This window comes from Rhipicephalus microplus, unplaced genomic scaffold (genome assembly GCF_043290135.1).
Source record: "Rhipicephalus microplus isolate Deutch F79 unplaced genomic scaffold, USDA_Rmic scaffold_23, whole genome shotgun sequence".
In the NCBI taxonomy this organism is placed as follows: Eukaryota; Metazoa; Arthropoda; class Arachnida; order Ixodida; family Ixodidae; genus Rhipicephalus; species Rhipicephalus microplus.
In genome coordinates, this window is record NW_027464596.1 from 930,319 (window position 1) to 991,266 (window position 60,948).

Here is a 60,948-nt window from a genome sequence, read left to right on the forward strand (position 1 = left end):
ATTCTAGGATGATATTGTCGATGCAGATGGAGCTGCACCCTGGAATACAACGCCCAGAGAGGCTTTAACTGCAGAGGTGAGAGACAGCACCCGAGTGCAGCGAGAAGGGCGTCCTGTTCTCGCCTCTGAATTATCTGCACTTATGTACTAAAACTGGCAACGTTGTTTTAGGCTAGATTGTATATTACCATTGCGGCGGCTGCATTTCCGATGGAGGCGGAAATGTTGTAGGCCCGTGTGCTCAGATTTGGGCGCACGTTAAAGAACCCCAGGTGGTCGAAATTTCCGGAGCCCTCCACTACGGCGTCTCTCATAATCATATGGTGGTTTTGGGACGTTAAACCCCACAAATCAATCAATGTATATTACCATAGTATACTAGAGTTCTAGTACACATTAACATTACTGTGACTCTAGATGTGGGAGACGTGGCCCGGTTTATACGTCATCTTCATTCCAAAGCACTTCTTCCACCGCTTCCACCAACCATCCTATGTACCTTCTTACGTCACAAGATTACCCCTCCGCCCAAAAGATTGTGCGCGTTAGAAATGATTAAGCATCATGAACAACCAGTTTTAGAAGTTTAAAAAATGGAGCGATGAGCTGTATTTTCACATCACAACAATGTTCCTTAAGTTTGCACAAAGACTTCACAGGAGAGGGTAGCAATCCGAGGGCATCATGTACAGCTCTGGAGGGAGAGGCTGGCTGCTGCGCTCTGGACAACGTAAGCATGCTTTGAGCATGAAAACAGATAAAAGCGCAGCTGGTATTTTTTGCGAAGAATGAACGAGGTTTGAGCGCTTTGCAGGATTGACCGTTCCGATTTTGTAGGCGTCGCATTCTTCATTGTGGGTGATACGAACGCCGTGGATGCAATCTGCGCGCCCGTTGACCATGGCTGATTGGGCGCTGCTTGTCTTCCTCCAGAGTGTAAGTGGTTGTTTTGTGGCTTTCGGGGAGTTTTCCGTGGTGATGGCGCAGATGTGACTAAAGGCGCAATCTTGAACGCTGGTCGAAGAGAAGTTCCTTGGCATTCGTTTCTGTGAAGATGGCCCAGATGCTGAATTATTTTTTTAGTGGTCACGTTGCTAACGACATTGTTTAATCTGCAAGTATGCTCGCGCTGTAGCTTTAGTTCTTTGTAGTCCTTGTTGGTCCAGCCGTTGTAGCTGTTGGGGTTCTTCTTGTTTGTTCTGGTGGCATTTGTCATGATGCGTAATCTCACGAAGTGGACTTTCCTTATAAACATGAGCCAGTTTTTTTTCGCAGGTTGATGGCACTAGTAAATACGCGTTAGAGTGTCGTGATTCTTGTGAGGCAATGAAGGTAGTGCGCAAGAATTGACAAAGAAATCTTCTGAGGCTCTTGCAACGCAGTTAATAATGGACGCTTCTGGTGTTCGGTAGCGCATGAGAGTGGGTGTTTTCAAGCCTGCTGTGTTGGTTAGGCACTGAAGCGGCTGTGCACTATACGGTGATTCCGGGACAGGCGTGGTTGTGCCGGATATTACTTGGAAATGTCTGTGTGCCCGCGCAACTAAGAAGCTGAGCTGTTCTGATGCATGAATCTGAACACAAGTTCTATGGCTTGTCTGAGTATCTCCGGAAGTCCGCAGCTCTATCTTAGCGCGTGAGAACGAGGTGGGTGTTGTTAGCAACTCAAGAGCCAAGCGATGAAAAATCTTGAGGTGGGCCAAGTGTGTGAGATGGGAAACAAGCTTTTCCAATGCGTGAAGACTGATTTTGACTCCTTGAGTCATCATGGCGTGGTTCACTATTTTCCAGATTTGTCGGCTCGTCTACTATGTGTGCGTTTTATGAGACAAATAGTGAGCGTTAAGTGCACTTCAAGAGCTGTTTGATACAAAACCAGGTGGTGACGGGAAACGAAGAATGGAGAGGCTCTGGTGGGTTAACTACGTGTCTTTGCATATGTTGTAGCGCCGACATTCAAAATGCCGACTTTCGTGCAAAAGAAAAAGCTGATAGAAAGCTATGTCTCTTGAGAAAAGAGTGTGGACTCTAGTGGCCGAGTGTAATTGTCTGCACATGGTTGGTAGTAAGAAAGTCTTCGTCGTAGTCATTAAACCGAGCAATCACCTCTTGTTTTATCTTTATCCATGATCCGACTTTTTCAAATACGTGCGTGAGGTAGAACTTGCAAGCCTCCCCGGAGAGGTAGTCAGTAAAGTTCGCGATCATATCCCATTCCAACCGAAATGCAGCGGTATAGAGTGGAGCTCAAACAGGTCGAACCAGTCTTGTACGGATACATCGCCCACTGTTTCAATGTACCTGTGGATGGGAAGGTCAGTTGATGGTTCCGTCATGATGCTGGTCAATGTGTACAGCTAAGATATGCTTTGGATGTTCGTTTATCGTCAGAGCGTCTTGTTGAAAACGTCGTCGATGATGGGCGGCGGATAAAGTTGCAGGCAGGTCTTCATTCCTGTCGACTTGTGTGACGCTAGATGTGGGAGACGTGGCCCGGATCATACGTCGTCTTTACTTGAAAGCAATTCTTTTTCCTCCACTTCTACAAACCATCCTGCGTACCTTCTTACGTCACATTTCATACATCTGGTGCAACGCTGTGGAGGCTTGTGAAAATTCTTGCAAAGAATGCGTTTGCGCTGCGAAACGGTACAATAATTTCTGCATCTGTGACATGATTGCCTTTCTTCTTTGGCTTCAGTAATAAATAAAGATGCTTTGTACCTCGCAGAAGTACGGCTGTTCTGAATCATTCGGCGTCTATTTGTTCGGGCCTCCTGATGTTTTACATGTCACCTAACGTGACGCTGTGCGTCCGCGTTCCTCCTCGTCTCGCACAAGTGTTTACGACGATGACAGCCAAGCGCGAGACGCGCGTCGTCACTCAGTGAACTTCGTAAATAGCTCCCACAGTGGTGCACCTGATGTACAGTCGTCAGCACCTTTAACTAGAACGCTCTGATGCGTGGCCTTGGCTCACTTGGATGGAGGTCAGCGCCGCTAAGCGTTTAAAATGCTTGCTGTAGTAAACGATAGATGAAGCGCGCGTCGGTGTCTACACTAAATTTCTGTTTTCCGTCTGCCTGACCGGCGGGTCGAGTGCGCTCACTGGGCATTCAATTCAGTTCATTCTTTATTTGCAAACTGTGAAACATACAGAAACATCACGACTGGTTGGACCCATAGCCGAAGGCTAGTTGGGGGTCCAAAAAAAAACAAATAACGAAGGGTTTCATGTACAAAAAAGATATATCACACGCATATAGATAGTTATTGTGCATTCTTAATTTGCACGAGTGAAACAAAGGGAGAGCGAAAGTGTCGGTAAATGCACGATTGTTTTTTTAACAGTTCTAACTTACGAAAATACAGGTAAACAAACAAGATTTTTGCATTATTATGAAGGTTAAGGGCATACCGTTTGCGCCACATTTCGCTAGTGGCTATGTTATCGCGCGCGCCCATGGCGTTCGTTGTCCTATAACTATTTCGACAATAAACCATTGCGTGTGACATTTTACGCACCTTTTAAGCTTGAATTTGCATTATTCATCGGTTGATTTTGGGATTTCAAGCCCCACATATCATCATCATAATGAGTTTGAATTCGTGGCTGTTGCTCAAAAGAAATCGCATGTATAAAATGCAGAGCGAACACACTTTCATGGCGTTGTAAGAGCTGCACAATAAATAAATTTGAAATGGGGCAGTGTTTCTCATGTTCTGATTCATTTATTTTCAGACAGTGTGCATTGAACTGTTTTCGGAATTTAGGGTTTGCCTTCCTGCTCTGTTTACACTGCACGAAGGATGCGGTCTTTATTGGACTGCAAGATTTGTGCGTGTTATAATATCTGTGGTTTAATGTCGCATAACCACGATTTGATTATGAGGGGCGATTATGAGGTCAACGAAACTTTCGACACGCACCAGGAATATGCGACGGGACAACGAGTTTTTTTTATGTGCACATTCAAACTGCTACTCTATAGTACTTTTCATTTATGATTAGTACTTTTTTACATAAAGGACGAGCATCCTATTTGGTAAGATGGTAATATGAGGTTTTATGCAATACCTACGCGCTAAAATTGTTTTGTTTGCGTTGTAACCCCGCGTCATGCTTGCTGAGCACACGTTCAAACTCCAAAACCACCTTTTCCGTGAAGCGTGAACCGAACAAGAAGGCACACTCTTAATTGCGAGAACAGTTCAACTCACGCTGTCTGAAAATTATGAATCACAACTTTTACAAACGCCATGAACGTGCGTTTGCTCTATTTTTTATACAAGCGACTTCTTTTGAGCAGCAACCGCGAATTCAAGCTTGAAAGGTGCGTAGACTGTCACACGCAATTGTTCATTATGGAGATAAGTATGCGACAACTGCCCCCACATGCTTACGTCACCTCCCACACCTCCCACATGCTTACCTCCCACACCTACGTCACCCACATGCTCCCACATGCTTACCACATGCTTAGTACCTCCCACATGCTTACGTCAAATAACTCACGCCCCTCAGTCCCCAGCAGCTGCGAAGCAACTGACCACGGCGGCGGTCAGATCTGCAACGCAGCAGAGGGTGCTAAGAATCTCTGGATCCGGACAGGCCGCCATTGGAACCTGAACTTGGCAACGTTTAATGCTAGAACCTTATCTAGTGAGGGAAGTCTAGCTGTACTATTCGAGGAGCTAGAGGGTGTTATATGGGATATAATAGGGCTCAGTGAGGTTAGGAGGACAGATGAGGCCTATACGGTGCTACAGAATGGGCACGTCCTTTGCTACAGGGGCTTGGCAGACAGAAGAGAACTGGGAGTGGGGTTCCTAATTCACAGAAACATAGCTGGCAACATAGAGGAATACTATAGCATTAATGAAAGGGTGGTAGGTATCGTAATTAAACTGAATAAAAGATACAAGATGAAGGTAGTACAGGCTTACGCGCCTACATCCAGCCACGATGACGCTTCAGTTGAAAGCTTCTATGAAGACGTGGAATCGGCAATGAGTAAGGTAAAAACACAGTATACTATAGTGATGGGCGACTTTAATGCAAAGGTAGGGAAGAAGCAGGCTGGAGACCAGGCAGTAGGAGATTATGGCATCGGTACTAGAAACGCCAGAGGAGAGCTACTAGTAGAATTCGCAGAACGCAATAATTTACGGATGTTGAATACCTTCTACCGAAAACGAGAAAACCGCAAGTGGACATGGAGGAGCCCTAATGGCGAAAATAAGAACGAAATAGACTTTATAATGAGTGCACACCCTGGAATCGTGCAGGATGTGGAAGTGATTGGCAAGGTACGATGCAGTGACAATAGAATGGTACGGTCTCGAATTCGCCTAGACTTGAAGAAGGAACGGCAGAAACTGATACGCAAGAAGCCAATAAATCAGCTAGCACTGAGAGGGAAAGTACAGGAATTCAGAGTGTCGCTGCAGAACAGGTACTCGGCTCTTAGTGAGGAAACCAACCTTAGCGTAGATACAATGAATGATAATCTGACGAGTATCATTACGGAGTGTGCAGTGGAAGTTGGAGGCAGGGTAGTTAGACAGGACACTGGCAAGCTTTCCTAGGAAACGAAGAACCTAATTAAGAAGCGTCAAATCATGAAAGTGTCAAGTACAACAGACAAAATAGAACTGGCAGAGCTTTCGAAGTTGATTAATAGACGAAAGGTATGCAATGTAAGAAGGTATAACATGGAGAGAATTGAACACGCTCTGAAAAACGGAGGAAGTGTCAAAGCATTGAAAAGGAAACTTGGGATAGGCAAAAGTCGGATGTATGCACTAAGGGACAAAGAAGGCAAAATAACTACCAATATGGATCGGATAGTTAAAATAGCGGCGGAGTTTTACAGAGATCTGTACAGTAGCCGAGACAACCACGACTTTAATACTATAAGAACTAGCAGTAACCCAGATTACACCCCACCAGTAATGATAGAAGAAGTCAGAAAAGCTTTGGAGAGCATGCAAAGGGGCAAGGCTGCTGGTGAGGATCAGGTAACATCAGATCTGCTGAAAGATGGAGGAGAGATTGTGTTAGAAAAACTAGCCACCCTCTTTACGAGGTGTCTCCTGACGGGACGGGTACCAGAGTCTTGGAAGAACACTAACATCATTTTAATACATAAGAAAGGAGATGACAAGGACTTGAAAAATTACAGGCCGATCAGCTTGCTCTCTGTAGTATACAAGCTATTTACAAAGGTAATTGCTAACAGAGTAAAGAAAACATTAGTATTCAATCAACCAAAAGAACAACCAAGATTTCGAACAGGCTACTCAACAATTGACCCCATTCATACTATCATTCAGGTAATAGAGAAATGCTCAGAGTATAACCAACCACTATCCATAGCCTTCATAGATTACGAGAAGGCGTTTGATTCAGTAGAAATATCAGCCGTCATGCAGACACTGCGGAATCAGGGCGTAGATGAAGTATTTATAAACATTCTGGAAGAAATCTACAGGGGATCAACTGCTACCATAGTGCTTCATAAAGAAAGCAACAGAATACCAATAAAGAAGGGTGTAAAGGAGGGGGACACAATCTTCCCAATGCTATTTACCGCGTGCTTACAGGAGGTTTTCAGAAGCCTAGAATGGGAACAGTTAGGGATAAGAGTTAATGGAGAATACCTTAGTAACCTGCGCTTCGCCGATGAGATTGCATTGCTGAGTAACTCAGGGGACGAATTGCAACTCATGATTACGGAGTTAGACAAGGAGAGCAGAAAGGTGGGTCTTAAAATTAATCTGCAGAAAACGAAAGTAATGTACAACAACCTCGGAAAGGAGCAGCGCTTCGAGATAGGTAATAGTGCACTTGAAGTTGTAAAAGACTAAGTCAACTTAGGGCAGGTAATAACTGCAGAGCCTAACCACGAGATTGAAGTAACTAGAAGAATAAGAATGGGGTGGAGTACATTCGGCAAGCACTCTTAAATTATGACAGGTAGATTGCCACTATCCCTCAAGAGGAAGGTATATAACAGCTGTATCTTGCCGGTACTTAGCTACGGAGCAGAAACCTGGAGACTTACAAAGAGGGTTCAGCTTAAATTGAGGACGACGCAGCGAGCAATGGAAAGAAAAATGTTAGGTGTAACCTTAAGAGACAAGAAGAGAGCAGAGTGGATTAGGGGACAAACGGGGGTTAAGGATATCGTATTTGAAATAAAGAAAAGGAAATGGACATGGGCCGGGCATGTAGCGCGTAGACAGGATAACCGCTGGTCATTAAGGGTAACTAACTCGATTCCCAGAGAAGGGAAGCGGGTTAGGGGGAAACAGAAGGTTAGGTGGGCAGACGAGATTAAGAAGTTTGCGGGTATAAATTGGCAGCAGCAAGCGCAGGACCGGGTTAACTTGCGGAACATGGGAGAGGCCTTTGTCCTGCAGTGGACGTAGTCAGGCTGATGATGATGATGATAATGAAGACACGCGTATCTCATTACTGCACTCGAATCACTTCAACACCGTGCTACTAGATTCATTCATTCCTCATATGTCTATCAGATTATCGTGTCATCTTTAAAAGAAAAAATTGGCCTGTCCCCTCTATCTTCCCGCCGCCGCATTGCCACCCTTTGCTTGTTTCATAAACTTTTTCACAGTCCATTTGCAATCGAACCTTACATTTCCCCCCCCCCCCCCCCCCATTTTGCAGGTCATATCGCATTGGCCATGTCTTTCAAGTTGCCCATCAAGGTTTCCGCACCGTTACTTTTGCTGCCTCATTTTTTCTTCGTGTAGCAGAAGACTGGAATGACCTCCCCCACCATATTGCAGCAATCAACTGTCCATCAACATTTATGCATAGCGTCACAAGCCATTTTTCAAGCTAATTCATGGCTTTTTGGTACGTTTTTTGTAACCACACCCGTTATGTAATGTCCCCCCGGGGACCTTTAAGGTAATAAAATAAATGAAATGAAATGAAATGAAATATATTTCAAGGTAAACGAAAGTGCATAGCATGATAAATGTAACAATAAATAATTTCCCCGGCAATATTTGTGAGAAGCCTCCGAGGAAAGACACTTGAAGCGCTTTAAAAAGAACCTGTACTACCCTTAACAGGAAAAATAACTGGCAGCGTTGGGCTGAGCGGAAAAGCGTTTACGGCCGCACAACACAGATTCGTCACTTCAGTGGTTGTTGCAGCCGAAGAACAAAAAATATTATTCTCTAATTAGCTCAATACACATTATTCTAGGGAGGCATTAATGCCTCATATTTTGCGCTGTTTCGTGCATTTTTTTCTCATATATAGACATGTGTGCTCTTAAGTTCTTGTTAAAAACCCCAGGGGCTCCAAATTATCCGGAGTCTCCGCCGTGTTGTTCTCAGCTCGAATTGCTTTAGGACCTCTCCAGACATTTCCGCATTCATTTATCACGGGTGTTCTTATTTACCGGCTTCCAGCGTAACTTCGGATTAAGAAAGTATCTTTGAGAAGACTCACTAGTGGCGCCGTAGCTTTCACGAAAGAAAGAGATCACCACAGCAACGGCTCGCGGCTGCGTGCAGACGGAAGAGTACACAACAGATTTTGCGTGGTCTGAACCAAAGAAGGACAAGGGCGGCCAACCCATCGACGCTACGGAACCTTCGCTTTACCTCTGGGTGGTCATGTGTCAGACGCCCGAGTGCATGGTGCAGGAGCGTTGGGTGACGTACCTGGTCCAGAAGCAGGTGAACCCGTGCTGGGAAACCAACGCCTTCGTGTGCGACGGCGCTCCATTTCCAACGATGGAGCACCCGATTCCAATGGCAAGTCACACTTGGCTTTGTCTCCATGCTCTCAAGTATGAAGCCGATGCGTTGTACGACTGTGCCATTACTGACGCAGTAAAATACGCCGAATTGCGGTACGTCGCTTCGCTAGTTTAAAGTTCTCGTTATATGTAGATATATCTTTGGTACACGAATAACGTGGTATACTTTATACAAAACAAAATCGGAGCCTAAGTGAGTCTGAGTGAATCGACTCGAGAGCGAGTACGCCGACCTAAGTGCTGGGCTATACTTTCTTCGTGAATTGTGATGCTGTAAAATCAGAAAGTCGCCACTTGTTTATTTTACTTTATTCTCTTTTTCATAATAAGACGCATGCTATCATTGCGAGTTTGAGAAGTGCAATGCGAACTAACTAGGACTAGAGCAGAAGTGATGCTTACTCGTTTTTTCGTTTCTTGATTAGCTTATTCGTGAGTGCTATACATACCCTAGAAAAAATGAAATGGAAACTGAATCCGTGTACGCACAGCAATCAGACACATTGTTGCACCGCATAAGAAAGCCTAAACATCCATAAGAAAAAGAGTATCGTCAGTTTGGAGTTCTTACTTAACTCTGAAGTTATCGGCAGAAAAATTGTAATTTATTTGTGGTCACTTATGATTTATACTGTTTTATAAATACGCTCGAGAAGTGTTTGAAATTGGCATTCGATTATTTTTTTTTCAAAAATAAATACTTTGACTTAAAATTGTTGTCCATTTTTTATGGCTACTTTTTTGTGGCTTCTGGAGCACAGAGCTAGTTGATCCCTCATGATCATAAAGCTTGAGCTCCGACATAGAGGGAGTCACTCATGCACTATTAAACAGTATACCTGATTAGCACAGAAAATATTACGAGCAGTGACACAGTTTTGAGGTCTATGAAGCACACTTTGTAATTTATACAAGAGTGCCATGTAGTATTACGAGCCGTGAATAAACTATATTTGGTCGTAGTAGCGTGAAATAGTAGTTCATACCAAAGATTTTAATAAAAACGTGTCCTACAGAGCAATGGTTTGATAGATAAGCATGCAAGTCGTGATATCTGTGTACCTTTCCTATCAATTTAGATAGATCATGCAGACGCTTTTTACATTAGAGTTCCTCGACAAATTCTCGCTGCCTTAAGAAAACCACATGGCCAAGTATTTTTGTACATTCTTTCGGTTGTGGATAATCCAAACATATATCTCCTACTTGAACTTTGCTGATAGGTCTGCATTTCGTATAAGTTGTTTTTGACACATACTCTTTCAATTTAGTCAAACTAAGCCGCAGTGATTATAATTTTCACGATTTGTTAGCCCACATTGTTGTGTTAAGCCGTTGGATACGAAAATTCATTGCTGTAATCTGCGTGCAGCATCAGCTTTGGTGAATTAGAAATAAAAATACACTAATTTATAAGCAAAGAAAAGAGGCATCTGAATAAAAAAAATTAAGAGGCTTCTAATGGAATCATCTGACGCAGCAGATGCTTCCGCAGGTTCACGTTCAGAGCGATCGCGGTGTTTCAGCTGAACTCGCGTCTAGGCGTCCATTCGTTCTTCGCTAACTTCAAGCAGAAGGGAAAAGAACTCAAAATTGCTAGATCTGGAAGCATACAGCATGCACGTGGCCAGCGAAGAATTACAACAACAGAGTGAAGTCCAGTAATAAGTCGTGATCAACAGGGCCCTCGCAAGTGAAACTTCATATCTCTCTCTTGCGTGAAAGACCTTAGAACAGGACTTAAAATACAAACACTTTCCTCGTTTCGTGCCAGCGCAAAACGAATTGTCGACATCGATTCTTTTCGAAGTGTTGTTCTATGACCTTTTATGTGAGAGGCAGAGCTGCAGTTGCACTTGCAAGGCCCACATTGCGAATATTCATTAGGATTACCTCGTGCAAATTAGGTGGGCAGATGAGATTAGAAAGTTTGCTGGCATACACAGTAAACCGATTCTGACCCTTAAGGGTGTCGAAAAGGGTGCCGACACCCTAAGCACACCCTTTGAGCACCCTATTCGCGTCTCAGCACCCTACAAGCGGAACCTAAAGGGTGAACACATCAAAAGGGTGGAAACTAGGGTGCAAAAAGGGTGCAACAACTAATGGGTGCTGATGAGCACCCATTAGGGTGCACAGTCACCGACAAAGCTTTGTGAGTAACATGGTCATAGAGCATAACCAACAGCTTTTAGATGTCTACTGGTTAGACACCATGGTCTCATTAATAGCCCCATCGCATTAACGGATATCTCAATAGCGATAGTGCCCGGCTGAACGTAAGTTCTGCACTGGTTCTTGCATTCTTGCTGCCTTTTTCTCGTTGCCTCACGGCCGGCGCTGACCAAGCCATGCGCTACAAGCTCACTAGCCAATGGCGGAGTACGCAGCTTGTAAAGCTACAACAGGATTGTGACTTACACATATAGAGCTCTCGGCCTCGTTTGCGCCTAACATTGAAAACAAAGCTTGGTCCATGACAGTATATATTAATCATACATTTGTTAATGCAAAGAAATACAAACCAACAAGACCGTGGTAGATAAAATAGTTTTTGTGTTGTACAAATATTTGTTAACCTTACAATGTATCAGTTGACACGTGTTACCAATTTTTATGGCGGGCTATGGACTTTGACGTTCTAATATTATAACATTAAAAAAACGTTTTCTTGATTTTGTTCATATAAATATTCTTCAAAGCAAGTTAAAATGAGCCTTGACTAAAACGTTTTCCTAAAGAAAATTCACTAAAGGCAGCTAAAATATTGTTTGCCAACTAATACGCTTATTTGTGACAAATTTTGCTTGCTGCCTGTACTTTGTACTAATATACAACCGCTTTAACACTGTTTTTAACAGCCAGCTTAACCACTCAACCAATGTACAGATGTTAACAAGGTATCGGTATAAGAAATACACAAGCAAGCAAACGTTTCAAATTTCGCGCGCCCTTTCACATTTCAAATTTCGCGCAAATACGCGTTATGTGATTTTGTCATTTTGGAAGGTAAAAAATATTCTATGCAATACACACTAGCGTATCTTCTATTTTCACTATCTTTTATTTAAAATTTAAGCAGAAATAATCTATTTACTCATCATATAAAAGATGATGTGCGCAAATGCGGATCGGTGGCGTCAGCAGAACAGAAATGGCGGTATCTTCCAGGAGGCCGCAACGGCCGTGTGCCGAGCGTTTAAAGTCGATTTTTTATGTTGTTCAAAGTGTGCTTGCGCTGTCTTTCGTGTTCTGTCGGTGCTGCTTGTTACGAAGATGCACTATACTCAAGAGAGGAGCGGCTGCTTTGTACCGTCGAGCGCTCGCCAAACTAAAAAGGTAGGTGGATGTTTCTGCTGTCGACGCTTTGTTTTTTGCTTCTCCGGCCAGGCCGCGGCGTGCCCGATCCAGGCTGTTGTCTTTCCGCTCGCGTCCTCGGCTTCTCCCGCGGTTAACACCGAAAGCGCTATAGTATAATAACGTTGTGAACTAAGGTTTTCCTATTTTGTAGACGATAAGTGAGTTTTTATTAACGTAGCGAGCCTGCTGGCGTGTCTGATTTCATTAGGCTCAAGTCTAAGTTCAGGGACGTTACGCGCGGATGAATTTTTTCTGTGGGGAAGGAGGTTAAAGCCATGTGCGCTGTGATGCTGTGAGTCGGCGGGCGATGCTCTTCACGCTATGAATCACTATATTTTTGCAATGCCGTCGGACGCCGTTCGGGGACTGCGAATGGACGCCGTAAGCGTCGTCTGTGTGTCGCGTGCGTTGCAGTATTCCGGTGATTCGCGTTGAATTAGATCTTTGCGTATTTAATTTAGAAGAATGGAAAAGAATAACGTGGTGTCCGCGTTGTTATTTACGCGGCCTTGTTCGTTTTCTGTGCAAAGAAGTATATGAAGAAAGTTTTATATGTTACGCGTCCTCTTTTCAACAGCTACATGATCATTGAATGTGTGTGACTACTATAAGGTAGATGTGTTTTCCTGTGTGACCAAATGTGTTTGCATCCACCGGGCACGTATAATACTAAATTACCATGATATTCAGCTTAATTAAGTGTGCGTAAACTTGACACAGCGTGCTGTAGGTGCGGTTCTCAAAGCGTGCAATTACGCCTTGGTCAATACATTTTCTCTATGAGTGGCCGAATAGCCGTACCTTAGCTGTGCAAGCGCTAGGTTGAGCAGTAGTTCACTCGTTTGAGTGCAATTTTAGTAGTACTGCTTGTTCCCGCTTGTTCCCCCCTGTTCACATATCATTGCATTCTTCTGGTTTGTAAAAGAATTGTGGGCCCTGCAGCCCGCTTTGGTGTTAAAGCTTTGCCGAATACCTATACGTCTACAAACATTCTAAAACTAAGTTCTACCAAAACTTCCAATGACACTTTCGAATACAAGTGTAACGCTTTATCTGATATCATAAATTCTTTATGACCTCGCTGCAGATTTACAAGTGACCTGTGATATGTACAGTGTATGAATGCCTAATTTATTGCTCAAAACACAATAAGGTTATACATCACAGCATGCGTGTCAAAGGCGTGCATATGTTGCTGCTGACATGCAAACTTAGACATTGTATTTATGTAAGAATGAACAAATCTAAACTGCCGTTTTTTGAAGATGTACGCATCAGACCAATTGAATAATATCAAAAATGGTGTTCACCAAGTGATTGTTGTTTATTGCTTTGCACCGACGTCACTAAAACCGCATTGTTAGTACTTAGACCACATGGTAGGATGCAAGATTCATGACGTCATATTGAATGTTAATGTCACATGATATGCAAGGTAAATTGTTATTAGCATACAGAGGCCAATAACGTTATGGCCTCATCGTTATCATAATGAAGCAAGTTAGGCAATATGTGATTCTGCTGCCTTTACGTCATGTTGGGAAACCATTACGTTATGTAGCTACCTGCAGTGTCTGAGATCCTGGTTGCCGGTCAATATTGCAGAAGCTTGCCTGCTTCATTGTGATGGCATGGGGTTCAAGATTGATGTTTTGTCTTAGCGTTTCCACTTTTCCTCCCCTATGGTCATTACACAGCTTGTGCTGTTTGATTAGAAGTGAGGAGTAGTGCCTTTTTAGCCAACCAGAACAATTTAGATCAATGATCACTATGAAGCAGCACACAATATTCATTTAGTGAACTCAATTTCAGTCAAATTATAAACGTCCGAATGTTAGCCGTTTGAAGGAAGCTTCATTCGTTGAACTCATGAGAATAAATGGTAGAGAAGGAAAGGCAGGGAGGTTAGCCAGACCAGCAAAGACGGTCTATCACCCTACACGGGGGAACAGGGAGATTGAAGTCCTGTCGCAGTGGTCTAGTCGCTAAGGTACTCTGTTTCTAACCCGAAGGTCGCAGGATGATATTCCGGCCTTGCTGGCTGCTTTTTCGATAAAGGTGAAAATGCTGTAGGCCTGTGTTCTTAGATTTATGTGCACGTTAAAGAACCCCAGGTGGTCGAAGTTTCTGGAGCCCTCCACTACCTTGGTAAAAAATTCATGTGTCAGTATTGCTTTAATTTTATGCTTTATCTGCAGTGGATGCGTATGCGCATACTGACATGTATATGTAGTGGTATTGCAATTTTACGAAATAAAATATTCATATGCTGCATATTGCATGGCATTTACTTAAGAAACACATCACATGGGTATCATAACTACAGAAATGCAAATATGCCTCTATGGATGCACTCGTGCATATATTTCGTCAGCTTCAAAAACAGAATTAATTGATTGCAGGCAACAGCGTTACTCAAGCATGCTTATCTCTTAATTACGCGCAGTCAATAAAGCTAAAAGGGGGTGTCTTCATCTAAGAGCTCTAACTTCATCTTTGTGCATGAGTGAGCTATAAGGTGAATGAAAATTCACATGTATGACATCGACATGAAAAGCTCTGCAGCAGCATGTTTTTCGTTGTATTTATCTGCAGCACGCCCTTTTTGTATTTCTCAGTTGCGTGCCACTAAATATATGTTGGCCATGCGTTTCTAGCCATTCACTGCAATTTGGCAAGCAGCACATGCAGTCTAGACAAACCTCACTAAAATAATTTTTTTGCACTGGTGCAGAAATTCTTTGGCACGGTCTGTCATTTCATTTGAGTGAGGCTGCTCAAGGAAATTTCCTGACAAGGTCAAGGAGCCCAAGCACCAGCGAACTCTGAACCATTGTTTCAAGCATCAGCTCTGTTCACCCTGCTTATGCGCGGTGCCTCACCAAGCTACTGGACGCTGCCTACTCATATGAAGTGCTCTCCATATTCTCCTCAGTTTGGCAGCAGTCTCTGTGGTCTTCACAGTGCTTGCCAAAATCATTTTTGCACAGGTGAGACACTTATTTCTTGCTTTAATTGTGTTAGTATTACTGCATGCACTCCTGCCAAGCAAGAGTACTAATGTTTCCTGTGAATTGTTTGTCATGGTAAACGGAGGATTTCAAGCACAAAATTCATACAGAACTTTAGTCCTTCAAGAAGTGTGGAACGAAGGTGGTGACAGTGTCAACGCGCTCTCTTTAGAAATAAAGGCTTTGCATGAAGAGCCTGTCCCACCTTGAAACAGGCGCAAAAAACTTCCAGGTGAAAATAAACAACTTCAGATGAAAATCGAAGAATTTACACTGTATTTAAGGTTGAACTATCCGACATCAAAGGCGTCTTAGATGAGGGTTTTCTTTTGACGCTGTCTGAAATTTTTGGGCGTTGATGGAAAAACCATTACTCGTGATGATATTGACACTGCAGACAGAGTAGGAACAAACAAGCCTAGTTTAAAAAAAATAGTGCATTATGAAAGATGTTACAAATGAAATGTTCTGGATAAGACAAAAAACTTACATCTGTCTACAGTGGCCTTTCCTTTTAGATCAAGTAGTCCTATTTATGTCAACGAACACTTGACAAGACAAGGTAAGCAGTTAGTGAGAGCACGAATGCAAAAAAACAAGTAGGATGTAGGTTCATTTGGATGCAAGGCACGAAATTTATAGCAAAAAAATTAGAAACATTAGCAATTTTAAAGACTACCTTCTTAGAAGATCTGGCGAAACGCTGTGTTGATGCCTTCAGAGCCACACTTTTCTTGAGCTTGCAATGTCAGTAAACTATGACTGACATGGCACAAGTTTGATACCTAAATAGTGAAAAATTGATACCTAGATAGTGAAAAAGGCCACCAGCTATCTTCAATGCCTTTACCTTAAATGCTCTTAACATTATAAATAAGACTAGTAGCCTGTGTCTCTGTTTCGATGACATGTCGGTAAAATTTGATGCCATTCTTTTGACATAATCCTTGCATTTTTTGTGCGATATAGCCCACCAAAAATACCAGGGTACAATTATCATGGCAATGTGTAGTTCATGAAATGGGGAAAAGGAATAGCGCTGTACGTTTAACGTTAATTTTTGGCCGATGTCAATAGACTTCCGTGTGTTAAGCCCTGTGATGAGTGTCTAGTAGTACGACTTGGGGGTTTTGTTTTGCAGCAATTAGCATGCCTCCATTAGGTCATAAGTAGGAATTTTGAGTTTCTGGAAACTAGGTAACTTGATTTTTCGGTCACAGATGCACAGACGATTTTTCGCTCACAACCAACGGGGCAGACGCCGGCGGCGGGTTTTCTGCGACACGAGCTCTTCAACGCTCTCATGTTAAAAAGCTGACATAGGCAGCATTGACCAAATGAATGCAAAGAATAAAATTAAGTGTCCTAGCAGGAATCGAAACCTAGTATTCTGCTTGGTAATTAAGTATTCTACCACAGACCCATGCCCGGCCTCGGTTATACTTTCTAAATAGTCTCAAATGTTTGTGTAACATCAACTGTCGTTGCAGTACTGGCTATCAAATTTTATAACTATTACATGTGCACTCCTATGATGCAGCCGGGAGGTCGAATCAAAGTCAATTGTAGTCAGGCACCATCCTGTGAAGTATTTGTGTAGCAGTGTTGAAGGCTACCATCGGCGCGAGTCCCAGCGCAAACACCAGTGCTTCATACCAGCCTACCACTTCTACTGTGGCTAATATCCATGTTTCTGTTGGCATCGTTACGAAACAGGAAATAACTGGTAATGTTGTCAAAGGTGTGACATCTCCCCATAACAAATGAAACTTATGCGGCTGTTTAACGTATGTGTGTGCGAGAATTTGTACTTATATTGAGCTCCACTTCATAAGATCGCTCAATAAAAAGATTAAAATACATGTTATGCGTGTTTCACATAACATCGATTCCCAAAGTATGTGGGGTATGCCAAATTTTTAGCATCAATTTTGTAACCTAAATGCTACCATAAACAATTATTTATTGAACATGAACAGCTGGACTGCAACATACTAAGTTTTAGGTATTCGGAAAACTGAATATGTTCATGACTACAGCATACCTAACAGGCAAATACTAGTACTACAGACATGACACACTATTGTAGAGCTAGACTAGAATATTGCTTATTAGCACTTTACAATTCTTTAAAACCCTAATTAACTTCAGTGCCTTATTCGGTTTGTTCAAATCGGATGTGCACAATTACTTGATGAATAGCCTTTTACTCAAACCTAACTCATGTTTCACGTGTGCATCATGCTGAATCATTGCTCAGATGTCTCTTGTGTATATATTTTCTTTCTACTATGCTGTTTGTTTTTGTATGTGAAATCTGTTGTACGTACTACCCTCTGTAGGCCCCCAGGTACTGTCAAGTTGTTTAGACAGCTTTTTGCCTGGGGGACCTCCAACAAGCATGTTTTCCGTTGAAAACAAAGCGAATTTTGATGCTGACTTCTACTCACATAGAACTAAGAACACTCTAGCGTGACAAAGCATATTGTATCTTGGACAGTCTGTCTTCTGAAACTCGTAGTGATTACTTCTGTCTCTATTTTAGGCTTCCGGGTGCGGATGTGCTGTAGAGAAGGAGCGCCCTGACAGCACTTTTGTAAAAGGAACCAAAGTCGCCTGGGCAGCTGAAGATGGATTGTGCAAGTGTTTGAATGATCACATTATATTAATCCAACACCACTTGCATTACTTTGCCCATATTTGTGATTTTGTAACGCACAAGTTTAGAAACACACACACATATATAAAGGGAGAGCTGTAAATAAGCCTTGAGCAAGTTTGTAGTCAAGGCTTTTAGCATGATGACCAAAGCATGTTATATAAGCCCAGATGTTTTACCACACTCCTACTTTCCTATCTATTTTCTTTTTCAATTTTGTGGGCACTGGCCACACCCTCATTAAGCGCCTTTGGACTGCTGGTGCCTCTAACTTATATATTGTTGTTCTAAATAATTTATTTGTTACCTACTATGCAAGGAGGGAAGTCAGAATGTTAAAAGTTAAAAAAGAAGTCTCGTCACAAAAAAGATGTCTACTCGTAAGAAAAAAGATTTGAAAAACAGAAGATTGATCCTCACTCACAAAGATCTCACCATTACAATCGATGCAGAACGTCATAGCTCATGTTTACTATTGTCAATCTTTTTCGGTTGTATGCTATGTACAATAAAGTAGTGACTATTTGCATCATGTTAATTTATTTCTCATAAATTTTTGTTGGGGCCTAATATCTTGCATTCTCACATGCATAAAAGCTCATGTCTGCTACACATAATTTAAAAGAGCGCAATGTGGTAAGGTTCTGTGTTTAGTGCATATTATCTGTGTGTCTTTCAAAGTGAGTATATGGCATTTGAAATAATCACCAGTATTCAAAACTTGTGAATTTTTAATTTGCAGGCATGCATGTCTGTATGGTGACCAAGCATCCATAAATTGTGCATGCATGTGTGCAGCAAGAGGCCTTGAATAGACTACATTCATTCTGGACCAAAAATGGTAGCACAGTCCATATACGCACTCTGGGATCAATTTCATGATTATTGAAACACACATATTTATTCAATATAGCTTGCTTTAAGGTATATATTTACATATTGTCTACTTCCACCTTGAACATTGCACCATGCATCCGGCACTCTGCCGAGCGCTTCTCGAGGGCACTTTGGTAACTAGTACACAAATGTACAGACAGCTGTAAGTGGGCCGCCACTTTGTTGACTGCTGGAGAACGGCAGCTTTGCCAAATCACACTTCCTTTGTGGTGAAGCTAACTTTGCTCTTGCAACAGTACAAGCTCATCTAAAATTCGACACTGTTCTTCAGAAGTGCAGGTTGTTCTATCCAGAGCAGCCAAAAATGAAAACACGAGGATCAGCACCTGGACAGGGTAAGGCACAATTGCAGTACTTCTCGATAACAGTGCCGGATTCTCTATTTGCCTACACATAGAGAAAGCAAAACACTGGAGCCAACTTACCAGTAGCTTCACTGCAGAGACACTGTGTTTTAAAAGACGATGATGCAAAAGCCTCACCTAGAGCTGTCACTGTGTTTCAGTGCTAGTTTCATAAGCGCCTGCGGAAGGCACTCTATGGAGGGCCAGCCGCGTGGATGGTGCACGTGTTCAGGGTGGAATGGACGACTTAGTACATGTGTTCAAGTACTAACAAACCGTATGTGGGCTGTCACTCAGCATGGTCTACAGAGTATACAGCAATCTGCATTTTTAGCCATCTCCAGCATCAATCCTAGATTTGGCCCACTGGTACGTCGATGTGGAGCACCCTTCCAGCACCCATTTGAAAGGGTGTTATGACATCACAGCACCTTTTTTTAAAGGGTGCACTCATTACACCCTTCAAAGTTTTTGCTCTGCACCCTTTTCTTAAGGGTGCTGAGCTCTGCACCCTTTCTCAGCACCCTTTTTTGAGCACCCAATAGGGAGCAAAGGGTGTTCGTCTGGCGACAAGCTCATTTACACCCTTAAGGGTCAGATTTGGTTTAGTGTGTATTGTGGCAGCAGAAAGCCGAAGATCAGGTCGATTCGCGGACCATAGGAAAGTCCATTGTGCTGCAGTGGAAGTAACCATACTGATGATGAGGATGATGATGATGGTGATGGTGATGATGTCATGTACCACGAACTACCTGTCCGCGGAACATACTTCATAGATGATTATTTTGCATCCGCCGCTTTTTGCACTTAACTCTGTCGTAGCGTTCACCTTTCATTTAGTATTGAATTAGTATTGAATGCGTTTTTAAATTTGCTTGAAATTTTTAAGACATTCTTCGTTATCTACATAGCGAACGCTCCACAAAAAAGAACGAAAGTAATAAAACCACTCCTTTTTTCTGTTCTATTCAAGGCCACGTTCTACAATCATTTTTTATGCTAAGTTTATTTCTTTCTGGCTGTAGAACGTACGACTTTATGTGATATATTTTTATTCGAAAAAAAGGTTTTGCCCTTTTTCTCTCTAGTGACTCACGAACATGGGCAAAACCTTCTAGGATGAGTTAACCTAGATAGTGTCACTAGTGCACACCTTCTTCTTGAGACAAATCAAAGTAGACAGACCAGAAAACACGAGAAGCGCACAAGCGCTAAATCAGTGCTGGTGCGTCTCGTGCTTCAGTGTTGTGTCTAGTTTCATTTAGTGCTGAGATAAGCTATGGAACATACGACTTATTTCAGGATATTAGGAAGATCTGCTTCTTCATGACTCGTAAGGTCATTTATTGCGTCGCAATGAACATGAGCCGCCGGAGCGCAGGTGCATTGCAAGACGCGTTGGGCCCGTCTTGACAAAAGGAGAGCCGAATGGCTGTCGACGTTAGCCAGAGTAATAGCATGCGTTTGGCTCTCTATCAGCTCGGTCAATACAGCTTCATTCGCTCAGCTCTCTCACCCTCGCGTGTCTGCTACTCGTCAGGTCACGCAATCCGCTTTGAGAGTCGTTGCAGTTGCGCAACCGCATGACTATAGAAGGTATAAAAGCCACTTCACCGGCGCTTCCTTGCTGTCTTAGTGATGCTAACCCAAGGTATTATTCCCTAGGTCTGGGGAGTTTCTACGTCTTTCAGTGATTTGACGTCCTTTGGTTGAATCTAGAGATTTTTCAAAGGTTTATCGCGAGACATGGCAAGTGGAAAACAGGACAGAAGGAAAAGCACAAAAGGCAGTGGCTGTCCCATGTGTTCTTGTAGAGAACGCAGAGAAGAGACTGGGATGCGGACAAATGGCTACACCGAAGTCATTCGAAGAACTGAGAGAGCCAACGCCCTTGTTTTTCACTCGTGCTTACGACTCTTCGTCCTCCTCTATTTGCAACACGATGCCGCGGCCACAGAAAACTGATCTAGCGCTGCTTGCTTCGAGATGGTAGACTTTCTGTGCAGGACGCCTAGTGATGGAAGCTGGACGCCAACCTTAGGCAGCACGTTCGTGCGATGTTGTTGCGACCAGTAAACAATTTCCTTACGCTAGCCATTTTTCACATTGTTCTTGGTGAGTCATCGTGCACCCGGGTGTCGTCGCCGACCCGAAGTCGCGGTGGTGCCTTTGGTGCCGCTTCGTGGGTCGAACGCAAACGCTTCCACCGATAATGCGCCAGCATTTCCCGGCTTAGCACTCGACGTCGCAGATCGACGCTTGTTGTCTCAGCTATCAAAAGGTTGCGGCAAATCGGGGAGCTATTGACATTCGCTTCTACCTCGCAGAGAGCCGTCGTTATGTATTCGAAGGACAGAATAATGTGACCCAACGTACGTTTAAACGTTTTTGAAGTGATAAGTATGAGTCTCTCCCACAATCCGCCCCACCAAGGGACTCGCTTGGTGCTGCGCCTCCACTCGATGCGTGGGACACTGCAAAAGTATGCTTAAGTGAATGGATTTCTTAGTTGTTTTGCACTGTAAAGGAAAGATAGGGCCAAAACCCTCTAAAAATGCTTCAATCCTCTTCAAACTCTCTCTTCCACGCGTGCTGCGTCACGCCGAGTGCTCGACTGCCACGCTCTTTTCTGTCCGGCATGTAGAAAAAAGCGTGGCTTCGAGCTATATTACGCAAAGATTTAACCACAACAGTGCATTCGAAGGTAAAGAATTGTATCGTTGCTTTATCAAGCTTCTGAATCTTCGTCCTTAGCTGCAGCAGCTGTATTTGTCGAAAAGGAATACTCTTTTTGTACATCATGAGAATACTTCAACGCAATGATGAATAAACATGCATTTCGCGTGAATATTCACTGAGCAGTGACGTGTGTTTGCAAATGAACAGTGGTAAGAAGGATATCGTTCTCACAGTGTTGTTGAAATAACTTCTATTCTGGGTTTACTGCCGTAAACAATGCCTGGTTGGGTACCTCTATATTGCTTTCTGCATGTTCTGGGCAACAATCGTCACATGCCAAGCACGTTATGTAGCACGTTATTGCGACAATAAAAGTGGCATTCTCATGGTGCTATGCAAGAAATAACACTTGAGTAGTCAAAAACAAAAATGCAATTTCCTTTCATTGAAATTGTGGAAACCCACCCGCCTCCAATGGTGGTTTTACGCCAATCACTGTGGTGTTTTTTTTTCTGTGTTTCAAGTGGACCGCATTTATAACAGCCGCCTTTTTTCTTCTTCCATTCTTTTGCGCACGCGGGTTTAAAGCTTATGTGGTGTTCTATGGTTTCGTCATTCGAGAGTAAAACTACGCGCTGAATGCATGTTTTGCGCCCAAGAAAAGGTTCTCAAGGACATAGCATAGTACTTCGCACCCTGCACTGACTCACCATAGCAGTAGAAGTGAGCGCCACGCTCTGAAATACCGGAACTCAGTGCCCGCGCGGGCACACGGGGTGACGTCACGAAACCATAGAAATGGCTTCTTGAATATAAGGTGTGTTGATAGGGCGTTTTATGAGTAATCGACAGACGACATTCCACGACGCACGAATAAATGCTGAAAGGCGGCGATCAGGGCGGTAGCAGCCATGGCCGTAGTAATTTTCAGGCGCAAAGCACGTGTAAGAGCGCATGAGAAGAAGACTATATGGCCATAGCGCAAGTCTGCTTTGCTGCATGACAATAAACTTGGCTATAAAAATCAGCTCTGAGAACCGTAAACGGGCTTGCTTCAGTCATTCGCCCTTGTGGCAATGGCATTCAAAGTGCTGATTCTGATGTAATCTAAGGCCGTCAGCATATCAAATAGCCTCTCAATGCGGATTTTACGGCCTTTTTTCTATGAACACCCCCAAACGTCCTCGCAACACAGAGTGGGCTCGACGCTTGAATGAAGCATTCACCCATGACTGGACCGAATCAGTAGCTCAGTGACGGCGTCATGACAAGGAAGTATGACAAGGTGACGAACAGACATGCAGTCAGGCAAAGGTTGGAGACACCCTACAACTCTTGACCCCTTGATCATCGACGAATGGATGATGGTAGGAGATGCGATGGAGTAGGTAGTGGTTATCCAAGCGACAGTGCTGTAAGGTCATACGTAAAGTGTGAATGCTGGGCTTGCTTAATCAAAAAATGTTTAGCTAGTGTGATTACTTGGACATTTAGCTGTTGGACTGTCGATGCCCACCTTATTGCTGTGCTGTCAATGAAAGAGCGGATCCACTCAGTTAATCGAAGAGCGAGACTACTGGCTGAAGCCGGTGACCATGAGTAATGTTTGTTGATGTGCACTGGTGACTACGCAAGCCGCATCGGGTACGAGTTCTTCAGTGGTTATCATGGGCTTTCTGCATCTTGTGTCAGGTGCCCCGTCGCGGCGGTCTAGTGGCTAATGTACTTGGCTACTGACCAGCAGGTCGCGGGATTGAATCCCGGCTGAGGCGGCTGCATTTCCGGTATAGGCGGGAATATCGTAGGCCCGTGTGCTCGAATTTGGGTGCATGTTAAAGAACCCCAGGTGGTCGAAATTTCTGGAGCCCTCCTTTACGGCGTCTCTGATAATCCTATGGTGGTTTTGGGACGTTAAACGCCACATATCAATCAATCAATCTTGTGTCAGGTTTCTTGGTGTGCTTGACAATATCGACAATAGAAGGCCACGAAGTACCTCTCTATCACAGAGGTCAACGCATATGCGCGACAGCAGTGATACCTCTTGTGAGTAGGTCAGCAGGATTTTCCTTGCTTTTCAGGTAGTGCTGCATGTGGTCGCAGCATGCTGCTGTATTTCTGCGGCTCGGTTTATGATGTATAGGTTACGACGTCTTGAATCTTGTGGCATACAATGAATGGCAGTCTGGTTGCCGGTCCAAGATTGGTCTTGGTTTTTAGAAGCATGATACGCTGTTGATATGGTTGTAGATACAGGCCACGGAAAGATTGGCAAGCAGCTCTAAACGAGGAAGGGACATAGCCTCCGATACGATTCATCCCTTGCTTATGACAAGCATTTACTGCGTTCTTTCGATTGCATTGACTCAGCACATACGTACACAGCTACACCATACACCCATGACCTAGCATTCGCGATGACATGTAGTTGAGTGGCTCTGATTGAATGGACTAGCGCACTGTTCACTTGTCGTGGCAGATGAACCTCGTTTAGCGTCGGGAGCTCAGAACACCATGCGATCCATGCTGTGAGCTTTTCTTGTGCTAATGGGCAATCCAAAAGATGCTTCAGTTTCCAGAGATCTTGTATTGGGCATGTTTGATGAGAACCCAATGATGTCGTCGGCGCTCATAATAAGGGAATCGTAGTTTCTTTTTCAACACAGCCCGACTAGGGAATAGGCACTGTCATCTCGACCTGACAGGCAGTCTGTCTCGAACTGTTCATGTAGCAAGGAGCTGTTTGATGGCCACTTATGAAGCTTACCAAGGCGTCGGCTAGAATGGTGCTTGCGTCTAAGTAAATCCGCATTGACCACTAAATTGTCGACATACGACTCTGAGGCATTCCCCTGTTTCGGGAAATCGCTTTTGGCAGCATCAAAAATTATGGTTCAACGTCGCTGCGTGCATGCAGGGGCTATACCTGGCGCAGAAAGGCCCGTGGGTGATTCGCCAGTGAACGATTGACGAAAATGAGTAATGTTCCGTCGTAAGATGGGTGACCTATATAAAGCCCAGTTCATCTCTGTCGTCCGAGGTAATGCTGATCTGAAGGGGGCCACCATGATTATTGATTATATGAATCAGCCACCATGATTATTGGAAGCAGTCTGAAGCATAGTGAGTCGGCACCCAGCGAAATGTGTCGGCATCCATCAGAGGCCCATTCGTGAGCGCGTTGTTCTGGGATGGTTGATCGAAAGCGTGAGGCAGTGCGTCGAAGACAATTCTAAGCTTGGTGGTTACGACATTTCGACGAATTACTCCTGGATGAGGCATGTAGTAGACGCGTTGGGCTTGGGCATAACGAGAAAAAAGGTGTGTTTGTTCTCGGAAGCAGGCGTAGCTGCTGCTGGAGCCGCTGTTTATCGAGGATGTGGTTGCCCTGGCTGGTGTCTAGACCAGCCAACATAATGTCGGGAACATTGTAGCGCTCTTCTTTTTTTTAAAACGTCCTTTTTGAACAGTTCAAGGGCAATGCGGTCACCTTGGCTTTCATCAGCACCGTCTTGAACGTCAAGAGAGTTTCTGTGGCAGAGGTTGGTAGCGTCGCTTTCAGTGGCGTCTAGGACAACTATAAATGGCAGTAGCTCGCGTGCCCCATCCTTGTGCTAGGTGCGTAGAGTTCCTTCAATGGTCCATTCAAAACGTATTTCAGCCGCAGTTGTCTGAGGAGTGAGTCGTCTTAAATGTCCTGTTGCCACGTACAAGTACATATCCGATCCTAATAATAAATTATGTTGTCATCGCACAACCTCGCGTCTGGACGTGCATCAGTGGTGAGTATAACTATACATGTCCTCATGGTGACGATCTAGCCGCCAGCTGATGTATTTGTCACAGGACTGATTTACAGTATTACCAGAGCTTCTATTGTTGCCTCATTGCCGCTGTATTGGCCGTGAAGCGGTAAAGCGATGCGCTTACAAGTGAGAGTCACGGGCAGTTGCGTTTCCCGAAAGTGAACAAAGTAGCGTGCTCAGAGCCTCAAATAAGACAATTTAAAGCTTTCTACATAAGTGTCCTCCCAAGTGAAAGAACACTGACTTCAGTTGTGTTCAGTTCACTGACTTCAGTTGTGGAGGAGAAGAACCAGCACTCTCTTTGGCGGTGCGATATCCTATGCTCTGCCAGTCTGTAGCAGTACGGCCGTCAGATCAGCGCTGGTATTTGGCACGCGGACGTCGCCCGAGAAGTAGTCGTGGTACACCCTGGTGTATGATATGTCGTGCGGAGGCGTCGTTGGTATGCGGTCACCGGTTCATTACGTTCCTACTGTCGCACAGCAAAGTCAAATGCCACCCAGTGCATTCGGGGCATTGCAGCGATCTGGAGGTGCAGCAATAATTTTCGAAATGATTGCGCTTGGCGCAGCGAATTCGTGGCTTGTCTGCGTGAAGTCTCTTTCGCATATCCTCCGGAGAGAGAGAGACGTTCGGAGCACTCCTTGTAAGTGTTCGGGCGATGTGCATAGGAAGCACGGGCGGTTGTACGAAAAGTGAGCTTAAGCTGATAAACAGCTGCGGAGGGCAAAGATGGCCATGGTGTTCGCAAAGTTTCGCTTTGGAGGCCACCGGCTTGTGGACGATGACACTTTCTCAAGACCGCTTTTCATACCTCATGTCTACCTCAACTCACATGAAGCTCATGAGTTATTTCACATTGTTACGTGGAAAATAACAGTAGTCAGTCCGCAGCCACAACACAGCTCATCGACAACATCTACTTCTTCACTCTCAGTCTGAGGCGCCCTTTTTGGGTATGCTGCAATATGCCCTGTTACAGTCAGCCGAAACCCTGGCAACATAACCGCTGGCGGCAAAAGCGCCGACCGGGCGAGCTTACGGGGCCACAGCAGGAGCAGTGTGGAAACGCTTGAGTCTTGACACGCACGTGGACGATGTCCCGGGACAGCAGAGCAGAAGAGGTTGATGGATCATCAGGAACAATTTCATATGTAGTGTCAGTCACTCGTCTAAGCACGCAGTATGGGCTCATGAAACGAGAGAGAAGCTTTTCTGGAAGGCCTGCATGTCGCGTGGGGACCAGAGAAGAACGAGGGAACCTGCCGGAAAGTGTTCGTCGTAATTCCACTCGTCGTAGCGATGTTTGAGGGTCTTGCGACGCCGTTAATCTGCTGCGAGAGAGCTGAATAGCATGGTCAGCTCGGGCAATAGCGTCGCGAGCATATTCAGAAGTAGAGTGCGCAGCGGCTGGCAGGAAGGTATGCAGCGGCAATGTTGGTTTACGTCCAAACAGAAGATAAAATGGCGAGTACCCAGCAGTGTCATGCTGGGAGGAATTGTACGCGAACGTCGCGTAGGGTAGTGCAAGGTCCCAATCACGATGGTCGTCCGAGATGTATTTCGATAGCATGTCCGTCAGGGTGCGGTTTAAACGTTCTGTAAGCCCGTTTGTAGGGGCGTGGTACGATGTCGTTACCTTATGTTGGGTAGAGCAGGAACGCAGGATATCGTCAACCACTTTCTAAAAGAACGTACGGCCTTGGTCTGTAAGCAGTTACGAGGGGCTCCATGCACTAAAATGAGATCGAGTAGTAAAAAATCAGAGACCTCTGTAGCGCTGCTTGTTATCATGAATTGCGTAACTGCATAGCGGGTCGCGTAATCTGTAGCAACCGGGACTCACTTGTTTCCAGAGGCGGATTTTGGGAAGGGACCGAGAAGGTCCAAACCAAGTCGGAAGCATAACTACGATGGTATGTCGATGGGCTGAAGATACCCGGCAAGGAGTCCCGACGGCTTCTTGCGGCACTGGCAAATTTCCCAAGCGTTGACAACGACGTACAGAGCGTGAAAGGCCAGGCCAGTAGAAGTGTTGGCGCACACGGGCAGTGTGTCAGCCACTGCCATCGCACGTAAACATCGTAAATACCCGCAATGATACATTTTCTTGTAAGAATATGTGCGAGAGACACCAAGGTGACCCGCGGTTGGCGCGTCACAGAGCTCGCGGCGGACTGTGGTGCGTAGGTGCTTTGGTATGACCAGAAGTAGGTCGTGATCATTGGGCGATAAATTACGCCGATATAGGGTGTGGTCCTTTAACGTAAACATGTGAACAGAAGTGTCTTGCGGTGAACATTCAAACTGTTGTATCAGGTGGCTGATATCCGGATCGTGACGCTGCTCGTCCCCGAGAAGAAGCAGCTGGGAGATGGAAAGAACGCAACCCACAGAATCAGTGCTTGTAGGATTGCAGTCAGCCACTGGGTAGCGTGACAGACAATCCACATGTTTGGGCAGTTTTGCTGATCTGTACACTACTGTGTAAGAATACTTTTGGAGGCGGAGTGCCCAGCGGACGAGACGGCCGGTGGGATCTTTGAGGGAGGGGAGCCAGCAAAGAGCGTGGTGGTCGGTGAAAACTATAAATGGTCGGTCGTATAAATAAGGGCGAAATTTCGTGACTGCCCACACCAGCGCTAGGCATTCGCGCTCTGTGATGGAATAATTACGCTCCGAGGGGGTCAGCAGCCTGCTGGCATAGGCCATTTCGCGATGATGCGAACGTTGTCGCTGAGCCAACACAGCGCCTATTCCGTAACCACTGGCATCGGTGCGGACTTCGGTTGGTGCCGTAGGGTTGGAGTGAGCCAGAACAGGAGAGGAAGTGAGCAAAGTGGCAAGGTCAGAGAATGATGCTGCTTGCGAGGGACCCCAGGTAAACGTCTTACTCGGTTTGAGTAAATCTGTTAGGTGCCGAGCAATTTCCTCGAAATTCTTGATTAACCGCTGCAAGTAGGAGCAGAGCCCCACAAATCTGCGGACATCTTTGGCGGTTTTTGGCACAGGAAAGTTCTTCACAGCTTGAACTTTTTCTGGATCAGGCTGTACGCCGTAAGCGTCAACAATATGCCCAAGTATTGTAATGCGGTGGCGACCAAACCGGCAATTGGATGAATTCAGCTGAAGGCCGGCGAGACAAAATACATCAAGAGTTTTGGACAGTCTCTCAAGGTGCGCTTCAAAAGTGGGAGAAAACACAATCACGTCATCTAGATAACAAAGACACGTAGACCACTTGAATCCATGAAGCAGCAGGGAGTGCATCAATCGTTCGAAGGTTGCGGGGGCATTACATAACTTGAAAGGCATGACCTCAAACTGGTAGAGGCCATCAGGTGTTACAAAAGTCGTCTCTTCTCAGTCTATGGGGTTCACGGCAATCTGCCAATAACCAGAACGAAGATCGATGGAAGAAAAGTAGGCGGCATCATGGAGGCAATCGAGGGCATCGCCAATTCGTGGCAGAGGGTATGCGTCTTTCTTGGTGATGTTGTTAAGGTGGTGATAGTCCACACAAAATTGCACCGATCCGTCCTTCATTTTAACTTATACCACTGGGGATGCCCAGGGACAGGTGGATGGTTCAATAATGTCCTTCGCTAGCATCTTGTTCACCTCCTTCTGAATGATGATCTGCTCAAAAGCAGACACTCTGTAGAGACGGAGGTGAACAAGGTTGGCATCACCTGTGTGTATGCGATGCTGGACAAAGGACGTCTGCCCTAGAGGTTGGTCGCCAAAATTGAAAATATCCTGCTAGGCCTCGAGATGACGCTGTAGGGCTTCAACTTGCGGAGGCGGAAGACCAGTGGCGATCATGTCTACAATTTGACGGCTGCTGGAATGTGCTGCGAGTGGTGTGCGTTGCGTTGAAACAAGCGTGTCTAAGGCAAGCACTTCAGTTTGTGAATCGAGAATTAGACACAGGTGTGCCACAGAAATGCCTTGTTGAAGCACTTGATTCATGTAGTCGAAATTTACAAGTGGTACACAAGTTCTGTTATCTGTGATGCTGACTACCGTGTAGGGAACTGCAACATTATGCGCAAGGAGTACGTCGGTGAGAGGCGTAGCGTAATAGTCACCGTCGGGCACAGCTGGTGAGTACAGGAAATCGATGTACGTCACAGTTTTGGAGGGCAGCTGAACAAAGTCGCTGCATTGTAATCGGCATGTAGGTTGGTACGGGGCGTCACTGATTTGTGGCAGTTCAAGGCGGAGCACGCTAGCGGAAAAATCAATCAGAGCAGAATTGGCGGCAAGAAAATCAAGGCCTAATATGAGGTCGGGGGGACATGCTGCAAGGACGGTAAAAAGGACGACCACTTGATGACTGGCTACATTAAGTTGACATACCGATGACAGGGACAGCTGCGCCATCTGCAACTTGGATGACGCTGGTCAAGGGGAGCGTGAGGATCTTCTTCATGCGACGACGAAAATGCAAACTCATAATAGAGACGTGAGCGTCCGTATCAATGAAAGCTTCAACAAGTGTGCCATCAACATGTACTTCAAGGGTGTTCCGGTCCAAACGTAAGGGCAACAGAGGATTTTTGGGTAAGGTGGACAGGACACTTCACCTCCAGAAGCTGCGCAGCCTAGTTTTCCGGGGACATGCGGTGGGTAAACGATGGCGACGGAGAGCGGCGACGAGTATTTGAACCAGAAGGGCGGCTTTGAGGCGGCGGCGACGAAGGGACAGGGTGACCGTAGTCTGCAGGGGCAGTAAATGCTGTAGGCTCAGTGCGGGTTGTGTAACGGTGGTTTGGTGGACGGAATAAGTTACTGTGTGTGGGGCACGAGCCAGAAGGCATAGATGGCCACTGGCTACGGCAGTAACGAGCGATGTGTCCCACAAGACTACAGCGGAAGCCGATTCACTTATCATCGGCTGTTTGCCATTCAGACGGGTTCCTGGTTCGAAGAGAATACAGACGGTGACGTCTCATGTCAGCAGAAGCTATCGAGGGAACAGTATTATCCAGGGTGGGTGCAGAGACAGGATACCCAGGTTAGCGAATTCTTGGCGGACAACAGCCTGGATCAAGGAGACAGCTGGCGTTGAGGCTTCGGGCAACGTCGATTTGTTGGCAGCCTGGTAAGCGGCCTCGAGTTCACGTAGGACGATGCGCGTCACGTCTTCGATTGTGGACGGCTCACAAGGGGTGGCTTCACAAGACGACGTTGCAGCGGTGTTGGGTAGGCGATGGAACTGGTGTAAAATGTGTCGACTCTTCGCCTGCTCGAGACGGCGGCACTCTTTGATCACGGCGTCGATGGTCGTTACGTTCGTAAATACAAGCGGGCTGAATGCATCGTCGGCGATGCCTTTTAATTTGTGCGATATCTTGTCAGCCTCAGTCATGTTAGGATCGGCCCTTTGACACAACGCTAAGACGTCTTGAATATAAGTCAAGTAGCACTCGGTTGACGTCTGTGTACGTATGGCCAATTGCTTTCGGGCATCAAGCTATTGACCGAACAGGTTGCCAAAAGGGTCGCGGAGCTGTTGAGATTTCACGCAGCCGTCTGGCAATGTCAAACAGTTACGGCATGCATACAATGCCATTGTAATCATATACGAATTATAACCAGATCAGCATAGTCAAGTGCACTCGGACATGCCTGTTGTAACACCACTGTCCTTACTATATCACATTTTGCAGCGAAGCTATCAAGTTGTAGTTGGTGGGTAATTTTCGGCTGCCTGCTCTCACGCGTTAATACCTCACTTTCGGCCCACTTGACTTTCCTCACAGGAAGCTGAGTATGTGTCGCCCAGGCGACAATGCAAGGGTGGAGAAAAGACCAAGAGTATTTTAAAGCTGGCGGCCTGCTTCCTCCACACTTTCAGCCATCTACAACGAGTTATAGTTATCACGTCAGTTGAAGCGAACAGACGCTTGGGCTAGTTGGTTTGTTACGTGCAATGAAACCATTAGACTGGCGAGGCAGGGATCGGACGTGCGCTGGCTAGACCTGAGCGCACGTCCTCTCCTCGTTTTGTGGTCCCTGTCTTATCAGCGCTATGGCTTCGCTGCGGTAGAGGCGTCCATTGGTGATGCTGAGATGAAAAATTTAAAGTGGTTACGAAATATTAAACCAAGACAGACCACAGAAGAATGTTTACCGTTAGTTTTTAAACCACATATGATAAGCTTTGTTAAAATTGATAGCTGCTGAGCTGAGTACTAATGAAGAACAAGCAGAGAACAGGTGTACGAACTGCGCGAATTATGAAGCATGTTCTTAGATTTGGTCAAAATGACATAGAGTATTTTGAAGGTGCTGAGTATTACATTCCATACGAGAATTAGGCACAATGCATTGCTATGTGTGTTTCAGAAAATAACTCTCATTAGGTTGTGAATAAATATTTGATTGTTTTAGAGACATTCATGTTCTTCTTTGAGATAAAAAATGAAATCACAGACTCCAAGTGTCTTTACAAATAGTTTTTTTGTAGCACTTTTATCGAGAAAAAATTGCACTTTTGGCATTGGTTCTGGAACTTGCATGTCAAGCGACCCGTCAGACATCATGGTGCCATCAACAAAACTATTGGTTACAGTCATGTGTAACACCCTGAGTATAACTCGGGGCATATTGGATGTGTGGAAGGTTCAGCTCATCCAGCAGGTAATTTATCCCTGCGTATTCACGGCCGCTGAAGGGGACGAAATGCGAAGACAGGCAAAAGTTTAGAGTAAAATACTGCCACGTTCCATTTCTCAAGTTTTTGTTATCGTCCCAAAACACCACACGATTCTCAGCGCAAACCGCGCCTGCAGCTTTCGAGAAGGTTCCGGACTGTAGTAGATCATTTCTATAAGATCGCGCCCACTGTGCAAACGGTACAGATTGTTGTGGAACCTACGCCACCGCCAGCGATAACGCTAGAACATTCAACGGCAAGAGTATAAATGCCGACGCGCTTCGCCGCTTGTCAGTTGTTGATCGAAGGCCGACGCTCCGTTCGCCGCTATCAGTCCGAGACTGCTATCTGTGCAAGACTGCTGCTGTAATTGGACTTTCCGTTTACCGGGCACAGGTTCGCCCAAATAAGCAGGTAAATCCCAACACGAAGTCTGCTGTCTTCGGCCACGTCACGACCCCGTGACAATACGAGAATAAGCCGACTCTCAAGCGAATCACGATCTTCAGTTTTAACTTTAAAAACTGGCACTAAGTTTCGGTGCCACCTGTGCCATTGGTACAGAAAGTTGCCACGCCAAAATACATAGAATAGACACTACTTGGTGTATAAAATCACACCTGGGGACATTAACCAGTCAAAAAGGGCTCTGCCGAACGTGTATGTACAAAATCTACGTACCCAACGAACAAGACAGCTGGGAGAATGAAGGCCGAGACCACGAAAAAGCACTAGCTCTGTTGTCTCTGGGACAGCCACATCCCAAAGAAAAGACCCAAATAGTCTTAAAACGTAAGGCCAGTTTTTTAAAATAAAAAAAGGAAAAGAATACTTGGCTGGCGAATTTCCATATTCTTGCAATTTCATTCAAACAGATAAATTTCAGTGAAGTATGTTAACCTTTAGAGTAAAATTTGTAATGCGTGTTGATTTACTCGCCTAGACGAAATGGTGATGTGTCGTAGTTTTGTTTCAATTAAAATCCATTTTTAAAAAACAAATCGTCTTGTTTCCCGACAGGACGCGAACGACCCTGGTGGACTCGCAACAATGAGCCACTTACCTGACGACAAAGACGTTATCTGACAACACACGACGCAAAGCACGAATCATAGCTCGACGCAGCAGCTTTACCCGACCGATAAAAACCTCTACAAATCATGTCTAAAGTACCTGTCGCAGAGGGACGACGGCGTGAACAGCGTGCAGCAGTTCATGACCCAGTTCGACCTGGTTCTCGGCTTCATCGGCGCTGACTGGAAAGGGGACCTCATGTGCACCATGACGCAACTGTCCTTCGATTACGGCGTCCACTCCTTGCTCGCCATGGACGGTACTTTTAGCCTCGTCGCTGACCCTGCTCGACCTTTTTTCATGCGGGTAAGGATTGTCATCTCATAGTGCGTTCCTCTATTGCACCCCTGGTATGGCACGTACAAAAATCACGTACAGCATCGATCACTGTTAAGTCAAACACGCGAGCGCGTGACCGACAGAACTGTCTGCGCCACTTAGAACCAGTCGCAGGAATCGTTGCACATGCGCAGGATGTGCTCTGCGATGCACTCTTATCGCCACGCGCCCCACGTCATGTACACGCTTGTTCGTTGACTGCTAGCCATGTTTTTGTCGGCTGAGCAGGTGCGTGCTGCATTTCAAGGTCCATCTGAATTGAAAAGTAGTGCGTGACTAGAAAAATACTGTAAAACAGTCTTCACATGCACTATTTATGAAAGAATACAAAGAAGAAAATAACTGGAAATGCAGGGTGGATCGGCTTAGCAGATAACAATGCGGCTAGCAGACGACGAACGAGTGTATCCATGACGTCTTGCGTATGATGGAAGGAGTGCTTCGCAGAGAATATTCTGCCCATGTGCAATGATTTCAACGATAGGCTGTCAGGTGGTGCTGATAGAGGCGTTAAAGGGCTTTACGTCAGCCGCGGGGTCGCTTGTTCTCTGTACACATGTACTGGGGTTTCCGTGCGCTTAAAAATAATGCAAGCAAAGGTCGACCTGTGCACTCGCAGCATTTAAGCAGCACATTCAGGTCCAGCATTGAAGCTCAACGGGCTGCAGCATTACGGCGTGTGCTGAGACCTATCGTGCGGGAGCGGTGGCTTTTCTGTGCGTCAGCGCCGTTACAGTGTCCAGAAAAATACTGCCTAGTGTGCTGAGCGCGGGCGAGGAGATGGCTCCGTCGCTGATGACTGCCGATGGCGCCCCCTTGGTGGGCTGTGGCGCGAGTGGGTGCTGCAGTGCGGGTGGGTGGACCTGCGTTGAATCCGCGCGCTCCGCAAGCGCTGCGAAGCTTTCAGTAGGCCGAGGTGCGCGAGGCCAATTTTCAATTTTTTCCGTATTTACGGAGAGTTCTTTACAAAACGCTTTATCGTACACCTACGCGACTGCTTTCACAGTACTCGCATTTACCAATATCAAATGAAGACAATGTCGTAACATACACCTCACCGTCGTTGGCTGCCGCCCACAAAACACACACACAAGCAGACACACACACACGTACACGCACACACACGTACACACACACGCGCGCACACTCGTACATACACACACACGTACACACACACATGTACACACACACACACGCACGTACACACCCACGTACACACACACACGTACACACACGCGCGCGCACGCACACACACACACGTACACACACGCACGCACACACACACACACACGTACACACACGCACACACATACACATGCACACACACACACGTGCACACAAACACACACACGCACACGTGCACACAAACACACACACGCACACAAACACACACACACACACGTACACACACACGTACACACACACGCACACACACACGTACACACACACGTACACAGACACACACACACACACACACTTCTTAGGTACAAGATGTGTTAGGTAATTTGCGAACACTGTAGGCACAGCATCGGGCTTCAGGCGCGGCTTCTCTCGGGCGATTTCATTCACAACACCGTTCACCGTAATATAAAAAGATCGTTCAATGCAGTCACTCTCAGAACGACAGCCTTCGGCGTCAGCCTCTGTCTGCCCTCTTGTTCCTGCTTTACCATTCTGCAAGCCGTGCTGGGTCTGTCGGTGTGGTGAACAAAGATACCCTTTCCTCATTCGACTGATAACCGCTTCGACACAGAGGCACAAAACATGTCCTTTCTTTGCATTGCCCCTTAGCCTTTAACACCTCAGTATGTTGCTGCTCACATCTGAAAAAATTCACAATACGACAAATAACAGCTGTCAACCACTTATCTTACTCGCAGCTAGGCTCCGGCAGCAAATGGACGAGAAAACTTCTTCGCACAATCAGGCACCCACTCGACTCGCAGCGCCGCTTGCGGCAACTGAGCGCAGTCATCACTTGTCGGACCACCCTCCCTCGTACAAAATGCGCGCGCTCAGCACACTAGGTAGTATTTTTCTAGACACTGTAGCGCCGTAACGACGAAGCCAAGTTGCAAACAGGGCGACGATAAACGCATCCCCACAAAGTAGCGCTCAACTGGTCCCGCCGTCTGCCATGCCCTTCCTTCTTGAGGGCGTAACCGCATACCAGCACATTGCAGATGAGCCGCGTTTTACTGCTAATCTCATCAGTGTGGATGAGGGCGTATGTTTAAAGATATTTTCTTAATTTGTGGCCGCAAAACAAAATATGACGACGACGATGATGATGATGATGATGATGATGTGTGGCGCTTTGTGGCGAAAGGGCCAACTGATGGCCAAAGAGCTCCATTTCAATGACTAGAGATGTTGGCAATGACATATTGCATGGCTGTATAGGGGCCTGAAAATTCCTCGCAGTAATGCGGGCAAAAACAGAAGTATGAAAATAATGAGAATGGCGTGATATATATCGCAAAAATGGGTGACAAGGTGTTTTGATTATAAAAACACGTGTAAAAATATTTGGCACTAGCACAAGTGCCTCATCAGCGCCCTTGTGTCCAAGAGTCGCGAGGCAAGTGCTTGTCAATGTAGCAACTGCAGCAGCAACCTCTCTTGAGAGGTCGCACTACGGAATGCCTGAGTATAGGACACGGTAAAAGCGCACATCTCTTAAAAAAGCTAGCACCGATTTATGAGTGAACAGTGGTTCTCTACCGACGAAAATTGCAGGGTGTAAAGGTATATGTTGTTGGTAGGGTAGTTGGAAATGTTGTTTTCTTAAAGTGTCTAATAGTTTACACTGTATTAGACTGTGAAGAGCTGTTAGTGCTCCACCACATCTGTCACACAGTGGTGGATCGCCACCGGACAAATAATATCGATGTGTCATGTACGTGTGTCCTATCCTGAGCCTCGTCAGTGTAACCTCTGCATGACGTGATTTTGATACTGGCGGTCAATGGCCAAGGTGTGGCCTAATAACGTGTAGTTTGTTTTGTGTGTGTCTATTCCGCTTGCTTTGCCAGTAGTCTCCGAGAATTTGTTTGAGAGACGGCTTAAGATCAAGGGCCGGTATTGATATGGGTGTACTGGCAGTGCTTTCATGGACGGATGCAGCAAGCTGATCCGCCATCGCGTTGCCTTGGATCTCACGGTGCCCTGGTACTCAGCACACAACATGTTATCAGAGTATGTAGAGTGTGCATAAAATGGAGTAAAGTGGGACGAAGACAGGTTTTTTTTTTTGTTTTTTAAGAGTGTTCAGAGTTGTTACCACACTGAGGGAGTCCATATAAATTACTGCTTTTTGTAGCTGTAGTTGATGGATGTGTTTAGCGGCCACAAGTATCACATAGGCTTCCGCTGCGAAGATACTTGTGCCTGGATGTAGAGGGCCAGCATCCGAAACGGATGGGCTGACAGCAGCGTAGGACACAGAGAAGTTAGACTGAGAGGCATCTGTAAAGAACTCCAGACGTGTGTATTTGTGTTGAAGTTCCAGGAAGTATGTTCGGATATGGGCAATGGGCGCGTGTTTTGTAATTTCTAGGAAAGAAATATCGCATTCTATAGTCTGCCATTGCCAAGGTGGCGGGTATGCTACAGGAGCCAATAAACTGTGTTCCAGTGACACACCAGTTTCCTCAGCTAGACGCGTGAGGCGAACTGAGTAAGGTGTCCTCATCGAAGGCCTGTTTTGAAACAGTATTGAGCTCGACAAATTAATAATAGTGGAGTATGAGGGGTGCTTCTTGTCTGCTTTCCCCTTAAGAAAATATAAAAATTACATGTAAGTTCTTTGCAGATGAAGCGACCACTCATTTGACTCAACTTAAAAGCTTTCCGTGGGACTGGTGCGAAAAGCACCATTATAAAGGTGGATTTCCAAATGGTGCACGGGGTCCAGCATCTTCAAAGCACTTTGAGTCGCAGACTGATAAACAACGGCCCCATAATCTAAGCGGGTTCGAATGAGACTCCTATAGGGGTTCATGATACATTGCCTGTCAATACCCCACGTAGTACGTGACAACACTTTTAAAACATTCGTGGCTTTTAAACAATTCGTTTTTAAATACTTGATGTGCGGTATGAAGGTTAGCTTGTGGTCCAGGATTATGCCGAAGAATATATGCTCGGCATTAACAGACAGACGTTGACCATTCAGTTGAATGTCAGGTTGAGAGTGCATGCCTCTCTTTCGGGAGGACAAGACGCACGTGCTTTTCTGTGCGTTCAGTCGGAATCCGTTTTCCTCTGCCCATTTGGAGACCTTGTTTAAACCTAGCTGAACTTGCCGCTCACACATTGACAGGTTGCATGACTTAAAGCCAAGCTGGGCGTTATCGACATATGTACAATAGAACGTATTGCGGGGGATGGACAGGTGCAAGGAATTAATTTTCATAATAAAAAGTGTACAGATAAGTATACCACCTTGCGGTAGTCCCGTTTCTTGGACAAATGATATGGAGAGAACACTGCACACACGGACACGGAATGTTCGATTGGACAAGTAACTCTCGATTATAAAAAGCATTCTAGCGTACACACCTAGGTGAGACAAGTCCCTTAATATGCCAAAACATCATGTTGTGTCGTAAGCCTTCTCAATATCGAGAAACACAGAGAGGAAGTGCTGTTTGTGGACGAAAGCGTCTCGGATCTCTGCCTTAATGCGCACCAGATGGTCGGTGGTGGATCTACCCTCTTCAAACCCAAACTGCAATCGGTCGAGCAGATTGTGTGTTTCAAGGAACAGTAAAAGTCGGCGGCTTATAATCTTTTCAAAAAGTTTACAAAAGCAGCTTGTAAGTGCAATGGGCCTATAACTCGAAAATAAGGAAGGGTTTTTGCCTGTTTCGAAATAGGGATAACAATAGCCTCTTTCCAGGAAGTAGGGATAGTGCCAGAAAACCAGATAGCATTGCACAAACAAAGTAAGGTTTTTCGCGTTTCGATTGGTAGGTTTTTTAACATTTCATACACCACACGGTCAGAACCTGGGGCAGAAGTACTGCAGGAGTTTAGTGATGTTTGTAGCTCAGCTAAGTTGAAAGGTTGGTTGTATGCCTCGTATTCTGTGCACTTGTACTCTAGTTTATGCTTTTCTATCCTTGCTTTATACCTTGGGAAAGCTTTAGTATAGTGTGAAGAGCTAGACACCTGCTTGTATGTGCACCGAGGAAGTTCGCCTGATCTTCCAGGCTGTCACCCTGTGTGTTTACAAGTTAGAGTGAGTGTACTTGTCTTCCTGCTACCCTACCAACCATGTTCCAGGCTTTAGCCTCTTGTGTATATGAATTTATGCCTGATAAAAACCTCTGACAGCTTTCTTATCTGGCCTGCCAACGCATTTTTCTGCCTTGAGACTTTATTTTCTTGAAGCTGTCAAGATTTTTGGTTGTTGGTGAATTCCGAAGCAACCTCTGTTTCTTGTTCTGCTCCTTTCGCGCATTCCGACACTTATTGTTCCACCATAGGATGCGTCTCTTGCCAGGTATAGCAGATGTTTGCGGTATGCACTTGGCTGCCTCATGAGTGAGAAAAAGCTGTGAAGTACTGTACAGCTTCATATACGTTTAACCTACATATATAGGTCAGTCCAACTTAGACGAGTTGTGTTGTGAAACTGTTCTCAGTCCGCTTTGTCTGTCTGCCATCTGGGAACATATGGAGGACCTTTTTCTGGTGTTGTAGTTAGAATGATCGGAAAGTGGTCACTGCCGAAAGGATTGTTGATCACTTTTCATTGGAGCAGGGGTACAAGTGAATGGGACAGAATGCTAAGATCTTTGCATGAGTAGGATTTGTTGAAGAGGCTAAAGTATTTTGGCTCTTTCCTATTCAACAGACATGCACCCGAAGAAAAGAGGAACTGTTCGATTAGGCGACCTCGTGCATCGCATCGAGAGTCACCCCATAAACCATTATGTGCATTCGGGTCCCCAAGGACCATATAAGGTTCTGGTAGTTCATGTATCAGTGACTGAAATTCGTGTTTTTCGAGACGGTACTGTGGAGGTATGTATAAAGAGCAGATGCTGACAAGTTTGTTCAAAAGAACTGCTCGAAAACCCCCTGCCTCAAGGGATGTTTGTAGCGGTAGATGTGTACATGCTACGCCCTGCTCAACTAAACAGGCCACACCACCAGATGACGCTACAGCGTCATTGCAGTCCTTTCTGAATATCACATAATGACGTAGAAAATTCGTGTTTCTGAAAATTTAGGTGTGTCTCTTGTACACACAGCACTTTTGGGAATGTTTGTGTAAGAGTTTCTGGATATCGTCGAGGTTTCTCAGCAGTCCTCTGACGTTTCATTGTATGATTTGTGTATTCATTTTGAGTGTAAATGAGTGCTGTGTGTACTAAAAAAGTATTGCGTCAAGTCAAGTGGCCTTGTCAGCCCCGTAATGATTGTTTTTGATTTTCTGGCGCGCTCCGAAGAGCCGCGCCTGTCTTTCGGCGCCGAAGACACCGTTAAATTTGCTGTTGTGTCCATCACCTCGAACAAGGTGCTGGATGCCCGCTCGCGGTTCACGCGTGGAGGCACGGAGGTCTTAGGGCTATCTGTGGAGACAGAAGGCCCTGGGGCTTCAGGCCCAGAAGCCTGCAAGCCTTTTGGTGGCAGAAGAGCCTGGGCTACTTCCGTTGAGGGGGTGAATGGCGCTGCCGCTCGTCCACTTTGTGTGGTACGTGCGGGCGCCGCGGATTTCAGTGGCACTGCCTGCTTTCGTGCCACCTCCGCGAACGAAGGACCCTGCATTAGTAGACGCTTGCGCGCCTCCCTAAGCGAGATGTTTTCATTTACTTTCAGTATAAGTACTTATTTTTCATGTTTCCATGTAGGGCATGTTCAAGAGTAATCGGGGTGTCCACCATCGCAGTTCGCGCTGTTGGTAGTGGTTTCTTCACATTTGTCTGTAGCATGTTCGTGCGAAAGATACTTTGCACAGGTTTTACGGCCGCGGCAGTTCTGAGAACCATGGCCGAATCGCTGGCACTTAAAACTGCGTCGGGAGTTGGGGATGTAGGGTCGGACCTTTAACTTCAATTAGCCTGTTTCGATATATTCTAGAATTGTGCTTGTGCAAAAAGTAATAATGAGGTGCTTTGTTGGGATTTCTTTGTTATCACGCCTAATCTTGATTCTCTGCACATGCGTTATATGCTGTTGGTTCCAGCCCTCGAGGAGCTCACTCTCTGTCAGGGTAATTAGGTCTTGATCAGACACTATGCCTCGAAACTGTTCAGGCAGCGGTGTGGTGTGATAGATACAGATGTTGTTCCAAAAGAGGTGAGTTTTGTCAGGTTTTCATACTGGGTCTTGGTTTGGACTTCAAGAATAAGGACCCCACTAGCCATACGTGTAGCCTGATATCCTAGACCAAAGGTATTGGTGAGCCATTTGGAAACGACAAACGGAAGGATGGTTCTTGCGTTTCACAGTGCATCACATGGAAGCTCGGGAAAATTTCTTTCGTCTTTATAAATACATTCGGTGTTGCTTCAGTGCGCCCCTTCTTAGAAGGAGGGCGATCAGACAGTTTAGGAAATAAAAAAAAAGCTATAAAGTATATATAAATTTGGCAGCCATGCCAGCCGCCCACCCTCGAGCCCAACATGGCGACACGGCAGCACACTTCCAAAGGCATGCCAGCGCCAGCTGTACAAAGCCACTATAACCCAATAATATGTGATCAAGAGAGGGCACATACACAAGGTGTATGTGCCCTGAAAGATGGAGGTAACAAGAAGTCAGGAGATGACAGGAAAGATTGGGAGATAGAAAAGACGAAGATCAGGAGGGGGAGAGAGACAGGAAAAGGCGACTGCCGATTTCCCCTGGGTGGCTCGGCTCAGGGGTGCCGTCTACGTGAAGCCGAGGCCAAAGGGGTGTGTTGCCTCTGCTAGGGGGCCTTAAAGGTCCAGTCACCCGGCGTCGGCTCAACCCCAGGATCCCCTTTTCCCCGGACACAGCAAAGCCACGCACGGCTGGGCGTAGGAGGGAGTCGAACCGCCCCCCCCTCCCACTAGCTCGGGTCTGTGGTGTCGCTACACACCAAACACCTGCTTGCACAGACGCCCTTGTGGGGGGAAAACAAAATATGACCGAAACTCGCCTGCTCAGGCTATTGTTTCTCTGAAGTGCACTAATAACTATAAGTCGATGAGCCCAGCTGAGCGCCATTTTTGAGCATCCGCTTACCTTCGCCCTTTTCGCACTCGGCTCCGTCATACGGTGCTGACTCTTACAAGTCACCGCTCCTGCACGATAGTTAAACATTTGGGTGGCTGTATATTTGTCAAATCGTTGCGATGCTTGGCCACAAAAGTTGCACCGAGCAAGTGGGTGAGGCCAATTTGAATCAAATTCATCTGTATACGTATCAATGAAGTAAATGAAACGAACCTGTTTCTAGAGTTATGTTGCGTGCAATATTCACAAGTAGGGTGGCGGAGCGGAGAATCTGCGAAATCCTGCGAACGTTAGAGCTATTATTAATTGCGATTGCTCCAAATTTCTTGAGAGCAGATGGAATGCCAAAACAGCGCGTTCACTGAGAACGCATTGTCTCGATAGATTGCACATAAAGAGCAGGCATAAGCTTCGCAGGCCTATCATAAGTCTACTGACGCTTCCCTGTTGCAGTGTATGCAAACAAATGCACGTCACTGAGAATATTCCTGCCGCTTAAATCGAGCATCAGTAGCAGTAATATTAATGCCGAATAAACGTTTGCATTTTGTGTGCCTCTATAATTTATTACAAGCACATATGCATCAGATTGATTGATTGATATGTGGGGTTTAACGTCCCAAAACCACTATATGATTATGAGAGGCGCCGTAGTGGAGGGCTCCGGAAATTTAGACCACCTGGGGTTCTTTAACCTGCACCCAAATCTAAGCACACGGGCCTAACACATTTCCGCCTCCATCGGAGATGCAGCCGCCGCAGCCGGGATTCGAACCCGCGCCCTGCGGGTCAGCAGCCGAGTACCTTAGCCACTAGACCACCGCGGCGGGGCACATATGCATCAGCTGAACATCGTTATGGTCGTGGAGAAGCCGGCAATATGTTAAAAATATAGCATAAACAAATAATGTTTTTTCGCAGCTGGGAGCAAGACATCGCGAAGGAAGTGTTTCGACCTAACAAAATAGGGTGTTGCCAGTCATACCATTCCCGATGCGCAATTTCTTATGCAGTTCGTGCTCCGTTTTATGTTGTCTTCTTTTTTCAAACGTGGCACGACTGTTATTGCAGCGTTGTGATGCGGATTTTTCCGCGCATGTAAAGTCTCTCAACATCGATCGCTGTCTTTCTTTTTCTTCTGGTATGTGTGCGGCGGTATGGCAAGAATCCGAGAGCTGCAGAGTGACATCTCAGAGCACACCGTAGTATAAAACGTGATCTTGCTTCAAGGTTGAATATGTATACGCTCATTTGTGAGGAAAGAAAAAGTCAGTTTCGCGGAGGGGGTGAAACTGTCACTTGACAGGCCATAACCCCCTTGTGCACAATATCAACCGATTGGCGTACTGCTATAGACTCGCCTCGCGAGAGCTGCCTTCTCTCCTACATCTCTTGCTTCACAACAATGTTACGTCATATCAAAGGCACTAACAGCATCCCTGCAGCTGTTAACCTCAGAGCCGCATATAATCGACGTCGGCCTACTCGCCATGCACCAACGCGATGACGCCTAGCAAACGCTCCAAAAATTTGACAACGTGTCTTCAACTGCAGGTCGTAGTTTTTGACTTGAGATGGCGCAACGGTAAACTGTTGCTTCTAGGGGCAGACTTTGACCTTTAATACCGGAACCATTTCGTAGGCGCCGGTTCGATGCTGTACACAGAGTGTTGAATGGAACAGCTCACGCAACCTAAGCCTATTTCCAGTCGTTGCGCTGCACTTCGGATAAGCGCAAAAGCTTGCGTCTGGGTGAAATGTTTGCCGTGTCAACGCTTCACGATCCAGCATTATTCCTTCCCTCCTTAAATATGTTTTTTCCACCGGATGCGCGTTTCCACGCCATGCATCAGGACCTCGCCGGCCCTCTCACACCATTTAAGGGCTTTAGCAATGAACTCGCATGCATCGACGGTTACACACAGTGGCGAGAAACTGCATCCATCCCTGAGATACTAGCGCCCGCAGCTGCAGCAGCCATCGTGTCTACATAGTTATCGAAGTTCGACGGCCCATCTACTATGGTCGCCGATTCCGGTAGCGAACTCCTATACTGCTAAGAACGACAACCCTGTTATCACCCTCAGACAGATGGGCCAGATGAGCGTTTTCACAGCCTTGTTAATTCCTCCCTCCTCTCGCGTAGATCACCGGAGAAGTGGGGTGCTCATATATGTCACGCGCCTTGCTTGACAATACAGCTGCCATTAAAGAAGGGCAACGTACCTGGGTCTTTCATACGCGGAGTTGGCCCATGACAGGTAACTACGCTTGCCATGCGACTTTTTCGATACCCGCACAAAAAATACATGTGCCACTGACCGGACACGAAATTTCTGAATTACAACACATCTTAAAGCAGACAAGCTCCGTGCCTGCACGCTCACACGAATCAAAATCTCCGCACGTGTTGCCACAGCTCATCTCTGTAGCTGCACACGTTTGCGTGTGCAACTGTGCTGTATTACAAGAATAATTAGAGCCGGCACTTGACATAAAACGCATTTATTATTTGGGCGAACTTACAAACAAACGAACAAACAAACTAACAAATAAACAAAATGAGGTAAGCAGTGCAAGTCGAAATGTCGTATTGTCTTGAACGACAATAATTGTAGTTTTTGCACTGTGCGCGTGATGCATGCTTGGATGTCATTGAAGAACTGTTGGGCGGAGACTGTAAGAGTACTTACCTCAAAAGCCATAATTGATTGATGTGTGGGGTTTAACGTCCCAAAACCACCATATGATTATGAGAGACGCCGTAAAAGGGCTCCGGAAATTTCGACCACCCGGGGTTTTTTAACGTGCACCCAAATCTGAGCACACGGGCCTACAACAATTCCGCCTCCATCGGAAATGCAGCCGCCGCAGCCGGGATTCGAACCCGCGACCTGCGGGTCAGCAGCCGAGTACCTTAGCCACTAGACCACCGCGGCGGGGCCAAAAGCCATAATTACGGCGTGCCTTTATGCATGATGTTTTGTATGGCTGACTTTATCTGTTCCCTGTGTATGAAGTTAAAATCTTGCATGACATATCCCATGATTTTCTTCGCAAGGCTTGCTTTTCGGTAAAACTTTTGAAAATTCAGCAGTAATAAACAACTCAATAATTATAACATATATGAATAATTTACACTCATATTTGCTCGAGTCATTCGCTGTGATTATTGCTTCTGTTAGGTTCGAATAAACAGTGGCACCTAGCGCTAACGAACAGCAATGAATGAATTTTAAGCAGTAAAATGCAAGATATTCCTTCATTTCTACATTTCTTTAAGAGGACTGAGCTTCAAGAGCAAAATAAATTGTTTTAACACTGCGTCAGTGATATGTGACACGGTGAAGCTCACTCCTTGTTCACTTCAGGGCGACGAAAGTGATTGCTGGTGTTTACAGTACTGAACAACTCCTGGGCTGCGGTCGCGGAGCTTCACAACATGTAGTCGCCCCGTCACTGCATCGAAACTACGAAAGCCAGTGTGCACTATATCACCACATAAATATGCAAGAGGACTATTCTCTATTATTGACCTAGAAGTGTAGGATCAAGAATAAAAACTTTCTACTTATTGAATTTCCAACTCATAAACACAAAAATCTTCAATTATCTAAGGGGTGAAAAAATGTGACATTTGAAGTCTGAATTTGTCTTTGTGACATACTTTCGACATTTGTGATGTGCAGATGGAGATCAGCAGCTCTGCCTCGGAATTCTTCGCAAGATGGCAGAAGGTTAGTGAGGAGAACTGGAAGCCCTACTACAAAGCCTGCTTGGAAGCCTATGAATTTAATGTGAAAGACAACGAAGTTGAACAACTGGTAGCTGATCGGATTGCGCAAGACATGAAAAGTAAGCACAATAATCTAAAAATCACTGGTAGCGTAACCATAATATAGTTTTGAAGTAATTTATTTACTGACTTCCATGCAATTGATTGATAAGTGGGGTTTAACGCCCCAAAACCACCATATGATTATAAGAGACACCGTAGGGGAGCGCTCCGGAAATTTCGACTACCTGGGGTTCTTTAACCTGCACCCAAATCTGAGCACACGGGCCTACAACATTTCCGCCTCCATCGGAAATGCAGCCACCGCAGCCGGGATTCCGACCTCGACCTGCGGGTCAGCAGCCGAGTACCTCAGCCACTAGACCACCGCGGCGGGGCGACTTCCACGCCAATAAAGCAATAACGTCATTTTTTTTACAATATACAATCAGACAGGTTGTAAAACGCAGCATCAAGATGCAAACAGAAAAATAGTTGCCTTCTGGTATCCAACACGATAGGTAGTTAATGCGCGATTTGCGTGGAGGGGAGAGGTGTCGTAATAAATATTATTATTTGTTAACGTTTAACTTCCGGGAATCACGATAAGTGTAAAAGGAACGCCGTCGAGAAGGGCTCCGGAAATGTCGATGGCGATGGGGGGGGATTGTTTAGCCATACTTAATACTTTTTTTCGTGCGTGTGTTTCTTACACGTGTGCACACATGCAAAACTTTAAAATTTCGGGGCTATGTTGTTGTGGCACAGAAGCTTGTTGATCGCTTTAAAATAGCAGCTATACGCAATGTTGTCGGCAGGATCTTGTCTTGAGGGGCGGGAGGGGGATTGGGGTACAAACTTGTGTTGCATCGTGTTGATGTTTGAGTGGGGGACTATTGTTGGCGTGGCTTGAGGGGGGCAGCTCCCCTTTTGCAACCCCAACCAGCAGTCGTGGCCATGCGACGCCTCTATGAAGCTGCAACCAGTAATATTTTGGGGCCATTTGAAACAGCATAGACTACCCCAGTAACGTGAAGTACAAAGGTACTTCAAAACCTCAGAGTACATTTTTAAATACTCAAGTGAGAATCGCGGTCTTCGTCGACACAAAGAAAAACTGGGCCTGGTATTACGAAAACACGCTACTCGAAAGTATGACAAGCAAAGAGAGCTGTTTTATAAAAGGTTATAACTTTTTAGCCATCCAGAGCTGGTGAGAAGGCCAGTTCCAAATAAGTTGCGATTGATTAGTGGCGTATAAGAAAGGAACGAACGGGATCGCATTCAATTGTGGATTTCGTGAAAACTTAAAACGAAAACGGTTGGTCCTTTATTGACGAACAAATCTGTTTCATACATGTGAGAATTACCCGTAACGCTTTTTTTCTTTTTCTGGAAAACGTTCTGCAACCATCACATTCCCATTTGGGCTTGCCAACGTGGGGCTGCTTGGTAATGTGTAGGGTTTTACGTCCTAAAACCATGATATGATTATGAGCATAGAGTTTCCTATATAACCACTAGACGGAGCTCTGGCACTAGTGTCTATGAGAGCTGCAATGAATGCCGCTTAAGCGAGCATGAGAATGATTTGTACTACAAGTATTTGTCTAATCTTCGTACTTCTGGCTCCGTTTGTATTCGTTTCGAATGGAGCTGTCCTGTCATTAAACAAAAATCAGCGAATGCTCAGCGGTTGTGCTTTGCGATCTTAATCATCTTGGCTTACCATTTCAAACTGGTAAGCTCAAGCTTCAGTTTTTTTTTCAAGACGAAGCCGAAACACAGCAATATACGTAGCCACAGGTGTGATTCACCGCTCGAAAGTACAAAGGCTAGGCAAATCAGTGTTCTACCCATCATTTCCATGGTCGCTGAACGATTGTAGTGTCAGAGTCCCCTCTAGGTAATTTTAGGAAATTCTGTGATTATGAGGGAAGCCGCATTTGGGTAAGGGAGGGGGGTGCTTCGGAAATTTCGACCATTCTTATTGTGCACTGTTGTCGTGCACTGACATCGCTCAGTACACGGGCCTCTAGCATTCCGTCTTCGCGAACTTCGAGTCAGCAAAGAAGTGTACGAGATATTTCTGTGGGGTATTGAAGACGGCAGTGAAACCTCACATGTGAGTAGCAAGAAGTCTTGTGGTGTATGTGTACTTGCTGCTCGTATGCTGATGATTTGACGGAGTTAAGGGTAAGCTGATGGCCGCACAGTTACTGTAGGAACTGTCTTTTTTTTTTGCTGAATCGTTTAGCTGTTGCCGGACTGACTGTGCTAAAGAACGCATAGTGATCTGAGTAGCAGATGCTTACCAAGATGTACTAAGCCAAGTGCAGCAGGATTGGGAACTTGTTTCCATCAATGTCGTCGCAGGGAAGATCCATGTCTCGCCAGGTTGGTACATGTGGTTTTGTCTCATACCTGACATGCTTCTTTTTATCACACGCCAGTTAATGAACCCTCGAAGTACAAACAGGCGCAGAAGGTAATATAATATGTGTTTAGGCGCTGTATTTTGCCTTGTTTCTAGTAAAACCCATTACAGCAAGTCGTTAGGTTGAACACATCATTACCGCAGAGATAATGGGCAGTTTGCATGGAAAAGGTATTTGTACACAGATCAGCATTAGAATTAAAATCTCACGGATGTATGCCTGTGTCATAAGCCAAATATTGCGCGGAAGACTGCGTCGTATTGTAGCTCAATGTTTCTTGGGTGATGCAGTCACCGTATTTAGAATATGGTGGGCGCACTGTAATAGTAATATACAAAAGCCCAGCGATTCCTTGATTGGCGTTTGCCTAGCTTTAGACGCAAATGATAGACCATCCAATATTATGGCTGTACCGAGAAATATTAGTGTGTAATGTAGTCGTGTTTTATCGTTTAAGGGCACTCATAGCTTAAATTATAGAAGTTCTGCCAACATAGCGTGCCATTTTTCATTCACGACCTGCAGTTTGAAGCCTTCTTTCATGTGCTGGATACTCACTGTAGGAATACGAGGGACTTTCAGTACAGTGTCATTGGCGTGCATTTGAACATGCACGGCAAGTACAAGTGCATGTTGGGATACATATCCACAAACTCGCGCTAAAAACTTAACAAAAATACTTCAGCACATTTACTTGTCGTCCTACATCTTTCTTACCTTTTTAATCTGTATCGTGCATGAATTTTGTACATTCAGGAACATGAAGTAGTATCTAAAACTTTCTAGCGTCTTTCACATGAAGAATATTATTCTCAGTCGCATGCTGCTTTGACAAAGGCGGCTGTAGAGCACAAACTGTTCTTATGACTAATATATTGTTCTCCTCTACAATAAGAGAGATGTATCAATGAAAGAAAAAGGCTGTATTAGGTTAAGGAACTTTTCAGTCCATGGCCGCTCTGCTAAATTTCTTCATGCTTTGTGAACATGGAATACTCATGTTGGTTACCGCATTACCAACGTTTTATATTCGCACTGATGTATCCAGCAGAGCGTTTTCAATGAAAAAGTGAATAGCAGTACCATCGTATCCAATACCGCGGGAAACACACGAATACGAGTAGTGGGCATAGTACAGCGCTGAGTTTCAACTGATTTTTTATTGAAAAAGAGTAACGTACATAGATATGAACGGAAGACCTGGCGACTGAACATGTCCTTTGCCATTCAACACAAACACACATTTGCAAAAACTAATGGGAGTTTTCCAAACAAGAAATAGGCACATAGAAAGGAATAGGTGTAGAACCGATCAGCAGCAAGGTACAGATATTGGCTAGCGCGTTCTTCATCAGAAACAAGGGTGTTGATAATACATTTAAACGGTCCGTTTGTCTACTGAATCGCGAGGTGCGCAACCCGAACGATTTCTCCGACGTCATCCAATTTTTTCCTGCGCATGTATGGAGTGATTTTCGTTGTGTTCAATTTTGTTTCATTAAATTTCAGTTGTCAGACAGTGCTGGCACTGTCCTATCGTGCTGCGTCCTTTTGCGCTGCCTTTGTACAAGAATAGATCAGCAATGCTGTATGAAACATGCTCTGAAGCTGGTTGCTTGCATGCAGACAGTTATACATTAAATTCTTTTTTCATGCGCTCGTTAGTACACGCGTCAGAATGGGCGGCGTGTGAATATTTGATTGAGGAAATACCGCAGTTTTTTTGAAAGACTTTGGGCATTCGCATCTGCCTGTGCATTTTGCAAGTGTGAGTCACCCACTTTTAGATAAAACGAACGTGTTTCTCAGACACATATACAATGTAGCAAGAAAGATTATGGAGGCATTTTTTTTTATAATTAAGAAAGGGTATCAACGTGTCAGCCAGCCGTCCATTACCTTACTATATTGTTTATGATCTCGTGCCAGGTCACTGACGAGGTGTTTTGTTCGTGCGTTATACATTTTATCCGTTTTCAATAAGAATTCTATAGCCATTCTGCACTGTGCGGTATCCATTTCTCGCCTTCTCTTGTGTTTTTCACACTGTTAGGCACCATGAATCTCCCTCGTCTCAACCAGTTTTCCATCTTACTGAATGGCAGTGCTGACTAGACAGTAGTTCATTAAAAAGACGTGGTTTCAATAACTGAAGTTCTGGCAAATTTGTTGGAATTCTTGTTTACCATTTAGCACAAAAGGCGATGTCACAAGAATAAGCAGGAAGACCACACGAGCGCTAACTTCAAAGCAAAATTCATTCTGCTTAGCCTAGGAGTACATAACGTACGAGCAGCTCATCCCACACCACGGTGTTGGAAGTATCGTGTCCCACATTCAAGACGATAAAGTTAAACAGTACACAAAAAGGACCTTGTCGGCCTCACGCTTATATTGAAAATAAAAAAAACAACGCAGTTAACAAAAAAGGCTCAATGGTGAAAGCTCGAGATTGTGTGACGCGTGGTGCAACTCAATCCTTTATAATGAAGAAAAAGAAGATGCCAAGTCCTCTGCTAGAAAAGTCAATTACAGGGTGAAGTTTCAAGAAGGGCTGTCTGATGAATAGCAAAAAACGCTGTACGCCTATTCTGGTTCTGGTACAACACTCAAGTGCTTATTAACGAGGAATTCACATGACCGTCGCCGATAATTGTAAACAAGATGAACACTCTCATAAATTTCGTGTCCTTCTTGTGCTCTTGTAATTTGCGCTACCCATTGCATTGAATTATGAGGAGCTGAAAGTATTAGCTCAAAAGAAAACAAGGTAGAACATCGTACTAGCATTTGCGTTCGGCCACATCAATAATAACTATTCGAAATATAAGCAGCAGCTCTAGCAATGAATAAAGGGGATTAGACGAAGTGCTAGTTAGAGATATACCTCGTTACGCTCAGCACGTGGAATAAAAAAAAGCAATTTTTCTGGATGCTTCGTTTCACAGAGCAGGAATAAATAAATGGCCATCGTTGGCGCAACCTTCATGCTCCGATAACGACTATGAAGAGGGTTTACAGACTATGGAGGAAACGTAAAAGGGCGGGACAGCACACTCACACAACAGCAAGGCTTTAACCATTTGGTTACGTTTGGCATGAGAGGTTCCCGCAGTGAAGTTGACAATGGTTTTTTTTCTCACAGATTTATGGCTGGCTGCCATTCGGCAGTACGGACGTACTGATTACGACTTACGTGACGGAGTCGACACAACCGTGGCTATTATGAATGTAGCCAGTGCGGCTCTTAGCAGCCAGGACATGCGCATGACTTCACGCAAGGTCGTCGCATAGCATCTCCTCCGGAGCCTTATGGGTCAGAAGGAGTCATGCTCTGCCGCCTTCAAGACGGCATTGGACACCGGTGGAGAGCAGCCTGCTCTAGTATGTGAATGACACATTGCACCGCGAGGAGACGTTGTGGTTTTAGCGTTTATGGATTGCGTTCCTACGTAGCGCTGGATGGCGGTGTCGGCAAAGCTGACGTTCACATCTTACGACGTTTCCTCTCACAAGAATTGTTTGAAACCTTTTTAGAGTGCATTAGGCTTGCTCATCAAAAATCAATTGTGAAAATATTTGAATTATTTCCTTTCAGTGATTGTACTAATTTATGGATGCCAGAAAATACATAAATAGGCGTGTTTCTTAGTGAAAAAAATCAATAAAGAGAACATCTTTGCTCCTCTTTGTAAGCGAAGCATCACCAAGAGCGTAAGGTGTGCTGCTCGGAGTAATAAATTAAGGTGAAGCGTTTATGCACTAACCAGTGAGCCCTGGGGTTGTTTGCTTACGTAATGTGGTAAGGGTGCTAACGAAAGAAACAGCCATGCCAATCGAGCCAAATTGGTTTGATGGCAAATGGAGTGGACGCACCGATAACATGGCCTTCGCGAGGTCATAAAGTCATACAAGTGCAGCGCTACAAAGAACGAGGACCTAGAAAGACACTGCAAAGACACTCGTCTTAGTCTTTTTTCCGCGCTGTTCTTTTCACATAATGCATTACCACGAACTATAGTCCAAACATCTACTTTAATCCAAAAGTTGCAGGTTTAGTTCTTGCCGATGGCAAGTTGTCTGTTTGTCCAATTTACTTCCTCCACATCTACAGCGCATTTACGACAATGCACATAGGTGAACAGTACAAAAATGTTTTCTATACCTTGCTTGGCTTCACTATCAGCTAGTTTTCGTCCTCCGCCGTGGTGTAGCGATTGTGGTGTTCGGCTCCTGATCCGAGGGTCGCGAGTTCGATCCTGGCCACGGTGATCGCACTTCTATCGAGGCTGAACGATGGAGGCTCGTTTACTGTGCGGTGTCAGTGCACGGTAAAGAACAGAAGATGGTCGAGATTTTTTGGAGCCTTTTACTATGACGTCTCTCATTATGGTTTTGGGGCGTTAAAACCCACCTAATATTGCTATCCACTAGGCTTCGTTAATATTGTGTCATTGCGCCAGACAGAGATATCATTGTTATCATGTTTCGAATTCTTCCTCAAGGAGAGGTAACGTCTAACCACTACTCCGCCAACGTCCGATTCGCTGAGTGCCGAAAGCGTTTCGTCGAAGGTGTCACATTTACCGCTTCAATGGCCAAGTATATGCAACGTAAGCGGGGATCAGGGTGCCTCTTCGTTTCACCTAATACCCGACCTCGTGCATTCTAATGGCTCCTATCCGGCTCCATCGCCTAGAATCGCTTCCCAGTAGCATCGTAGAGTACACGTATGGCTTTCCGAGCGTGCTTTTTCCGTGCATATCTTGCTTTTCCAGCTTTGGATCGAGTCAACGCGTCAGCGGACGCTATCGAAAGGCACATTTAGTGATTGGCCCAAGTGGCGGTTCTCGGACACTCTCTCCACCTTAGAAAGTCAAGAGCTCTTCCGCAGTAAGAAGACCCTCAAAGACCTGCAACAGGTCGATTATGTGAATCTTTTGCGTGGTGACATCTCTGTGGACGAGTCTGGAGGAGACTACATTTGGTTAGCCGATCTCAGTCCGCAGGCGCGCGTACATAGTCGGTCGAACGGTGAGGTTGCCTTTGCGTGCATTTTCGGCTGTCGAACAGTGCCACATCGTGGGTTCATCAGTACACATTTCTGTGAAGGGTGGATTGTTAGGCACTAACAGATATGAGATATGATTTGAGCTTAATTTGGGTTTGCTAGTTGCACGTCTGCGTGCGCTTGCATTGAAGTACGTGGATGAAATTATGGAGTTTAGGACAATGCTATTAGTGCCCCCGTCCATCCGATTTTTTTGTGTGTCGGGGGGGGGGGGCATGTTATCATGAAAACGATGGTAGGAGTGTTAAGAGGCTTGCGTTCGGCGGCCCTATCTCTCTTCCTCACGCTCACATTGCCCCTCACCCCTATTTCCATTGCCCGCCTCCTAGTGTATCATTCTCTAAAATGATATGTAGTGCTCTGTAAGCGTGTCTGGACAGCTAAGTAGTTACGACGCTTCCCTTCGTATCTTGTGTACGCGGTTTCGCATCCTGCCTCGGCAAAATTTTTTTTTCGACAGTAAATTTTCTCTACCTGCTTCTCACTGTTGATCTCGCTCTTTCTCTCACCCATCAGACTCATTTTTCGCCACCCTGTCAAATCGTGGCACGTGTTCTGGGAGCGAAGTGGAAGAGGACGACCACAACGCGTTATGACGATGATTGTTTTCTTTTCGGGTATTTCAACCAGCGGTTCGTATAAAGAGCTCGAATGTTAGAAGAAGGTGATTGTGCGCTGCTTCAGTACTACATGGAAGGACAAGAAAAGCTATGCGGGGTGCTGAGCAGTGTGTGTAGGTTTACATTTACGAGAAGCTGAGCTCGCCGTTCACGGTGATAAACGCTCCACTTTTGTGAAAAAATATTCATGCTTAAAGCATCGTGCATTTTGTTAGCATCTAGTATTCTGTAATATCTATCTAAATGGTATCAGGCAATTCAGGTTAATCCTGAAAGTGTAACATCAGGAAAACACTGAAGAGCGAAAAATAAGAGAGACAGAACTTTATTTATCCAATCTCAAAGGAAAAGGGCTGCGAGAAGGCGAGGGATTCTATTTGCGGTAGCTGTATTTACCACCTTAGTCCACCTCAAAATAGCCACCTGAAGTGTGGAATAGTAGCTGCGCATGAGAGCCTCTCGCAGCTCCTGACTACCAGATTTCTTACGAGGGTTCCTTGGCGGGGAGTGATCTTGACTCGCAGCCACGTATTGAGGTGAAAGTCCGCTCTGCTGGCAGAATAAATATCAGTACGAATAAGGGTATGTTCCGGGGTAAATATTGTGCCTAAGACAGGTGAGAAAGCAATCTGGATTTCTAGTCTACGCTGTAGAAATTCGCACCTGCGTGAGGACCGACGCAGTAATTCTGGTGCTCACGCAGTCTATCTCGTGCGGCGTGATCACGCTCACAATAAAGCACACATACAACCCATGAGTATTGTAGCAATGCTAAGAACAATGTTAAAAATAAATAGAAAATTACTAAAGTAATATAATTGACAGAAATATTCAGCAATCGCAATAATTATTTTAAATACTAAATATAAATGTTTCGGAAACTTGGGACTGACCCTGACAAAACGTGACAGAGAGGGCACCATGGCCTCACCGAGCAGACCAATGCCCTTATCCGTGTGCTTCACAGGCACTGCTTTGCTATGTCTGAAGGGGGAAAACAAGCTGACTAAACTCGCTGCAACGACGCGTATCTCAACTGACGTAACAAGCCGAAAGACGATTAAGCGCAGCGAAAATCTCGCACAACGAGATCGCAAATATCCCAGACAGAATTCTTCTGTGCTGGATGAATCCTGCATGTTCAACTCAAACAATGGTGTCATCCGACACTTCGGTAGACAGGGCAGTGCGAACTCTACGAACGGGGAATCGCTTGGTGTCCGTGCTACGCACTTTCTCAGGTTTCGCAGTAGAGGAACTGCCGTATACGTTTTCCATCTAACTAAGAAGCTGTTCTCCTACAAAATTCACCTGATTTTCTTTCCAGGTTCAATCTACAAACTTGTAAATAACAATGCCCCTCCACTCTTTTTGTTGAACCTTCGTTCCAAACCTTGTGGGCTTCCACACGACCGGTTTCTAGCACTGCCTGCCTTGCTATTCTGTGGATCGCCATATGCACTCCGCCACTAACGGCAACCGCAGCCACTATTTAAGTGAAGCTATTAGGTCTAGTGCCTTCTGTGTAAATAATCGAGCCGAGCTAGTTGGCTAATGTTAACAATAAAAAATGTTACCAATAAGCGTGGAATCAAGGTTGAAGAAGACGATACAACAATGCATTTGTTGCTGTCCTCCTCGTCACTGCTTCTTCAAATTTCTTCTCAGTAAAAACGTTTCGTAGGGCCTGTAAGTTTATTGAACAAGGTACCACTACCCAGGACAACAAAAAATAAAATAAAATCTCAAAGCACAATTTTTGTTGCTGCGCTGTTTCAATTGAAGTTATTGAGACCAGGCAGATATTGTTTCGAATATTTGCTACAGTGTAAAGTAGGGAGCACGTCTTGCATCTACATTCACCTAACGTACTTTCTTATGTCCTTTTGCAGCTCATCTCTCGTGAAATAGCCAAGTACTTGAAGAACAAAGTCACCGAGAGTAAGAAAGAGGCCTGGCGAGTGTTCTGGAATCACAATGACGCTCTGGACTACAAGAGCGTATACTGCCTCTTGTACAGCAACAAGGTGCGAAGTATGACATCCTCTTGCTCCAGATACGCCCAGTGAACCTTACTGGACTTTCTAGAATTATTCTCTATATTATTGTGCACTCTCCTACACTGCCGGTAGAAATTCTGTCCAGACCATGGCGGCCGCGTTTCTGTAGGTCCAAACTACAAGATTATCCGTATGCTTGTGTTCAGGTACATGCGAGAAATGAACAAGCGAAAAATTTTCTGGTCGTCGAAATTAATACAAAGCCCCGGAAACCACGACGGCGTCCCCAAAGGTCGAACGACACTTTTTTGCGTTGCTTGTCAATCGCATTGGCTGATGCATAACTGGTATGCATCAACTTTATTACTTTTCGGAGCAATAAGTTCATACGGTGCATAACGGAATGTGGTGCGTATCAGGTGTGTGCATTATAAGAACTTAAGCTTGATAACAATAACGATGAAGTTTTTTTGCTGTTAGAACATTTAGAATAACAAAAGTGCGTTGCAAATCAAATGGAACACGATTATATATAAATATCCTGACGCCCCTAATAGGTACCATATACTTATGTACGGCACGTAACTGTGGGTTGTTTCACCTGGCGAGATCTGTGGATGCTCACGCATTCGGTTATACTACGTATTTTATTTCTGCGTTGCAAACGAATCCAATCTTGATGCGGTAGCCTAAGAATACAACGCAAAAACGGAAAGCCAGTCCGAGGAACCATATTTTGATGCAGTTGATCTATATTCAAAACGACATATATCTGAGTGTTCTGATCCCTATAGGGTTACCAACCATCCCCGAATTTGCTGGACTGTCTCGGCTTCCTTGCACCGTACCAATTTTCGCACTGTACTTGTCGGGAGAGCAGCATGTTCTGGATTTGTCGCGGACCGTCCAGATATAAACTTCTACGTGATCAAACGCACGCCCAACAACACGCCTCACGCTAAGGGACACGATGTTTGTCAAAATCACATGCACAAAGCTATGTTGTTGTCGACAGCGGTGGCTACGAGTGGCTTAAACCACTTCAGCTGAGCTTTTCCGTGAAGTGAGACAACTTTTACGAGGGCACTATCTACCAAGAAGAACTGCTGCAATTAGCACGTAGTAGGCGGAAGAGCGTCGGAATGCTGCCACTGTAAACAAAACAATTTATTCGTCTGGAAAGTAACACCATAATGAAAACTGATTTTGCTGGCCTGCCGCGTTAGTGTATGCAACTCCCTCCCTTCGCCACCCCCCGTCCCGACTCACCGACTTACTTCATTGAAGAGCGGCTAACCCTAAACGGTGATTCAATACGGAAATCCCCGTTCTACCTGCCGCGGTTGGACTGAACACAGCCTCCCGGATAGTTTCGTATTTTCTGTTCACGAGCAGCGCGGTGAGAGTCACGAAAAACTCTGATGTATGCCCACGTATCGATAACATTGTCGCGATTAGCTGTAAAGAGCTTTCAGGTGTGCACGCACTCTCATGCATGTTACGAGCTCTTGATAACTGTTACAAGCCACGGTTCTGTGAAAAGCATAATGTCAGAGGAAGTACAGGACATACAATGCGCTAACCGTTGGAATTTCCAACGGTCTTCATGCAAAAGAATAAGCACGAGAGTATACCAGTCAACTATCAGCATATTTGTTTTCCTGACTGAACGCATAGGCCTCCTCCATTTACAGGGAAGCGGCTTTGATAACGCTGATCACGCATGAATAACGAGCCGTGTTAGCGAACATAATGATAGGATAAACAACGCATTTAGATGTAAGCGCTTGTGACTGTTCGGGTGTCTATTTCAAATTGCTGAAGCAGTCGCAAGACAGACAAATGGGAGATAGGCGTAAGAGGCTGTCGTTGTTGGTCGCCTGTGACTGCGTTTGCCGAATTTCACTGTATTATTTTACAGTGAATAGCTAGGTACGCGTGGAACGCCACAGTTTGCGGTGTAAAAATTATTTGTTTAAGACATTCAAAATCCATCACCCTTTCAGACAACTGAGAAGCCGAACAAGCGTATTACGCACCACCGCATCGACGAGACGCTCTTCGACGAGAAGAAGGCTAGCCACATCCGGGCTTCGCGCATCGCTTACCTGACCTTCCAAGGTCCGCAATCCGCGCAGCGCCAGGTACTACCTTCATTGCGGTTGTCTCCCAGTCAGCTGTTCCAGATTGCGCACTGCGCCTTCAGCTGCACGGGAGAAAGCCGGGACAATGCGGCCAGGCACGGAGGGATTGACGCATCCTGCATGGTCATCTTCGTTCACTCACGAGGGCTGGCACGCATCCCATGTGGCAAAGAACAGGACCAGCCATTCGGACCATGTACATATGCTTGAGAAGTTGCACGCATTTAAGAAGTTGTCGCACCAAAACACGCGTTGATGCACGTTTTTTCTGGCACGCTCAATCTTTACATATTTGCAAGTGCTGTCGTGTTGCGAAAATCGCTTTTGTGCAAAACTTTTTGTGCAAGACACGATGTCCAGCAGACTCCCATGTCTGCTGGACCTCGGACCACTGCAAGCGCAGTTAAGTGCAAAAGTTCTGTGAACGTGCCTGCCGAGCAGGCAGCATCAACCACATCGCAAGAGGTGATGGATACAAGTTCCAGTCCTCCGGCACCTCAGACGGCGAAGAAAAGGCGCAACTTCATGGAGCTCGCCAAAAAAGAAAAACCTCAAATCACAGGGCCCCCAAAAGGTCCTGTAACCAACGTAACACAACACTTTTGTACACACAACACAACAAAACATTAAAATGACACAAATACTACAAAGGAACGTCAGAGGACTGCTGAGAGACCTCGACGATATCCAGGAGCTTCTACACCAACATACACCAAAAGTGTTGTGTGTGCAAGAGACACACTTGAAACCAAAACACACTAACTTTCTACGCAATTACGTTATCTTTCGAAGGGACCGGAATGATGCCATTGTGTCATCTGATGGTGTTGCCATTAGAGCCGATAAAGAGATTGCATGCACACACCTACCGCTACAAACATCCCTTGAGGCGGTGGCTGTCCGAGCAGTTCTTTTAAATAAGCTCGTCATCATCTACTCTCTATACATACCTTCACAACACCGTCTTGAAAAGCACGAATTCCAGACCTTCATAAACGAACTTCTAGAACCTTATATTCACCTTGGAGATTTCAATGCACATAGCGATCGATGGGGTGACTCTCGCTGCGATGCTCGAGGTCGCCTGATTGAACGGTTCTTTTTTACTTCTGGCGCGTGTCTTCTAAATCGGAAAGATCCCAGATACTATTGCCTCGCCAACAATACCTACTCGTCAAAAACCTCAGTATTGTCTCTCCATCCCTCCTCTCTTTACTGACATGGAACGTCATTAATAAGTTTTACGGAAGTGACCACTTTTTGGTAACGCTAAGCAAACCCATGTCAAATGAATAATACACACAGGTCCCCAGATAGATCACTGACAAAGCTGATTGGGAACAGTTCTCGCAGATTACTTATTTAAGTTAGACTGACCTATCTAATCAAACATTGATCCAGCTGTACAGTACTTTTTAGCTTTCTGACCGACACTGCGACTAAATGCATCCCGCAAACTTCTGGACTGCCTGGCAAGCGACGTGTCCCATGGTGGAACACTGAACGTCGCAATGCACGAAAACAACAAAACAAAGCGTTGACGTTGCTACGGAACTCGCCGACAGCATAGAATCTTGAAAGCTTGAAGAAAATTAAGTCTCAAGGCAGGAGATTGCGCCGGTAGGCTAGGAGGTAAAGTTGGCCTAAGATTTTATCTGGCGTCACTTCATATACACAAGAATATAAAGTCTGGAACATGGCGAGCAAGGTAGCAGGACGACACGCATCTTCACTACCTTTCGTAGACACACAAAGGGACACCTTGGGAGACCAGGAGAACTTCCTCGGTGCTCACTTCGAAGAGGTGTCCAGCTCATCGCATTTACTGCAGCTTTTCAACGACACAAAAGAAAAATCGAAAAAGAGAAACGACTGCAAAAATCTTCTAAACATGAGTCGTACAACAACCTCTTCTGTTTGGCCGAGTTAGAAGCATCGCTATTATTCTGCAATAAATCAGCTTCAGGTTCAGACCGTATAGTATACGAAATATTAACTGCCTCTTGAAACTCAAAGAACCCTGCTTTCCCTGTATAACGCTATTCAGTCTTCCGGTGTAATCTCCTCAGCCTCGAAAGAATCTATTAATATTTTGATCCCAAAGCAAAGCAAAAATCTATCTTCTGTTAGTAGTTACAGGCCAATCGCACTTACAAGTTGCATGTATAAACTATTTGAAAAACTGATAAACCGCTGACTTGTACATTACCTTGAAACAATCGGCTCGACCCATTCCAGTGCAGGAGTCCTGAGGATAGATACACCACCCAACACCTGGTACGTATCGAGGCACAGATACGAGACGCCTTCGTCCACAAACAATACTTTCTGTGTTCCTCGATATCGAAAAAGCCTGTCTACGATACGACATAGAGATTCGGAATATTAAGAGACCTGTCCAATCTTGGTGTGCGTGGCAGGATGTTTACTATTATCGAAAGCCACTTGTCCAATCGTACATTCCGTGTCTGAGTGGGCAGCGTTCTTTCCCCAACATTAGTCTAAGAAACAGGAGTACCGCAAGGTGGTGCACTTAGTTGTACTCTGTTTATTACCCGGAGATTTATTCAGAGATGTTACATGTCTAGTATTCAGAGATGTTACAAGTCTTTTCTATATTATCTCAAAGTGAAGGCAGACAAGGACCACCCTTCACATTTCACAACCGATAACATGTCAACTTCTGTTCTATTTGAAAAACGTCCATCTTCGAGAAAACCCTTAATAAAACTTGTTGTTGGGCTAGTTGGTTATACATCATATACTTAGAAATTTTGGCGCAACCTCGACTCACGCAAACACTCACACAAGCACACACACTTACACCAGAGCAACACAAATTTAACGCCACTCTCATCATTTTCATACTCACATTTTAACACGCCTTAAGCACGGGAATTTTAGGCACCTGACAGCCACTTTACTTAAACAATGTTCGCATGCACTCTCTGTCATGTCCTGTCGCTTTTTGTCCATCAAATAGTCATTGCGGCATCGAGCAACGTTCTTTTTTGATGTTGTGATTTTTTTACACAAATTGTATTCTGCTT

At 45.3% G+C, this 60,948-nt stretch overlaps 1 protein-coding gene and 1 long non-coding RNA gene across 2 annotated transcripts; both read left to right on the forward strand.

Annotated features, from left to right (window-relative positions):
* The first annotated feature begins 11,967 nt into the window (after positions 1 to 11,967).
* On the forward strand, positions 11,968 to 23,262 carry LOC142786362 (uncharacterized). Its single transcript, XR_012889022.1, has 3 exons — positions 11,968 to 12,142; positions 14,898 to 15,153; positions 17,720 to 23,262. It is a non-coding gene; the product is annotated as an uncharacterized LOC142786362 (long non-coding RNA).
* Positions 23,263 to 33,274: 10,012 nt separating this feature from the next.
* Positions 33,275 to 55,991, forward strand: LOC142786390 (uncharacterized). The gene is made up of 3 exons (XM_075884059.1): positions 33,275 to 33,603; positions 45,540 to 45,705; positions 55,647 to 55,991. The coding sequence occupies exons 1-3, from the start codon at positions 33,439 to 33,441 to the stop codon at positions 55,658 to 55,660; spliced, it is 345 nt and encodes a 114-aa protein (XP_075740174.1). The 5' UTR covers positions 33,275 to 33,438; the 3' UTR covers positions 55,661 to 55,991.
* Positions 55,992 to 60,948: the final 4,957 nt, after the last annotated feature.

Excerpts from the sequence above, each read along its gene's own strand:
- LOC142786390 (XM_075884059.1), top strand. The coding sequence starts at position 33,439 with ATGACCCAGTTCGACCTGGTTCTCGGCTTCATCGGCGCTGACTGGAAA. Across the intron at positions 33,604-45,539 it reads CTCGACCTTTTTTCATGCGG|ATGGAGATCAGCAGCTCTGC; the intron begins GTAAGGATTGTC and ends TGTGATGTGCAG.